We start from the raw sequence: 72,089 nt of genomic DNA, 5'->3' as shown, positions 1-72,089 counted from the left end.
CTGCATCTCACATTTGTTCTCACTTGCTGCCAAGATATCTAGCAAGTGAATTAAGGTGATGCTGTAGATTAATTGGTTGAAGAAAACATAATATTGTATTTTCAATACAACTCCCAGATTCTTTACCCTATCTGTTTCACACATACAAACCATCTGAGTAAAAAGCAGAACTGAAGCCATCTGTTTTGCTGTTTCGTAAGCAACAAGAAGTTGTGGGGTTGGGAGTGTTTTTTGTTTCTTTGCTTGCGTTCTTAAAGAGAAGTTATATAGGTCTGTATATTTGGAATCCTTCTTTGCCCTCAGAAAATGATGTTGTTTTCCCTCTCCCCACATTTGTATGTACACGTCTGTGTCTGTGATAAGTTCCTGAACATATAGTCTTGTAGCTCCAACATATTGCTGTAGTGGAAAAAAAATGAGCAAAAATACTATTATTTTAACTACCACGGGAGCATTGTTTAATTGGCAGTGTCAATTAAATTTGCCACATTAAATTTAACAAATCAGTTAAAATTTTTTCTGCTTTCTTATGTCAACCTCGAAAAGGCATCTCAAAGCATAGTTATTCTTGGATTCTTTTTGCCTTTTATATTTCCTCCTTTTAGTAACGGTGTAGTTATTTTTCATTGCTTTTTTGCATGCAGGGTAAAAATACACTAAATTTGCTTTTATCGGGTCCTTGGATTGAGTCAGTGATTTGGATTCAGGTCATATTCATTACTTCTGTCAAGTTGTATAGCAAAATTCCCAAATGATGTAAGCACACTATAAGTTGAGCTTCCAAATTCTCTGCAATATCGTATATTCACCAAGACACTGTGTTATCACTGAGAGGAATACTTTTCAATTTTTCAGCAAACTTCTCATCCAAAATTGTCCGCACCATATCCACAAATGCTGGAAGAATAACTTTTTCAGCAACTGTGTAGGCCATTTTCTCTTCTGCCACACTATATGCAACCAAATATGATGCCAGTTGTGCTTTATTGTTCAAGGTCGTTGACTAACTGAGAACCTGACCTCATAAGTTTAGTTCCCGTTGCTTCCTCATTTGAAAATAGTCCAACGGTTTATCCACGAGTTCTGTATGTTTTGTTTCTAACTGTCTCCTCAACTTTGACAGCTTTAATTTCTCATTTGCAAGCACTTCGGTGCAAATAACACATTGGGGCTTTGGTTCTTGGTTTGCTTTAGTGCAATTGATGAAGCCATATTTCAAGAAATCAACACCATACTGTCTCGGCCACGTTTTTTTATTTTTAGTTGACTGTTCAGATGAGGTAGAAGCAGCCTGTTCATTTTTACTTATATAATTTTCTAGTGTGCATGGTGTACTTACACTTTTCTGGCAGATGTTGATGGATTTGATGGTTGTGTTTCTGAACTTCTTTTTCTTATTACAAAATGATCCATATTGATCAGCTTTTTGGGGGTTATCAAAAATCTTAGTCTCCACACAGCAGTGGGTGGATCGGAAAAGCAATTTAGCTTACTTCTGGCAGCTCCTGGTTAGCAGTGCAGCATAGGTGCTAAACGTCATCATAAATCTTTTTTTTTAAATCTTCTCTACGAAAGAAGAGAAGGGTGGAAGCTATTTATCTGTATGCATGACTATTGTGGGGCAGATGCTCACCTGGTGTTATTCAAAATTGCTCCATTGAGTTAGGATAATTTATGTCAGCTGAGGGTCTTGCCCATGTATTGGGTCTACAAATAAATAAATGCCCACACAAAAAGCTAATTAAGGACACAGCTTGCATAAAAGTAGGATTTTCAAGAGTACCTAAATAACTTAGGAGCACAAGTCTCACTTATCTTCAATGGGGGCTGGGTTTCTAAGGCATTGACAATTATAAATACCCCCATTCTAAGTCACTTTGCATGTATATCTCAATAACTGAGCATTCAATCAGCAGGACACTTTTATTGCAGTATTTATTGAACGAATTTGAGCTTTAAAATTTGGCCCAGACAGTGTGGAGCGTGGACAAGTTGATTTGATTAATGCAAGAACTCTTCTGAATCTCCATGATTGGATTTCTAGTTAGCATACATGGCGTGATGTGTTTTACTGATTTCTACCATGACTTTCATATTAATAATAATACTTTGCACTTACATGACACCTCTTCATCCCAGAATTCATTGTTTTACAAACTTTAATCAGTTGAACCTCTTTCTCAGAACCCCTGGGACATTAACTAAGGGCTTGTCAGCTAAGAGTGATCATGAAAGGAGGTGTGGGAATGAGAGTTTAAGAGCGGGAGGATTCAGAGCTCTGTTTTAGCCCTTTTGAGTTTGAGCTGATGGCTATACATCCTCAAGATAAGAAGATTCTAAGGAGATTTTAATTTGGACAGAAAGGAGACAGGTCTGGAATAGTGAGGCAGATCAGAATATGAATCATGAAAACTTCATCACCTGGTTGAAATACAACATTCTGACAGGTAGTAGGTACTACACCTCTACCTCGATATAGCGCTGTCCTCGGAAGCCAAAAATTCTTACTGAATTATAGGTGAAACCGCGTTATATCAAACTTGATTTGATCCACCGGAGTGCGCAGCCCCACCCTGCCCTGCCCCTCCGGAGCGCTGCTTTACCATGTTATATCCGAATTCGTGTAATATTGGGTCATGTTATATCGGGGTAGAGGTGTAGAATGAAGCAGTGTGCATTGGAATTAGATACATAGTTTACACAACAAACATAGCTTCCCTTTCTGCCACCATTCAAGTCAAACTCAGTGGCTCAAATGCTAGCAGAAAGTGAACACACAAGAGGCAGAAGCCCTGCCGAGGATTGTTCATTGAAATATCTGAATTCATGTTGCTCTGCTTACCTAGCTGTCCATGCTGCTTCTCAGACTCAAACCAGCAGAGCCCAGATTTCCTATCCTAACTCAGAATTACCAGACTTTTGAGTCAGAGCAGAGCCACAGGGCCCAATTTCTCACTCCCTTGCAACTTGTGTATTCAGTGGAACCTGTGCAAAGTGAGAACGCAGGCTTCAGCAGCATTTTACACTCATTTTCTGCAAGTGTAGAAACTACTCAAGATGCAAATTGCAAAGTAGCAGAAAAGCATGCTTGCACTGTTACTTTGACGCCTGCAGTTAATTATTTTCACAGGCTTGCAGTTGGAAAGCATTTATGAAACAGACTGTCTCCCTTCTAATCTAGGAAGGGTATATATGCATCTGTCTTCATGGTATCTAAGCACCAAACACAGTAATTAAGAGCTGCAGAGATGTGCACAATATGTTCCTTCCAATCTACGTAGCTGCACGCAAGCAACTCAGCGCAGCTTTTGCCCGCAGGCATTCCCCCCCTAGCTCCCATTGGCCAGAAATCGGCCAATGGAAGTGCAGAGCTGGTGCTCGGGGAGGGGGCAGTGCGTAGAGTCCCGCGGCTCCCATGCCTAGAAAGAGGACCCGCTGCTGTCCCCCTCTGTGCCGCAGTGTGGTGTCGGAACAGGTAGGCACTAGCCTGCCTTAACTGGGCAGCACTGCCAACGAGACTTTTAACATCCCGGTCGGCAGTGCTGACCAGAGGCGCTAGGATCCTGGGGTGCTGAGCAAGGGGCGACCCAGTGCCTTACATGCCGCGACCCAGTACTGGGTTGCGACCTGTACTCTGAAAACCACTGGTCTAGATAATACTTAGTCTTGCCACGGGTGCAGGGGTCAGGGCTAGATGACCTCTTGAGGTCCCTTCCAGTCCTATGATATTCTATAAACTTAATTTTTATTAAACAAAACAACCTTAAATGTTTTTCATGTTTCACACTTACAGCTAAATGGTGTATTAAAGGAACAGAGGGATTAAGTCAATGAAGTAAACTGATCATTTCAGAGCAGCCTGGAAAATTTTCCAAATACGCCTAAATGAAAGTGTTTGGAGCCCAAGTTTCTATGTGAATATGAGACAACAGTCTCCTAAATTACTTAGGTGGTCCTTCAAACTTTTAAAACTAGTATATCTTATTTCCTCCCTCTTTGTTTTATTCATCAACTGGAAGAGCGAGACAATTGCCAGGTGTTGAAATCAACACTAGAGGTGAGGCTGCACTCTGAAGAATGTTGCTCCTTCTTCCCACCATGTCCTGCTTTGACAGCAATATTGCTCCTTTCTAGTTGCACACTCTACTCCTTCTCCCTTTGTACATAACTCCTCCCCTGCCCCCAACCCTCAGAAAAACAAAACTATTTCAAGATGTCTGTTCATGTAACCTACATGCCTTTTGCACTGCAGCATTTTATTTGTTTAGAGACAGAGGGACACAGATGAGAAATCAATGGATTTCTGTTTGTTTGTGTCTCATTTTGTGTACATATGCAAGGAGACAGAGGAAGGCCATTTACTTGAAGTGCCCAGAACCATCCAGAGGCACAGGCTGGTAATTACTGGTTAGAACACTGTTTTTCCATGAGCTGGAGAGTAAGTTTCCATTGTAGGTGAAATCATAAATACTCATAATTTGAGAATAGAGCCAATTAGAGTCAAATAGGAAGAAGCTATATGGCATTAAAAATACATCTGAAGGCTAACACAAGTCTCTGTTTTGTGTCTTTTACTCTTCTTTTTATCATATCAGATCCTTTAATAATTTTTCCTCTTTTGTCAGTTTAAAATTTAAAATGATTATATTTCATAAAGGTACATAGATTTGTATAAGTGTCTTTTATGACAGCACAGTCTTATTATGACTTCCATATTGGACAATAGGAAGAATGTACATACCTGTGGATTACATGTATAATATGATTTTGTAACATATGGATACCAGTGGTAAACATATGGTTACTGTAGCTCATGCAAAAGAGAGAGCTGTAATTCACGTGACATTATTCAGACAGCATAATTCAAGGATGAAACATCACATTCCACCTACAGAGCTGTCTATAAATGTTAAATGATAATATATGCATGATAAAAGACATTTAGAAACTTTGCACATAGCTTGGATTTAAGTTGCTTTGAAGGCATTTGAAATACAGTTGCTCTAGCAGCATCTTGAAGGAAGCTGCTGTAGCATTTGCATCGGGGGAGCAAGTTTCCTTTGGTGTCTGAGAAAAATGCTGCAACAGAGATATGAACAAGAAGAGTGATCCACGTATTCCTTTGACACTCTCAACATTTAAATACAAATACTATTATCCCTTGTGATATGATTTACTGTAACTTTGTAATTTTTCTGAGTTATCGTGGTGGGGGAAGAGCCACAAAAATCTTAGTTTGAGTGAGTCTCACAAAAATGCAAAGCTTCCCCCTCCTCATCTCAACCTCTCTTTGACATTGAATGTCCTCCTCAGTGAGACTCCTGACCCAACTCAACCTGGGGCTCATTCTCTCTTCCTACAGCAGTCTTTTAGATGCGTCTGTCATCCCAGGTCTTCTCCTAAACTGTGCATCCTTTGGGGAATCCATCACTTGAGCAGCAGCACACAGTTTATTAGTTTGATACTAAAACAAATAAACCTGAGTCACATAAGATTTTGGTGAGGGATCTGTTGCTCCCTCACAACATGCCGGAAAAATAAAAGGGGGGTGGGTATCTAAAAAATTCTCAACTTTTGATAAACAGAGGGTTCCTCCTGCTTGGATAACTTAAACATCCCAGTGCAATTTGATTAGATTTCTCTCTTTATTTAAAAAAAAAAAGGAAAGAAGTCGTCACATTTTGAGATAAAAACAAGCATGAGAAGGGTAGTTTTTCCAAGAAAATTATAAGTGCCTGAAACAGGAGCTTATAACAGAAATGCCTTCTTAACCATAACTACAGTGTTGCCACTGTGATGCTATCATCTACATGCACACATACCACTAGCTGGAGCAGATGAGACTGTGTTTTGTTTAGTTTGTTTAGTAATGCTTCTGTCACTGTTAGTCTTTAATGCAGTTTGCTTTATCAGCTACTCTCTTATGCAAAAGCATTAGCTTAGCTTTTAATTTAGAGTGTAGTTGTGGTTAACCTGTAATAACCTGTATTATTTTGTGCCAGTAAGCATGTGACAATTCCCACTTTAGATGAACTCTGTCATATGCTTTGACATCAGAGTTATGCCTTCATATTTTTAAGTAATTGATGAACTTTTACATCACATATGATTAGACATTGCCAAAGGGTTATGCTGATATTGAGCCAAATTGATTCAGTTTGTAACTCCTTTGACTTTAATGATATTACACCAGATATGAATTCAGACAATTTTCTTTCATTGCTTGATTTTTCCAGGCACAGATACAGGAAGGATAGGGTGGATATAGAATAGTTGATATCTTCTTTGCCTTTCCCATGATTCATTTTCCTAGTAAATGACTTTCATTGAAGGAAATGATATAATTTAGCAGCTCCCTGGCACAGTTCTTTATACAAACAAAACATATGGGGGTGGGGAAAGAGAGGTGACATAACTTTTGTCCATTATATCCCTGACAGCATTGTTTTCATTAACCATGTCTGTGATCTGAAAACATAATGGGGCCACTGTGATTGAAGCTGCAGGGGAGGGGAGGGAGTAGGGAAGCTTTTTAAAAAGGATGGCAGTGACCAAATAACATTTGGGTATTTGTTCGTATTCTGTTGAATATTTTATAAAGGTCATGATACTCTTCAAATAACTCAATCAACTCCACCCCCCTGAAACAGCAAACCATCAACCCTTCCACACAATAGTTTGTATAGTGTACTGGGGTGAATTTAGGACACTTACAATGGAGTAGGCAAGTGTTGATCTTATGGTTTTGTTTCTTTAGTTGATGCCATGGTTGACTGTAATACAGATTGGTTTAGGGCTCCTTTTATTGAGGCCTCATTAATACTAGAAAATTAAGTTAGTATATATATGTCATAACTATAAAGGAAAGGGAACAGCCCTCCTGTGTACAATACTATAAAATCCCTCATGGCCAGAGCCACCAAAATCCTTTTACTTGTAAAGGGTTAAGAAGCTCAGGAAACCTGGCAGACACCTGACCCAAAGGACCAATAAGGGGACAAGATATTTTCAAATCTTGGTGGGGGGAAGGCTTTTGTTTGTGCTCTTTGTTTTGGGGGTTGTTCGCTCTTGGGACTAAGAGGGACCAGACATCAATCAATGCTCTCCAAATCTTTATGAACCAGTCTCTCATATTTCAAACTTGTAAGTAACAGCCAGGCAAGGCATTAGTTTTATTTTTGTTTTCTCAACTCATAAATGTTCCTTTTTGATGAGAAGATTTTACCTCTGTTTGCTGTAACTTTGAACCTAAGGCTAGAGGGGTTCCTCTGGGCTCTATGAATCTGATTACTTTGTAAAGTTATTTTCCATCCTGATTTTACAGAGATGGTTATATCTTTCTTTCTTTAATTAAAGGCCTTCTTTTTAAGAACCTGATTGATTTTTCTTTGTTTTAAGATCCAAGGGGATTGGATCTGGACTCACCAGGGATTGGTGGTGGTGGGTGGAGGAGGAGTAATTCTTCCTTGTTTTTTAGATCCAAGGGAATTGGATCTGGACTCACCAGGGAATTGGTGGAGGAGTCTCTCAAGGCTACCCAGGGAGGTGAAGGTTTTTTGGGGGGAAGACCGAGTTTTCCAGATAACTCAAAAATCTGGATGGTGGCAGCGAGGCCAGATCTAAGCTGGTAGTTAAGCTTAGAGGTGTTCATGCAGGTCCCCACATCTGTATCCTAAAGTTCCAAGTGGGGAAGGAACCTTGACAATCTACATCACTCTCATGTGAAAAATCCATTGAATGGAGTAGTTAAGACAACCTAACACCCAGCATAGACAGTGCAAGGCTGATGAAGATAGGTTTCTTATGCTGATAGGAGAACCTCTTCTGTTTGTGTTGGCAGTATCTATGCTTGAAAGGCTGCAGTTGTGTTGCTGTAGCATTTCAAGAGAAGACAAGACCGTACTCGTTTCAGGGGTCAACATACTGTGCTGTACATAGCCATGAGAGAGCAGACTTGCTATTACAATGTTAACATAGGTAGTTGGGTAGCCTGTAGATAGATAAATTAGTCTACCATGCATCTTCCTTGACACTGAAGGGAGGGGAATGGAAAAAAATCTCATAGGCTCGCATTCAACCTGTAACGTGTTTGTGGCCTATAGGCACAGCTCATAGTAGGTTGTGGGTATGGAGCTGCGCTGTCTCCAAGGAAGCACTGGGAGATATTATGCATCAGGGTACAAGTGACTCCTTCCATTCCTGTTGGTCAGTATGGTGGGAAGAAAAGAACAGGTAGAGTCAAATCCCAGTCTCCTTTAGAGCTCTGTACACTGCTGGAGGATTTAGACTGGAACAGTCCTGAGCATAGGTACTGGAATTCTGCCTGGCCCCTTACTGGCTTGCACAAAGGTCTTTTGTACCCTCATTCCTCCATTGTGCAGATTCTGGCCCTATGATACCAAAGGGCTGCCAAGAATTGGTGTACTCTACTATAAATACAAGTTCATTCCTGAGGTTTTTATAGCCTTGATTTTTCACTGGTGCTATCAACACATCAACATAAATGGTTACCAAAGAAGAGTGATTCTCCCCGTACTGGGCTTCAGTACCTGCTGTATTTTAGAGGCAGTATGGAATAGAGTCCTGCGGCTGAAAAACCTTCCGTTTTCATTTTTAAACATGGCAATGAATCTTGGCAAGCCAGTCAAATAGAGCAAGTAAATTTGAATTATTTTACCAAGTAAAAATGTTGTATAAATTATTTAGTTAAGATGTGTATCATATATAAGGCAAACAGCATGCCAAATTCTGCTAGCAATTACACTGGTGTAAATTTGAAATGAAGTAATGCTGAAAGTCCAGGGAGTTGCTCTGGACTTATATCTGTATAACTGAGCAAAATTTGGCATCATCTCTTTTCAGAGTTTGCAAAACTATGCTGCTATTAAATTTAACACACTAATAACAAAATACAAAACAGGAATAAAATCCCACATATTACCTTTCACATTCTTTTCGTATAAGCATGAGTAACAGTGATAGTCCTGAAACAGCTTATTGAAAATGAGGAAAGTCACATGAAAATAGCAATTAATCCAACTTTGTGGAGGTAAATCAAAAATGTTTTCATAAGGGTCCCTCATGCTTTCAAAGCTTAAACAGACACCCCTCCTCACGTTTCAGGTTTTACACATTGAGTCCCTCTTTTAAGGCATCGCTCAAGCCCCTCCCTGATGTTTGCCAGTCAGAAAGGCTTCTCCACCCTTGGGTTGGGTTTGAGCTCTTTGTTGTAATGCTATGCCTGGTGCCTCCACCCAAGGTGACTCCTGTCTGTGCTCAGAACACAAGTGGTGCTGTTCCTCGGGAAAATAACTACTACTACTATTAAGCAGGAGGAGTATGGCCCAGTACACAAGAAACTACAGTAATACAAATCCCAACAAATTAATTGCCACACCCAAAAACAACAGTGTAACAAATGGGGACTTTATTGGAAACAGGCTCCAGAGAAGCAAAGGGTTATGGTCAATTAATAAATGCAAAACCACTAATTATCCAAATTTTGCATCTCCCCACTGTTTACAACTGTAACACAACCACCAGCTCCCTTCCTGGTATCTTTCCAGGCAGATGCAATGCATAGAATGAGTTCAGAGATGAGTGTAGCAGCTCTGCAGGCAATGGTTGGTTTAAAGGAAAAACTGTACAGTGTTTTCACTCCTGGGTAGGGTCTTCTCCTGGCTCCCTGGCCTAGAGTCCTGTGGAGGTCTTAACTAGCTCTTAGTAACCAGTGCCATATTGGATCTCTGCCTTTCTTGCCACTAGTCTCTGCAGGACTGAACCTACCTGACCTATGCAGTAGATTGCACAGTAGTTCAGACACTGCCTTGGTAAGGAGCAGGAGTTAAAGACTCCTGGACCTGTTCAGTTTCTCTCTTAGCCCCAAATTCAAACAGCCTGAAACGGAAATGAGCTCTTTTTTCTCTGGGTCAGGCTGTCCCTTCCTAATGAGGGTCTGAGCAATCCTGGATCCTCATTGGCCCAGTAAATGGCCTCAACCCATCCAAAGCCTCCCTATTGACTTATGCAGGAGTTTCCAGTCTATTTTGTCCCTTCCCAAGATTTTAAGCAGGCTGGGAAATGGTGCTTGAAGGTGCTGGAGCCACTGATGTCATCCGGAGGTTAGGTCTACTAGAGGCTTAGTGCAGTGTTCCAGGAGCTGACAAACTCCAGAGGGGCTTGCACACATTTCATATGAAATTGCACTTAATGCAATGTTGTCATAGATGGAACTAAGTGCGTACAATGCTGTGATTTATGCATGGGCTTAATTCTTACAGTGGGAAAGGTCCACAAGGCTTACTTCCTACAGTGCCTTTGTCATGCTCAGTGACAAGGCATTTGTTCCAGTAGCAGATGAGAAGCAAGTTTCATCATCAGCAGTGATTTCTCCCTAGTAGGTGTGCTGCTGAGAGAGGCACTGAGTTTGCTCTTGGATTGTCACAGGTGAAATGTGTTAGTTAATAAGTTTCTTCCAAGTCGATTAGCAGACAGAAGAATCTTTTTCCATCTGTGCCTGACTCTGCTAGGCTTTGCTATTTCTCACATTTTAATTGTGGGAGTCCTGGGTAAATCTTAAACATTGGGTTCTGGCAATTGCCTTTTTTTTAATAGTCAGTTGCATTAATTGTATGGCCTGTTTTCACTCGCCTTTTTGTTTATTTGATTATTTTATATTTATATTTCCCACTAGTGTAGAGAAAAAGGTCAGGGCAGTGGAACTCTAACAAGGAGGCAGAACTAATGGATTCAGACTACTAATGTCTTGGAGTAGATAATCAACAAACAACATTAACCTTGAATTTCTACCTACCTATTTAATCCATCAGTGATATGTATATTTGGATTGCTTGCGAGAGAAAACAGCTCCTGGCACATACTGACCTGCATGGCTGCTACAGACTTTCTCAGAAAAGTAAAATACAGTGTTATTTACCCATCAATGTGACATAAATTAATCCTTTTGAAGTCTTTTTCTTCTTGTGTTACCCTTTTCTTGGCAGTAATTGCTACAAAGGAAAGTTTTAGCCTGCTACTAGAATGCTTGATACAGACTAAGACAGCTACTACTCTGAAACCTTAGAATACTTGAAAAATTCAATCGTTCTCTAAAATATACAGACTCCATCCAAGACTTTTTTTGCTTTTTCTTCCTGCAAATTTAGCACTTTGAGTTTAAACTGATTTTGTAATTTTGTACAGCACCAGACTCTATTAATCCCTCTGATATGTGGTATTTACATATCTTTACACATCAGCTCTGCTGAAGTAGTGAAAATTAGACCTCGCTGGCATTTCATATCCTGCAGAGACCTGCTGACACACTAAATTATATTTAGTATCAGTAATATATAGCATTTTCAAAGAGGACAGGACAAGAAGAGTTGCCATTTTATGCCAGAAGATCTTTGAAAAAAGTCTATATAAAAACCACTTTACAGACTGTACTGGGAAACAAATATTCTTAGAACTAAATTGCATTCTGGTAAAAGGGAAAATATTGGATGATATAATATGACTTAAAGAGACAAGGTGGATGAGGTAATATCTCTTACTGGACCAACTTCTCTTGGTGAAACAAGTTTTTGAGCTTACACAGAGCTCTTCTTCTTATCAACCCTGCAAACAACATATTATAACTTACTCTATTTGTCTGCTAGCAACATTGTTCCAGTTACCTTCTCTATTGGAATTTTTTTCTTCTACTTATAAAAGAAAAATAAAAAAGATTTTGTAAATTAATTTTTGCCTTAAAATCCACTAAGGCAATATTATTTATTTTTGTTACTTAAAATCTTTACTCAGTGAAATATAGCCAGCTTAGGGATTCCTTTGAAAAACTTGATCATGATGTAAGATGAGAGTGACTCGTGTGATTTGAGTTCATTTTTCCCTTCTCTTGAGCTCCGTTTGAAATTCAGCTCTCCACAGCAGAGCCACATAGGACTATTTTGAGGATCATACGCTTGAGTAACTGCGTAGGCTTATGGGCAACTGGCAGCAGGTCGTCATGGCTGCCTTTAGGCTAAAAAACCTTGGGGATCTTAATCCCTCTGTCTGTCAATCACACCCCCCCCCTTCATATGTATAAAGTGGTGTTCTCTGTAGACTAGGTGCAAAACTACTGAGCAGAAAAAAACATATATGATGTAGAGTTTTTACTATTTTTGTGTGTGTGTGTGTGTGTGTGTGTGTGTTACTAAAAAGTATTTGCTCTGTGATACTTCCATTCATACTTAAATCACCAAGCCCACTTGCCTGCTTTCTTATCATTTTATTTTTGATTGGCAGCTCTGATTTACTGTGAATTCCAACTGCATTTAATTCATTATAATCATATGAAACCAAATTCTGAACAACTTCCAAATGAATATTTAGTTTGCTTCAGCATTCACACAGGCGGCTGCTTCTCCACCTGAGCAGTGTGTGTACACACATTTTTCACTCCTGTGTGCTCAATGTGAAATGGTCTCATTTTAGAGCTTTTCTCTGTTGGGGAGCTAACATGCTTAACTTGTAAAGGGCAGAGTCGGGGCAGGAAAATAATTCCATTTTGTTTAAAATTTCTAATTTTGTTTTTGTTCCTCGTTGGGATGAAAATTAAACCTTTTGAAAAATTTAAATGAAAAAACAACAGAGACTAGCCCACCCCAGAAGCTCAGTAGTTAGAGCATTTATCTGGAATGTGGGAGCCTCAGGTTAAAGTCCTTGGTCTGAACCAGGCACAGTAGGAACTTGAACTTGGACCCCCTGGGTTATTGGTTATTCTAGAATGGGCCTCTCTCTCTTTCACTTTGACCATTCTAGCCCATACTGGAGAAAGCTTCATCAAAATTGACACGTTATTGTGAAATGTTTTGAATTTGTCAAAAAATTCCCAACCAGCTCGGTTAATTTGCTATTTTATTTAATTTTTTTCATTGCAACTTCCTACTTTGTAAGCATTAAATATTCCCCTATATTCATTTATTTAACTTTTTTTATTTGTTTGGGATTGGCAGTGTTGCACAAGATACAAAGATAGACAATCCGCAAAGAGCTTACAAACAAAAAGACGGGCATAAAGAAAACCAGACACACTGCACAATCCAGAAGAATAATTTAGGGCCTAATTTAAAGTCTACTTACATTGAGGACTTTGCGCATGGTGGGCAAAAACCTCATGATATATATAGTCTTGATATCTAAATATGAAACATCACAGTAAAACAGTTACAGACGTCTAAGAATATAAAGTAATTCTGAATTAGGGCTTTCACAGCATGTTTCCCTGAGCCCCCTTTTCCCCAGCATCACAGCAACTATGGTTCACAGTCTTTACAGATCACTTGTAATAGTGTAGTGCCACCTGAGCTAAATCCCACAAGTAAATTAATACCATTTTTAGGAGAAAACTCAGCCTGAGAGAGGAATTTAATTAGGACATTTCTGTGTGGGTGGATGAATCACAGCCTCAATGGAAGGCTCAGTGTGTTTGGCTTTCAAAGGCCATTGGCCCAGATCCACAAAGGTCCTTACATGCCTATATCCCAGTTTTAGGTGTGAGTGCAATCCACAAAACTCCCACTTAGCTACTGCCTTAGCTGGCAGGTTCCTAAATTTACTTGGTGCCAGAGGTGATGCATAGCTGTTAATAGTGAGGCATGGGGACAATTTAAAGGTTCTGGAGAGGTACATGACTGCCCCACGCACTGCCTCTGGATCTAGAACAGATGTTTTCAAACTGTAGGGTGCACCCTCCTAGGGGGGCACAGAGGAACATTCGGGGTGGCGTCTGGTTGGTATGCTCAGAAGTTGTGTACCAGATTGGGTCCTATTCAAAATCTGGGTGGGGTGGTGGCCATAACTTTTAGCCCAGTGATTAGAGCACTGATCTGGGATGTAAGAGACCCAGGTTCCACTCCTTTCCGCCTGAGGGGGAGAAAGAATTTGAACAGGGGTCTGCTACTGCTCAGGTGAGTGCCTTAATCACTATGGGATATTCTGATGTAGGCTGCGTCATTCTCTCCTGTTTGAAGCTGTATCTAAATACCTAACTATTCATAGGGGCAGAGAAAGCGAATGACTCTACAGCCTGGTAGTTAAGGCACCCATCTAAAAGGTGGGAGATGCCAAATCCAGCCCTGCTGCTCCAATGACTCCTTAATTATTTATCCAAGTGGAACAGCTTCAGCAGCAGAGACTCAGGGAGCTCACATCAGAATGTCCCATAGCTCAGTGGTTAGAGCACTCTCCTGAGCAGTGTGGGAGACCCCTGTTCAAATTCATTCTTTCTCCTTTTGGCAGTGGGGAAATTGAACTTCTGTCTGCTGTATCCAAGGCAAGTGCTCGAACAATCGGGTTAAGAGAAATGGGTACCTCCTCCAGCTGTTTTGTGTGGAGTTAGGTGCTGCCACCCTCCAAATGGTTCAGGTGCCTAAGCTGTCTGACTCCAAGACGTTTCCAGCTATGGATCACTAGAAGAGACAAGTGCCTCTCGGAAGCACCTCACCCTCTCTCCTGGGTACTAAGGGAGTTAGAGACCCAACTTTACCCCTCCATGGGCTCAGGGCTAACACCCATTCCTGGTGGACTCAGGGCTCTATGGGTCTGCGGGGCCTTTTCCCGGTGAAAGAGACTCACGCAATAATCTCCTTAACCTCTATTTATTAACAGACGCCAAAACAGAGCACACAATGCTCACCACTCCTGAGTATGCAGGTGATCTACCCGTATTGGCTCGGCAAGGTTCTGGTCATTTGGAGCGCTGGTTGCCGCAGGGTCTCCTGGCAGCTTTAATCTTGAGCTGTGCCATGTCCTGGAGGTGAGTTCCAAAGAACTTCCCTTTGGGCCCCAGTCTATATAGTTAAAGCTTGGGTCCTACCTAGCTATACCTTAACCAATCATTTTAAACTAGAGTCCTACAAAACAGTGTTTTTCACCAAACCTAGCACATTACAAAACAATCCTTTAACCAATCAGACCCCACCACCTTAGTTGATTCAAACCTTGTGAAATTAGTTATGCAGCAGACAGAAACAATTGAAGAATCAGAGAGAGACCATACAAATAAACAATAGAGAAGTAGGAACCATAAAGACCAAACAATAGAGAAGTATGGATTTCATAATCAGAACTGTTGAAAAGTGGTTTCTTGCCAGACAGAATGTATCAAACAAGGTTTTCTTTAAACCTCTTAAGATCTGTTTCTTTATCTGGTGATGGAGGGTACTATTAGGACAGGAGTACCTTCTTAACAGCTCGATATTACATTGTTTTGATGCAATAGATGGAATGTAAGGATGTGACTCTCTGTACCTTAGCTCATGGCTGCCTCAGACTTTACAGATAGCTTAAGCGTTCTGGCTTTTGTGGGTCACATTCTTAGGTACCTGCCTCTCTCAATGCATTGCGTAAGCAGCCTAGGCACCTAATTAAGTGTTTGTGGCTCATATTATTGTTCCAGTGATTTTTCTAGGTGCCTACAAGTTATGCATTATTCTGAGTGTCAAAATGCCGAAGTCCCTTTGTGGATCTAGGCTATTGTGATCACAGGAGGAACAGAACAAAATCTTAGGGAACATACATATCTATGCATTTGCTGAAAACATCAGGCGGTGAAGGTTCACCTACAATGGTCTGGCAGTTGAGCTGTCCTGTGAGCCCGTCCTGTGCAAAACACTGATGTTTGAAACAATGGAAAAAGTAAAGAGCCCAGGCTGCTGGGGAACAGGGACATTTTATCCAGCTTTGGTGTAAGATGTTATGTGGAGCAACCCTTTTTCTATCTCCTTCACATTCATCTTACAACCGATGGAACTTGCTTAGAAGGACTTGCATGGATTCCATTTACAGTGCTGCTGCAGAGCTCATCTTTCCTTATAATTTTGTGCATGTGCTTAGCTCATTTGGGTGAGTTTCTTTACCTCTCCATCTGCTTTTGACTGATATGATTTGGTCCCATGGTTGGATCTGAATACAATGCAAATGAACTTTAAACCACCATGAACTTGCCTGACATGAATATCAGCTTTAATAGAAATCAAATCTGAATCCATAGCCAATTTTCAACTAACCCAAAAATTAAATGAGGGCCATTGATAGATGAACACTGAGAAAGAAAATGAACATTGTGCGAGTTGGGGCAGTGCTTGCATCATTTTTGCCCTACCTCATTAACTGAGGTAAATCTTTGTCCCAACAGTGTTGAGTTGGGCTGTATCAAACAAACTTTTGAATACAACTTCTCTCCCAACCACTTCCTCTTTGTGAGGCTAATCAAAAATTTGAGGTACAAAATCTGTGATTGCGAGTCCACATGCTCATTTTCAAAAGATACGTAGCGATGCACATCTTCATTCCCTATTACCAGAAAGAGTATCTAAATGAAACCTTTCTTCTAATTTCCTATGCTGTATTTCTCTCTGTCATCTATATGGTAACCTAAATGTCATGTACCCTGCAAAACTTTGACACAGACATTTGTCAGACTGTCAGACGCTCACAGTAAGATTACAGAATACATAAGGGATGTTTAAAAATGATTTGGTTCCTTCATTTTTAATAATTTTACATATGATTACCTACTAATTGACTCAAAATAGTGCTGCAAGCATCATCTTTATATTGCACCAGAGAGATGTGGTACATTTATGGTGTTTGGGTGGGAGGGAGGTAAGAAAAAATCTAATACATTCTTTCTCATAAACTTTCCATAAATTATTCCTACAGTTTTTATAATAAAATACCTTCTTTCAATCAAGATATGAATGAGTGAGTTGTCTGAAAATGGCACTGTATTCCTAGCCTTTACTGAAAGAAAACAAGGTGTTTGGGATAAAATCAGATTTGATGGTAATTATTTCTCACAGGCCTTTTGGAACCCTATCTGTAGGCAGCTTAGCACTAACGTGTTTCATTTATATCGTCGGTGCATTGCTCCATTCTTATCCATTCGGGTCCTAGACTTACTGACGTAAAAGATGTGTTTCTATTTAAATTGCAATTTTGTGTAGCAGAACATTAAACAGAGTAGGATGTGTTGATATGTACACTTGGCAAAGGCCTTTTGTTTTTTATTTCCTGAAAATTGAAGGGCTGCAACCCAAGGCCTAGATCAGCATTTCTCAAACTGTGGGACAGGACCCCAAAGTGGGGTCACCAGGGCAGGTGTTGGACTTGCTGAGAGCGGGGACCAAAGCATGAGCCCCACCGCCTAGGGCTGGAGCCGAAGAGCTTTAGTCCTGGATGGCAGGGCTCAATTTATAGTCCTCCTGCCTGGCCCGGGGCGGTGGGGCTTGTACTTGGGCTTTGCCCCTTGCCCAGGGTAGTGGGATCGGGCAGGCTGCGGCTTCAGTCCCCCCTCCTGGGGTCATGTAGTAATTTTTGATGTCAGAAGGGGATTGTGGTGCAATGAAGTTTAAGGACCCCTTTCATGGGGGAAAACTGGAGGTGAAAATCTCTGAGAGAAGATCCTTCTCACTTCATGGAGGTGAGATTTGTGCTTCCTCCCAACGTTTGGATGAAGTCCCAGAAACTTGTTGGATCCCATAGGGATCTGTGGAAGGTCAGGGACATCATTAACTCTGACCTATTGACCCTCTCCACCCTGAACTGTCTTTTACATGGAAATGATAATACACTGGGTGGCTGTCTTACATTGTCCCTTGATGTTCTGTGGAGCTAATATGATGACGCACCCTCCCCATGACTTGCCCATTTCTCTCAGTGACCTACCCAGTCTCTACCACCTTCACCCACAGAGACTCCAAAACAGCAAGGTGTAGCACTATGGAATGGCAGAGCCTCCTTTATCCTCCTTGAAAGGTTTCCCTCCAGGCACAGATCTGTGGGGGTGGAACCATTTGAGTCCAGGGAAGGTAGGATGGCTCAGGGATGAGCTGCACCTATGGTCTCTCCCCTAGTCCTTTTCCATGGGCACCCTTTCCAAGTGACAGGCCTCTCTGCCTGCGCTCTTTCCAGAGTGGAACTCCACACTTCACCCCACTTTAGACTGGCTCACCTGGCTACAAAACCCCTCATGCTCACCATCCTGCTGTCGCTGCCTCATACTCCCCAACAAACAGTGCCTCATACATGCAGTCCCTCACAAGTGCACCCCCGTTCCAGGAGATACATTTCTCGACCTTCACTTCTCCTGGTAAGATCCCTGTGGCTGTACCTCTCATAGACTGGACCCTGAGATGTCACCCCTGCATTTTTCCAACTGTAGTAACACGAGAGTCCCATCTGCCATTGATACATGCAATGCACTCCTCTCCAGGTGCCTGTGACCAACAGTTGATTAAAGTGACTCCAAATAGCTTCTCCCAAAGATAGAGAGCAAACAATCTTAAACCACATCAGGTTTGCAATTCATCGCCTCTCTCAAAGCTTAGGTGAGCCCTCCTGTCTCAAAGACATCCTGCAGAGCCCCTACCTTGCATCCGCAGCCCTATCAATATTGGTCCCTAAGAACTACTGCCCACTCCCCCCATCCTTTTCCTCTAGGCCAGGGATTTTAATATCTTAGTTTTCTTTGAATGTAGTCTCTGGCTTTGGAACAATAGCCCTGTCACCTCTCTGGTGAAGGGCAGGTAGGGATTTCCCAATGACTATTTCTCTAAGGGTATGTCTACACTGCAATTAGACACCTGCGCCTGGCTCATGCCAGCTGACTCAGGACTGCAGGGCTTGGGCTAAGGGGCAGTTGAATTGTGGTGTAGATATTTGGGTTCGGGCTGTAGCCTGAGCTGTGGCACCCTCCCTCCTCACAGGGTCTTCGTGCCTGGGCTCCAGCCTGAGCCTGACCAGCCCCTTAGCCTGGGCTCTGTGAGCCTGAGTCAGCTGGCATGGGCTAGCTGTGGGTTTTTAATTTCAGTGTAGATGTACCCTTAAAGGCCCCGGTATTCTCTTTGGAGATACCTTGTGTCTATCATTATTTCATTACTGGCTTGCTTCTCCTGTGGTTTAATTCCATCCAGTCAAACAGAATACTATCATGCAAGTAAACTGAGGCACAGTATGTTCATATAAAATGATGCAGATGTCCCCCTCCACCGAAGGTTTTTTAGACTGAGTGAATGGTTGGTACTCACTGACTTGATCATTATTTAATTCTCAGTTTAAAAAATGAAATTATACCTAACCTGTATGTCTTCTCATTTTAGGCTGAAACCAATATTTATTGATCTGTACCTTCCAACTTACCATTTAAACATTAGTTTAACATTAACCTTTCCTTCCTTGCCCAAACCCTTTTCCTTGTCTCTCTACCTCAAGCTGTCAGCTTTGTCTCTTATAGTCCATTTTACATTGGGGGTGGGTGGGACGTAGCATGGAGTGAAACCTGGAGATGAGAATATTGAGGGGCGGGGCGGGGGGGGAGGAGTGGTTTTCTTTAACATGGTGATGTCAACTGTGAGTACTCAGAAGTCTGTAATGATGCTGCCAGTAGCCTAAAGTTGGGGAATGGAGAGACTGTAATCAACGTTGAGAAGTATTTCTATTGCTACATACTTTTGTTGGTGTTCACAATTCCTGAAGGCTAGCCTTTGGCTTCAGACTTCCTCTTCTTCTCCAGTGGGCGCTGTGGAAATGCAAACTCCTACTATTTTCATGAATTAACAGATATTCAGCAAAATAAAACCAACTGATCTGTTGGTGTCTTTTCTGACAGCTACACATTAGGGCCTGAGCCTGTGAAGCACTGAATGTCCTCCAAGTGCACTGAATGCAGTCTCTCTCAGGGGGCACTCATTGCCTGGCAGGATTGTGCCCATAAACTGTAAATGCCATTTTAAGTTAAGATCATTTTAAAATGGGCAGAGTATAATTGACAAAATACACAATTTTCCAAGCATTGTATAAAGAAATACCCATTTTTTTCTAATACTTGTGAATTTCTAAATGTATGACTAGTTCTTCTTGTGGCTAGTAAGCCTATTTAATAGGAAGGACAAACATGTTGCTGCATTTTCTTAGTTTGGTCTTTCTTCTTTATAGGTTTTTATGCAAACAAGTTTTGCTTTTATCGTTAAAGGCAGTGGAGCAGGAATATATCATTAAACATTGAGTCTTTCGTTAGCTTATAGATTAACACTCTAAAAGTTGGGGGTGAGGGAGGGAGATGGGTGGGATTCTTCCTCAATAAGTGTGCTGTATTTATGTCCTTAACTTAAACAACTCATTCCATAAAGCAAAATCAAATATCGAAATTCAGTATGCACAAATGAAGGTCCTGATCTTTCAGAGCACAAAATTCTTATGAAAGTTGATAGCAGTTTTAGGTACACAAAGATAGCAGGTCTGGACAGACTTCTGAAGGTTCTTCCTAATGTTACTTAATCATAAAATCATAGAACTGTAGGGTTAAAAGGAACTCAAGGTTCATGTAGTCTAACCACCAATAATATTTGTATTGCCTATAGCCAAAGTCCCATTGTCCTAGCCACTGTACTAAAATTTCACCAAAGTTTCATTTAAGAGTTTCACCAAAGTTTCACTTAAGAGTTTGCAGGCTAAGCATAAGACAAGAGACTACTGCAACAGATAGAGAAGGGAGACAAGGAAACTTAACAAATATTTCATGTGCTGTGTGTGAGACTAAAATGTTTTGCAATTATTTTCCCATATTACATTTTGTTTTAAAATTACTTTAAAATAATTTGATAACCATAGAAAACCACCTTGGAATTATATAATTAATGCTTTTCATTTTTAAATAAAGGGTCCCACCAATTATAAAACATAAGGATTTCTATTCAACTTTTTTTAGTTTATAATACAATACATATTTATAAACTCATAATGCATATTTATGGATTGCCTTCCAAGACAGCAAGCTTACCCAGATTCTGTGCAGGGCTCAGTTATACCACTTGCAATGCTTAGGGAAGATGAACAATATCTGTACCCTGCATTAAAAGGGATGCGGTCAAATCTGGTAGGCCTGTAATTTGGGCTACTCTTTCCTTTTTAAAGTAACATTTTGAGTGCAGATTCTGTACCCTCTGAGCCCTTGCTTTTGAGACATAAAAGGGCATTAAACTGGTCAGAAACAGACCCTCACTCCCAGAGAAAACCCCCAAAACAGGGCCAATGAGGAAGCGGAGTATGTGGCCCTATTGTGTCCTCCCACTTGTAACATGCGGTGTAGGGGTCATGCTGAAGGAATGTCAAGGCTAGTGGCAGGAGTGCTCTGACTATTCTGGGCTGCAGAGCAGCCTATTGACAGCTGTGGGAAAGATGAAGTAAATTAGAGAAGACCGCACAGATGCTGTGTACTGGCCCCCAAAGCAGCCTAGAACATCTAGATCAGTGGTTTTCAACCTTTTTTCATTTGAATGGTGGTACAGACCCCTTTGGAAATCTTAGATGTAGTTTGCAGACCCTCAAGAGTCTGCTGACCACAGATTTAAAACCCTTGTTTTGTGGTAATGATAACCTTTCATGGACCCCAACGACAGAGTCTGCAGACCGTCAGGGGTCCATGGACCTCAGGTTGAAAACCACTGGCATAGAGATTCAAAAATGGCTTTGTTCCCCGTTTCTCCTGTACTGTGGCTTTTGAGCTGAGGTTCCTGAGAGACCCAGCTCAGAATCTCTTCCACCTTTTTTGTTGTCCTCTTGGTACAATGTGGCAGGCCAATCAGACTCACTGATTTTTCACGTTTTTCCCCCACCTACCCCAACCTTCCTGTGTCTCGAAGGTGTGACAATTTAGAAATTAAGCTGGTGACAAGATCTGGACAGGGGATGGTTGAAGAAGAACGTGAAGTATTCCCTTGGAGTCTGATACAGGAGCAACAGAGTTCACAGTTGTGCCTTTTTTTTCTTTTTAGGGAGGAGTGGTTAGAAATTGGCTTTATCTAAAATTAAAATGATCCTGCATACCCACTGATTAGCGTGTGGGTTATGTGTTCCCAATCCACAGCGGAGTCTGGTGCAGCCCTAGCTATGAATCCTGACTTTTTAGTTCAAGCTGTAAAGATTCATGCTTTTACTGTTATGGTCCTTGGTTCAGTCTTCAGCGTGTTGGCCACAATGGCAGCCCTTAAAGATATGGGGGTTCATCCAGCACTTGAGCAGCTATGGGCTGCAGGGGCTCGGGATAGGCTGTGCCTGTCCAGGTGGAATGTGTAACCCACTGTTCAGTATACGTTTATGCATTCACCTCAAAGGGTTTTCTTAAGATGGTCGAAAAATGCCTTGATTTAAAATGAAAAAGGAATACAATGCCTCAGGCTGGATCTGTGTATTTGTGTTTTAATGATATGTCCCTGTTAATCATGTTGTTTTTGTGAATATTAGACAGGTGACTTGCGGGAAAGTGCAAGTCTCTGCAACACTTTGTAAATGTAAAGGGTGGTAAATACGCTGCTATTGTCACCTGAAAAGGAATTTTATTGATGCTTATGCATTTAAAATTATCTCAAAGTGAGTAATTTCAGAGGGGGAGAGGATGGAATGAGACTATTTTTTCCATCTTTGTGCCTAATTCTTGTTTACTGTAATAGCAATTTGTGTTACAAAGCTGAGAGAAGACCATCTCAACAGTGTACAGTATGTACCCTTACATGCATGGATTTTCCTTTTAAAGAAATATAAAAATAGATCATGGGGAGTCCAGCAGTTGTAGGATGAGTCAAATACATATTGAATTTTAGATACGTTAGGGCTTGAGTAAGCTTAATGTGACCTTCATAAAATTAGTTTAAAAATTTGAATTTTTGTTATAAGGCAAGTTAATTCTTGATGGATACATATGATTGTGATGCCCAGCTAGTACTTGTATCTGCTTGCATGAGGGGCTGGAGAGGGAAAGGATAAATTGCAGCAAAATTGCTCTGAAAATAGTAAATTAAAAGACTTTGTATAGTGGTCAGTGGTAAATTCCACAGAATCAGCCACTTTTCCACTATCCAGGATCCCAGCATAATTTAGAGCAGCCTAAAGCCTGCTGTAAATTACAGCAGCTAGAGCACTCCCCTAGGGGACTGCTTCTCTGGCTGACAATCACTGGAGCATAGTGTGTTCTGGCTCTGTCATCATTTCTCCTCTTTCTAACTCTGACAGATGCCTTGAAAAGGCTGATAGGAGTCCCCATCTGCCTTCTCACTGCAGTTCCAGTGGCACAAAGGGAATGTAATAGGGTCCAGGATGGGTTATATTGGTTCATTTCATTACATATATTTTTGTATGATAGGATCTATTAAATATGTCACAGCTTTAAAATGTAGCCTTTTTATAGCTGTTTTTACAGGGTTTATTGTATTCTCTGTACACTTGATTTGGAAAACAGCTTTTAGCAATTTTTTTTTGAAAGCACAGGCATTTCAACAATAAATGTTTTTATTAGTTGTAAGGGGACTTTATTATACTATTGTAAAAGACAAATGGGTGTGTATAAAAATAATGTTAAAGGAAATGTTGGATAGCTTCGAGCAGCGGTTCTCAGACTATGGATCGGGTCCCCAAAGTGGGTCGCAACCCCTTTTCAATGGGGTCACCAGTGCTGGCATTAGACTTGCTGGAGCCCGGGGCCAAAGCCTGAGCCCTGCTGCCCAGGGCGAAAGCTGAAGCCTGAGGCCCATTAGGGCAGCTGGGCTCAGGCTTCGGTCCCCCCTCCTGGGGTCATGTAGTAATTTTTGTGGTCAGAAGGGGGTCATGGTGCAATGAAGTTTGAGAACCCCTGACTTAGAGGTCTTCAGAATCCGTTCGTGATGATAATTTCTATTTAACTGAGTCCAGAGTACAGGGCTTCAGGGGTCCAAGGCCCTGTAAGATCTTCCAACTTTACAGATTTTTAGAGGCATTACAATTATAGTAGTCTTATCATGCAATGAAAATAACATACTGAGATCATTCTGCTTTGCTAATACACTTTGACAAATTGAGGAGATGAGTGCTAATCAAAAGAGTACTTGCTTTTGTATCAGGCAAAGTGATGAGTACTCCTATAATCAGCACTCCACTCCTTTGCTCTGCCCATATGCTTCAGACTGAGCAGAGGAGAGCAGCACAGGTCAGATTAGAGGTGCTATCAGAGCTGTCATGCACATGCCCATGCTACAGTAAAACCAGCTCATTTTAATGTTTGTCCCATACAACACCTGTAAGAGAACGTTCATTTGGGAGGGTGAATGAGGTCATCCATATTTCTTCACACAACGCACAGTCAACCTGTGGAACATTTTGTGAGAGGATGTTGTGAAGGCCAGGACTGTAACAGCGTTAAAAAAAGAACTAGATAAGTTCATGGAGGATAGGTCCATCAAGGGCTATTAGCCAGGATGGGCAGGGATGGTGTCCCTAGCCTCTGTTTGCCAGAAGCTGGGAACGGGCTACAGGAGATGGACCACTTGATTATTCCCTGTTCTGTTCATTCCCTCTGGGGCACCTGGCATTGGCCACTGTCGGAAGACAGGATTCTGTGCTAGATGTATACTGCATACTGACCAGGATACTGGGCTAGTCTGGCCCGGTATGGCCATTCTTATGTTCGTCCTTGCTGCACATTGTAGCCAATACTCAGACAACCACAGTTGCTGTCTTGTGATGGCAAACACCTTCGAATGCTAAAATGCTACATTGCATGCAAATAAAAATTCCAGTGTAACTTGGGCACTATCCTTTGTTTTAGAAAACATCACTGCAGGTAACACATCTTCCTGAAACTTATAGTGTTTTTAGACTGGTGGATGATGCTTATGGAGAAAAAGCAATTTAACCTGATTGCTCTGACTACAGCAGCATCAATTTGATAAGCTTGTAAATAGAATCTCCTATTTCGGGGCCTGGCACACCATTGTACCTGATACTGACACCATGGCTGCTAAAAGATTAGAGGAAACTAAGATGAGATTCTGACAAAATGTTTCAGGTGTCATCGATGAAATCTTGCAAGGCATCCTTCCCCAGCTATCTGAGGGCTGGGTTCTGCCCTCAAGTAAGCATGTACAGCTGCCATTGAAATCAACAGGAGGCTCATTGTATGGCAAAAGGATTGGTCTGGGGCAATAAGAAGACATAGGAGCCAATTATTTTTTTTAATTCATGGCCCATATTATAGATTTTGATTTTAGAAAGGTTTTATATTCTTCTAAATGGGTCTCCACAAAAGTTTAAGCATTCAAGTTTTGCCATTCCTTGTAATCAATGGTAACCAGGATTTTCAGCTCACTCTCTGTCTTTCACTCTCTGTAATGTTTGGCGGAAGGGAGAACCAATATGTATTGATATAATCCAGTATGGAAAATATTTTGCAGGTGTCACAATGGCTTGGTGATAGCAGTATGACACAGGAGACTGAAATCTCTGTTTTAAATAATTGGTCTTTGCATGGCTAATGCAGCAAGGCAAGTTCATTTAAACTGCTTTTGTAATAGATACCATTACATGCAAAAACAGGGTTTGCATTCACAAATGCGGATCTATGCACACTTTTATACTGGGAGCTGTATTCCTACCCTTGTGCCCTTAATATACTAATTATTATTGGGTTTGTTCCCAGAAGGCATATTATTGAATTGCATCTTTGGATATTTCTATAACTGATGAACAAATCCAAATGGAGTGATGTATTAATTTGATGGGATAAATGGGCACAGAGTCAAAGGTGATAACCTGACGCTATCACTGTAGAACACTAAAGAGTTAAACATGGCGGAGGGTTTTGAATATAGAAACCTTGGGCTGATTAGTCCCATGACAACAACCACCATTAAAAATATTTATAACCTTTTATTAAAGAAAAAGAAGAGAATAACAATTAAGGGATTTCACATGTAAATGATTAAGACAGACTTTTATCAATATTCCTTATTCCTTTTTCCTTTAGTTGCAAACACTAGGAAAACCTCTTTCTGACAACATTTGTAGATGGAAAAAGAGAAAAACTCAGCACCTCCGTGTCGTCCTTCAGGGCACAGTTCACCCCGCTGTGTATCAACATTGGTCTTTTTTGTCTTTCAGAGAATAGGGTAGTGGTGGTTTGTTCTTCTGGCAAAAGTGCCCTTCAGTCCTACCCTTTTCAGGATGTTGAAGTTCAAAGGTAATCAGGAACAAGAACAAACACAACTCTAAGCCAGTTTCATCTCACAAACATTTATTTGGGCCCAGCCTTCTAATCAGAACTTGTTTCCAAAACTGTCTATGCTTCTGCTGATTTCCCTTCCCTGGTATCAGAGAAATGTAGGACTGGAGGGGACCTTGAGAAATCAAGTCCAGTCCCCTGTGCTTAGGCAGGACCAAATAAACCTAGATCATCCCTGTGAGGTATTTGCCCAACCTGTATTTAAAACCTCCAGTGACGGAGATTCCACAACCTCTCTTGGAAGCCTATTCCAGAGCTTAGCTAATGTTATAGTTAGGAAGTTTTTTCTAATATCTAACCTAAATCTCCCATGCTGCATACAGCCTTTCACATATTTGAAATCAGTCTTCATTTTTCAAGACTAAACATAGCCGTTTTTAAACCTTTCCTCATAGGTCAGGTTTTCTAAACCTTTTATCGCTTTTGTTGTTCTCGTCTGGACTCTCTGCAATTAGTCTATATGTTTCTTAAACTGAACATAGTACTCCAGCTGAGGCCTCACCAGTGCCAAGTAGAGCCGAACAGTTACTTCCCATGTCTTACATACAGCATTCCTGATCATCTACCCGGAGAATTATATTAATCTTTTTTGCAACTGCACCTTGTTAACTCATATTCAATTTGTGATCCACTAAAACCCACAGATGCTTATCAGCAATAGTACCACCTAGCCAGTTATTCTCTATTTTGTAGTTATTCATTTGATTATTCCTTCCTAAATGAAGTACTTTGCCCTTGTCTTTACTGAATTTCATCTTGTTGATTTCACACCAGTTCTCTAATTTGTCAAGATTATTTTGAATTCTAATGCTGTTCTCCAAAGTGCTTGCAACCCCCCTCCCTGCTTCATGTCATCCACAGATTTAATAAGCACACTGTCCAATGCATTCTCCAAATTATATATACTCGTTCATTAGCCCGTTCATTTATAAGCCGACCCCCCAAAATGGATAGGTAAAAATGGCAAAAACTGTATGACCCTTTCATAAACTGACCCTATATTTCAGGGGTTAGGAAACTTTGGCTCCTTGCCTGTCAGAGTAAGCCGCTGGCGGGTCAAGACATTTTGTTTACTTGGAGCATCTGCAGGCATGGAGCCCCTCAGTTCCCTGTGGCTGCAGTTCGCTGTTCCCAGCCAATGGGAGCTGCGGGAAGTGGTACCACAAGAGGGAGCCTGCAGATGCTTCAGGTAGACAAAATGACAATGTACTAGATATTCAATTCGATGATTCCATAGAGTATAAAATCATCAAATTTTGGTGTAGACCCGTTTTTAAGCCAACCCCCGCTCTTTGATGCGTCACTTTTTTACCAAAAGTATTCAGCTTATTGAACGAGTATATACAGCAGGGGTAGACAACCTATGGCACGAGTGCTGAAGGCGGCACGCAAGCTGATTTTCAGTGGCACTCACACTGCCTGGGTCATGGCCACCAGTCCGGGGGGCTCTGCATTTTAATTTAATTTTAAATGAAGCTTCTTAAACATTTTAAAAACCTTATTTACTTTGCATACAACAATAGATTAGTTATATATTATAGACATAGAAAGAGACCTTCTAAAAATGTTAAAATGTATTACTGGCACGTGAAACCTTAAATTAGAGTGAATAAATGAAGACTCAGCACACCACTTCTGAAAGGTTGCCGACCCCTGATATACAGTGTTCAATAATATAGGATTCCTTTTTGATTTTCTCATCACTGAAGACAGTGTTTCTAAACCTGGACCTGCCGTTCGTGCGGGAAAATCCCCTGGCAGGCTGGGCTGGTTTGTTTTCCTGCCCCGTCCGCAGGTCCGGCCCCAGTTTGAGAAACACTGATTAAAGACCTCCTGATGGAGCCATATTGGCTTTTTCTTATCTTTCCTTTGCACTGGAAAAGTTTGCAGTTGTGTCTTTAATATTGTCTCCTTGAGAAACTGACAGCTATCCTGAACTCATATTTCCTTTAGATTTTTCCCCCAGGCTTCTCTCCCATGAAGAGAAACAGAGCTCTGTCCTCTTTCCTAGTCAGCCCTGAACTGAGCCCAGGCCCTCTCCTTTTACTTCCCCTCTCCACACCTGACATTGTCTGCAGGTGTAGCAGGGTGGGGCCAGTTGGGTCCACAGGCTTTCCGTAACTGTTTCATTATTACCAGGGAGCCTACCTGTCAGCCTCCTTAATCCTCTCCCCACACCTTAATGGTGTGGGCCTCTCTGCCCCATCACAGACAGTCTGGAACTCTTCTTTTTGCTGCTGCTGTTCAAGTCCAGTCCTTTTTTCTTGAGGATAAAACAAGACAAACTCACACAAAAAGAGAGATGAAAGAACAGCAGAGATGGAAAATGCAGATTCTGTCTTTGGTGCTGACTTTGACTTGCAGCCTCACTGTCGGAGATACACAAGCCCAGCACAGAGTCTGATCAGCCACTCTGAGACCTGGTAAACTTGTGCCAGGATCAGGCTGTTTAGGGCTTTACTTTAAAGTGTCTCTCTAGCCATGGGCTCATCGCAGTATTGAAAAAGAGAGTCCTGGCTTGCTAAGCCAGACTCTTATTAAATAGAAGAAAAAGAGAGAGAGAGAGAAGAGAGAAGAAATAAGATTGGGGAAGGAAAACAACACATGGTGGGATGGTGAATGAAAGCAGGAACATTCCAGGTGTTGCTTAGGACTTACCTGGTAAAAGTAATGTTGTCATTGTTCTTTCTCTTGCTCAAGAACATCTCTCAGGATCAGGACAGTGGAAGGCCCCAAAGTTTCACCCAGGATCCTAGCATATGATAGCGGAGCTCAACTCCTTTCATAGAATATCAGGGTTGGAAGGGACCTCAGGAGGTCATCTAGTCAAACCCCCTGTTCAAAGCAGGATCCAATCCCCTGGCAGATGTTTCCCCCAGATCCCTAAATGGCTCCCTCAAGGATTGAACTCACAACCCTGGATTTAGCAGGCCAATGCTCAAACCACTGAGCAATGCCTCCTCCCCCCCATTTGTCTAACCTGCTCTTAAACATTTCCAATGATGGAGATTCCACAACCTCTCTCCACCTGTCCTCCAGCCACTTTATGACTTTTTAGCACTTTTCAGCATTTAAACTTACAATTGAGGTAGAACTAGTAGGCCCCAGTTATTACAACAGTGATAACAGGAAGAAGTCAACACCTTGTGTTTGTTGTTAAAAAGTATTTGGTACAGAGTTATGGAAAGTATGACTACAGAGAATTTTTTAAATGATTTAGGTATGTAATATCTGTGTACTGTGCATCCAGTATGTTTGTGAATCTTATATCTGTGTATATGTATGTATGACATATATTACATGGAGTATATTTCTGTCACTGTCTGTAAAGGTATGAGCTCCCTCTAGTGGCCATGCCTTTTCTTGTGTTGTGATAGAAACTTGTATAGCTTCTGCCATTCTTTACTGTCCAGTCTTTTGGATCTCCAGATCACCATCTTAAAAGGGGCAGTATGAGGTTAAGATAAGACCTTTAGTATTACACACCTCCCACATCCTCCCCTCTACTCCCATTTTCCCCATAGATACATCTTAAGGGACATGATTGCCAAGGAGTGTACTAGGATACAAGATAGAACCGCAAGAAAATTAACCCAAATACAAGTTCTAAATTGAGTGTAATAGATAATATATATATGTATGATCAGATTAGTAAATTACTCCTTCAGAATAATCTTTACTTGCAAACATCTTTGGTCTTGTATATGTGGTAATGCATGTGGAAGCAATGATATACCTGGGACAAAAATTAGGTTCTTTGTCATCCAGAAATTAGGTTTTTTAGAGCATTTCTGGGTCACCATTCCTTTTAAAAAACTTTTTGTTTGCTTGATTTTTTTAATAGGGGTGCTGAAGGTAAAAAACTTCAATTACATGAAGTGCTCTAAAAATAGAAACATGACCATATAAAATTAAGAAATCAGTTGTCATGTTTCTTATAAAAAACCTGACTCCCTCTTGATGGATAGCATATAAGCAAGCTTGCAAAATTAGAATTGTTGTTGTTTAATTTTCTATGCAGCATTATAACCGCAAACAAATAATGTTGCTACAGATTAGGGAACCACATTACAATTTGGTGTAAATGCAAAAGAATTTTAGAGGGTGTTTATATAGAAGGAATGGGAAAGATGTGGGAATGAACATGCATTAGTTGCAGCTAAATTGAGAATAAAAAAGAAAAAAAAGAAAACCAAAAACCAGAGATGCCCACATTGTGTAGCATTATGATGCAAAAATAAATGATAACATAACAAGATACCAGGCACTTTAAAAAGAAGATGATGGAACAGTAGAAGGCAAATGGAAACATGTAAAGGAAACTTTCACCAAAACCTCTGAAGAAGTGCTGGGATTGATAAAGAAACACAACAATGAATGGTTGTCTGAGGACACATGGCAGAAAATCGAAGTAAGATGTAAAATTAAAAATTAAATCGGGGCCTTTGTTACTTTTGAAAATTTTAACCCATAAACTGGACTTGTGCTCAGATGGGCAGAGCATAATCTGCTATTACTACACAACCTTGTTGTGATGGGTTCAGTCATAGAGACCCTCTTGGGACTGTCACCTGAAGTGCTGGAATTACCTCTGAGCCCGTTTTCCCTCCCAGCTTGGGACTCCATAACCCTGCCTTGTTCAGCCAGACATGCTAGCCTGTTGCAACACAGACCCAGGTCTGGTCCACTCCTCCAAAGCTGCACACTTTAACCAAAGACTGCTCAGCAGGTTTCCTGTCTCCAGCACCCAGATCCCAGTTCCCAATGGGATCCAAACCCCAAATAAATCTGTTTTACTCTGTATAAAGCTTATACAGAGTATACTTATAAATTGTCCACCCTCTTTAACACTGATAGAGATGCACAGCTGTTTGTTCCTCCAGGTATTAATCACTTACTCTGGCTTAATTAATAAACAAAAGTGATTTTTATTAAGTATAAAAAGTAGGATTTAAGTGGTTCTAAGTAATAACAGAACAAAGTAAGTCACCAAGCAAAATAAAGCAAAAACATGCAAGTCTAAGCCTAATACATTAAGAAACTGATACAGCTAATATCTCACCCTCAGACATGTTCCAGTAAGCTTCTTTCACAGACTAGACTCCTTCCTAGTCTGAGTCCAATCCTTTCCCCTGGTACAGGCCTTGTTAGTTCCAGCAGGCATCTTGAGTGAAAAGCAGGAGCCTTCTCATGACTGGGACCCCCAACCCCTTATTCTGCTCTGCCCCCTTTTATAGTTTTGGCCCAAGGCGGGAACCCTTTGTCTCTCTGGATCCTTCCCCTCTAAATGGAAAAGCACCGGGTTTAAGATGGATCCCAGTATCCTGTGACATGGTCACATATCCTGTGAGACTTCATTCTTCCAGGGCTGGCCCACATGTACCCACAGAGGTTTGCAGGTAAACAAACCCATTCACAGTTCGTTGATTCTGAAGCACCCTTAATGACTTACACTTAATGTGTGTACATCAGTAATACAAGCTTATATCTTATTCTCGTAACTCCAAACATAGAAATAATACATGCAAACAAATAGGATAAAACATATGGAGTGCAATGTCACACTTTTATCTGAAGAGTAGTTGAAAGCCAACATAGATTGATTTAACAAAGAAAATTTGCAACAGATGAATTGGAGTCTGCATGCGGAAGTATTTTACTTTTACCTGAAGAGTAGTTGAAAACCAATATAGATTGATTTAACAAGGAAAGTTTGCAACAGGTGAAATGGAGTCTACATGCAGAAGTATTTCCATCTCCAGTCAGTCCATGTGGTAGACTGATGATGTGGACCCATTTGCTTCAGGACTAGTGGTGAGACACCTCCCCATCCCCTCAGCCCATTGTTGCTTCTCTACATAATGGGATCCAGGGGCCAACATCTCTTTTGTGTGCCTTTTCTCTTTTCCTGGGGTCCAGATGACATGACAGAAAATAAAGGACAATGCACCTGTTATACTGAGAGTCCTATATTGACTAAGGACCAGGGTTCTGTGACCTAGTAAATTAGCAACAAAATCACTATGATATGTTATTTTATTTTTTATATTTGCATTATGGTGGCTCCTAGTGGCCCCAAACAAGGACTTGAGCTCCATCAGGCTAGTCATTGTATACAAACATCAAACAAACAAACATCCTGCATCCAGACACTGACAGCTTGAGCTTTGCTGCTTTGCTTTTGAAAGTCAATATCTGAAGAAAAAAATTTATGTGATGTAGGTTGGCATATTTCTGGGTCTAAGCATAGGTCTGTAAATAGGCCTTACTCCAGTAGTTGGTTGAAATACAGCTATTGGTGCAAGGATTATAGGGCACCACTCTTATCCGTGCAGGCAAAACATGTCTTAGAATTTCTTCTGGAAACTAAAATCACTATACTGAAAGGCTGAGTATCTTGGGTACATCAGAAGGAAAAGATTTCTGTCCAAACAGCAAATGTTCCTTAAGAGTGCATCTGTGAAGCTTCTGTCTGCTCATACATATGGCACAGCTTTGAGATCTCACTTATAACATGCCCTTTAGAGCAGGGGTGGGCAAACTGCAGCCCGTGAGCCAGATCCGGCCCATTGGGGCTTTGGATCCAGCCCGCGGGATTGCCATCCCCATGGTGCTGCAGGGCTAAGGCAGGTTCCCTGCCTGCCATGGCCCCACGCCACTCCAGGAAGTGGCCAGTACCACGTCCCTGCCCAAAATATTTTAAAGAGATTTACAAAATATAGAGTGCAATGCAACAGTAATTGCTATAAATCATTTGAAATCGCTGCCAGTAATATCTTGAATCCTTACTGTGTTTCTGTATTTTCTTGGTTTCCTACGGGGAGAGAACTCGTGTTTTTTCAGGCTTATTCTTTTCAAGGTGTCACCACAATATGCAACGTAAGAAAAAGTAACTAGAAGTAAATGACTGCTGGTTGATTACATTTTAAAGTAATTTAGAACTGGAACTGTATACAAAAAATTGCCAGTAACTTGTTACAGTGTTAACTGATTGCCCATTAAAAGTTACTTTCCCAGCATTGCCACTGGCAAAACTAGTTGCCGACTACAAAGTGTCTGTGCAGTAAACAGGACATTTTCCCCCCTTTCTGTAGAAGCTTTAGTTGATAGCAGACAGCACAGGCAGGTACTTTGAGAGAGAATCCACTATGGATAGCCCCTGCACAAAAAGGATGCTTTTTGTAGCTTATCTCTGGATTCCAAAAAGATATGTTTATATCCTGTTTAATATCTTCATATGCCTTTAACCATTTGGAAGTTACATGCTGTTCACTCTTTTGTTTCCAGCTGTGTACTCTAGATTTTGTGCAATAAAATGTTCCACTCATTCAGTGCAAAATTACTAGGTATGCGAGAATCTTTGCAGCTGGGTTTTCTCTGGGCAGCATCTTTTCTAGCAAGGGAACTTGGTGGCTTATTTTCTCTTGTGTGGGATCTCGTTCAAAAGTCTGATGGTCAAATGAAACCAGGCCACATGCTGCCCTTTGCTTAGCTTCTCTGCAAAGAAAACTGATTTCCTGCTGTTGTTTCTGGGATTACTGGAGTATAGGGTCAATAAAGACAAACATGGTTACAAACCTCTGGATGTCACATGGTTGAATCTTGGAGAGCATGTTATCAAACATGGTATGGAAGTGAACTTTTACATGTCATTATGCAGTTTTGTAATATAACTTTTTTTTGAGAGAGAGAACAGGAAGGAATTTGCTTGTCATTCGCTCTCAAAATTCCACTGCAAAACAAAAATTGAGAGATTTTTCTTCGGACTACACACTTTATAGCCACAGTTCCCTCCTTGCTTCCCTCTTGCTCCAGGGGGTTAGTAATTGGCTGATGACCTATACCAGCAGCAGATTATCATCTCCTCTCATGCTGGCTCTTCACAATAGGGGAGGAATAGGATGTGAAGTGCCAAATTGTCTTTTATAGGCACAGACCCAAGCTCCAGATCCTCTGCTCAGCAGCACAAGGTGAAGGGAGGTTCTCACTACTTTTCTGTCTCCCACTATGGGATCATAACCTGAAACAACATCTAGCCTTATGATTTGAGGCAAGCCTTTGCTGAATTAGATCTGAGGAACTTTTGAGTCTATACAATAAATATGCAATGGTTATTTTGGAATGACTAGGAATTGAGGTACGCACCATGATACAGCTGTTATAATAATTTCCATAATAAGCCTCAGAGTTTGAAGGTGAGATTTCACGGGGTTTCAGAGGCATACAATTTTTGCTTTGAATGTTAACAAAGGTCTTTTAGCAAGGGGGTAAATCTGTACAGTAACTTTGAAAAAAAAATCTTCCTTTTGTTTTTATTTTAGCCTGAAGAAAGAACTGGTTTACCAGTGAAAGATGGCTAGGAGAAGATGTTACATGTATCTGTGCACATATTTAAAAAGACCGTACTGATAACTGTTGTTTACACCAGAGTTTAGATTTTATGCTCCTCTATTCCTGGGGTTGTCTGGCCTCTGGCATAGTCTCTGGAATAAATCAGAGCACCTTCAGGGTTGTTCTGACTTGTAAAGGAGCTGGAGTTGGACCAGGGATTTGGCCCACTGTATACAGTGTGTGATTGTGGCAATAACAACTCATTCTTGCTATCTGATTTGTTAAGAAAAATCACCTATAGTCCTATGCTCTGTGCAAACATATTGGCTTCTAAGGAGTTCCATGTGGTACAAAGTCAGGACAGAATTTGACTCAACTTTAGATGTTTTTATTTTCATTCAAAGGGTGGCCTATTTGAAATGACTTTATGCTCTGTGCTATTCATCTGTTTTACAGAGAGATGAAGCTAATGTCACACTTCACTGTGATATCATGGTACTTCATCTAGATTTTCTTAGAAGCAGATAGGCAAAGGAAAAATTGGTATTTCCTTTGTAGAACAAATTTAAGGTGCTAAAACCAATGCTTATGTCAAACTAATTTTTACTGTTATCTTAGTAGGGCAGCTGTAATAATGAAATAAAAAAGGCTTCAGAGCTAATGGTTTCATCTTTAACTTTTTATTCCCAGGTCCATTCTTTATTCCTGTAAAATAAAACAGTCTCCACTTTATTCTTTTTTTGTGGAGGTTGAGATGTTGTAGCAGCTCACCTTCTCATTAATCTCCTTGACTCTTTTAATCTGTCATGTACTTACAGTGGTTAATCTTTTAAAGTGTAGTTCACTTGATAGAAAAGCTTGGAAAAATTACAGCATACATCAAACTATTGTGTGTGTTATTTAAAAAAAAACAACATTATGCCAAATTCATCCCTTGTGTAACTGCAGTGAATCAATGGATGAATGAGAGCTGTATTGTTCCTGGACCTGTTTGTCTAGTTGAATGTACTTTCAGATATTTCCAGTGGCTATTTTTGCACTTTTTTTCATAGTTGTTCCCATTATCCTGTGTTCATTTCTCAGATCTCTGTGCAGTGCTCATTTTCTGTCTTCATGTTACAGTTCTGTGTGCCTTTCCTGACAACCAGTTAATTAGTTAGGTCTTCATTCATGCCACCAAGAATAGAGGTAACAATTCTGCATTAACCCCTCATGTCTGTTGAGATATAGCATACATCCTAAGAATGGCGACACATTTTCCTTGTCTGGTGGCTGCATGCTGTTCACATCAATTTCCCATTAAAAGGTAATTTAAAGGTATGGCCCCAGGCAGATACAGGAGAGGGTTATAAAAAGAGTTTAATTAATAGTTCAGAGTAATATAACGTAAGGTTGACTAGTTTGTAACCAGCTCATTTTTTGTTAACGTTTGCCGTTTCCTTTTACTTGCAGATCAGACCAGGTTTTCTTGTTTAGTAAGAAATATGGTAAATCAGGGCTTCTAAGAGGCTTTATTTTAAGTGGCTTGAGGCTAGATCAAAGTGTTACCAAGAACCCTGAGTAAGGGGCAACATGTAGCTATGCTGCCCCACATCAGACTGGGGGTGGAAGAAAATAATCTGTGCCATCCCTATATCTGGCACCATTTACCTCACCCAGATGCTAGCTCAGCTGTGCTCGCTAGCTAGCATGTCTGGAGAGATTAGAGACAGGGTTCTGCTCACTCCATGCCCATCTGGTGGGGAAAGCGTATAGTGTCCCTGAAGTGACTGCTCATCTCCTAATATACAGTCCAGCAAAGCAAGCAAGTAGCCAGTGCAGGAGAGAAGCAAGGCAATTCATGATTGGGCCCTTGATATTTTGGGTGGGTGTTACTACTGTTCTAAAATATAGTTATGTAATCTGTGCCAATGTCCTGCAAAGAAATAACAATTTCCTGTTGCTCTTGTCAGTATATTTTCCCTCTTCTCCTCCATTATATTGTAGATGTGACTGTCTTTGCAAAGATTTTGCTTTTGTTTTTTTTCTCTTGTTTGTTTTTAAGTGTGGGGTTTTGCACACAGGCAGCCAAGTCAAGCATTCTAGGATGTGACTTCTAACAGCCTTCAAAGCAGAATGATTTTCTGTCACACTGGCCTGACCTTCTCCTGGAAAAATGTATTACCTAAAGGGAAAAAAAAGATGTGGGGGGATCTGAAGTGCTCTCTTCCTTCAAGCTTTAAGAATACACAGTACTTGTTGTCATTTAGCCGTCCACCCACCTATTTCATTCTAAAATGCCAGCTACAAGTGCAGCGATTTGGGAACATGACACATCTTGCATGCTTGGTGCATTAGGTCTACAAGCCTGACAACTGTGTTTTTCAACAGAAATCTATCTATTGTTACCTAGCTCTAATGCCTGCTCTCCTTCAGTGACAGCCATATTGACTTTTTCTTAAGTTTCATTTCTTACATAAATCACCTTCGAGAAATACTGTGGAAGCAATGACTGAACTCTAGGCTGCTTTGCTTTGTAGTCAAATATATTGGATTGCTCACAATTAACAATGTTGTGCTGAGATACATTGCACATAAGTAAAACAAACAAATGAAAAGCAGGTTGACTGTTAGGCTTGGCACCTGTGCAATTTGTTTCTACTTCAGAGAAAATAGGGTGTAACTCTAGCCTGTAATTCCATTTGGACCTGCCTCTTAGGCATATTATAATACTGCAAAAAGAAAGCAAAACATTTAGTCAGCCCTTTACAGGTTCTTGCAATGATTACATCCTGTGGAAATTGCTGTGGAACTAAATCAACTTTTGCAGTACCTAATTATCACCATTGCAACATTTCTATAATTTGTTAATTGCAGTTGTGCTTCTCCTATTCCCTCCAGTTGTCTTGTCAGGTAAACAGAAAGGTTTACAAAACACCTCCCCCGTTTACATTTAATTAATTAGTTGCATTCTGCACCAGTGATGGGAAGCTGCAAAGGTGATCAAAATAAATGGTAACAATAGCTTTCTAAAGAGCTGTATAGGCTTGTGAGGCAAATGGTATTTTATGTAACTCTGGTTTAAATATATAAATACAACATACTTAAAACAATTGAACTCTGTTTTATTGAATCATCATCTTCATATTTTTTTGTTGTTTTTGAGAGCTCAGATTAAAATGCTTAAATTATATTTTCCCCAGATAAGAATCAGAAATAACCCCTGTGGTTCTGACAGTTGGGATTTTCCACAGTGAAGTGTTTTTTTGTCACCACACTCTGACTTGAAGGCTCTATGGGGTTCATGAGCTCTAGAGAGAGGGTGAAGGAAACTTAAAAGCTTTATTTTTGAGCTGTATTATAGATCAACTTGTCTTTCAATGGAGGAATATTTTATAGTTCTTCCCCCATAAGTAAGGAAAGCCTTATAATATTTAATTTGGTCCATAGCAGGTCTGTTCACACCCTTGTTAGAGGGTATGCACCCACATTCATTACTCCCAGGGAGTAGGAGATAAATGTTGCTGTAAAAGTGGAGTTTACTGTTACTTGTTTCCTCTATTTCATTGTCAAATTGAGGGTTATATGGTGCCTTTAGGTGCAACTCTAAGCAAAGATTAGTGCAAAAGATGTGCCACCGCAGAAATAGCCCTATGAGTTATTGTGAGTCAGGATATACCTCTGAGCCACAAGTCATACTCTGTTTTCTGTCTTCTCCCAGGCAGTAGTAACTTACATCTAGCCTAAATTATGTTGTTCTTCCGTCAGAACTGGCTCAGCCATTCTGGCTAATGAATAGAGAGAGTCAGGGCTGGTCTACACTAGAGGGGGAAATCGATCTAAGATGCGCAACTTCAGCTACGTGACTAGCATAGCTGAAGTCGAAGTATCTTAGATGGAGTTACCTACCGTCCTCACGGCGCGGGATCAACATCCATGGCTCCCCCTGTCGACTCCGCTACCACCGTTCGCATTGGTGGAGTTCCGGAGTCGACAGGAGCTTGTTCGGGGATCGATATATCGCTTCTAGATGAGATGCGATATATCGATCCCTGAGAAATTGATTGCTACCTGCCGATACGGCAAGTAGTGAAGACGTACCCTTAGAGTCAACTCTTTGTCTATCTTCCTTTTATACCTGCTCTGGGAAGTAGTGGGTAAGTAGTCCAGGTTACTGCTTATGCACCCAGATCCAAAGTGTAGGTAGCCCATATAGTGACATAACGGGAAGGAGGGAAGATTTCTTAGTTGCTCAGTCACAGTCTAGTCCTTCATTCAAGTCACAGTCTAGTCCTTAATTATTTTGGGACCAAACCTGCCAAGTTCTGAATGCAGGATAGCTCTGTGTCAGATTGTCACCTCCATTTTGTAATAGAGTCTTCATTTTGTTTTATATGTTGAACTCATGTCTGACCTTTCCTAAAACAAGATTATGGCAATATTTTCTAGACAGCTACCCTGCCCAGGAAAGATGCTTGACACTTCACTGAAACAGTATAACTGAGGATATGTCTATTCTGCAATGTAAGTGTTTGGTTAGTGGGACCTGGGTCAGCAGACCCTGAGTTTGAGCATTTACACTGATTGCCAACCTTAAGTTACGAGTTTTTTAACCTGGGCCTGAACCCAGGGTTCCAGAGTCCACACTGCAGTACACAGATCTGAGTCCAACCAAGTCTATCCCATGCTTCCTGGTACTCTCCCAAAATGTGGATTCTCTAGCCCTTTGTTCATGATGCAGTGTGGGAAAATTTGGCTGTCACATTGCATGTTACAGGAAGCTTTAACGGGTCACGAACACATTCTGCCAAGCTGTCATTTTGGTCTGTGCCTCCCAGCAACCAGAGCCAGCAACATGGAGGAATCACCATTTGAAGAACTTTTCTTGCTTACGCTTTCACTCTTGTATTTGGAAATGGGCAGAGCTTCCATGAGGCACCGGTGGACATTTTGTGTTGTTTTCCGACCTGCTGAAGGCAGCTGACGGAGCTAATGATGTAGCAGGAGGAGGAGAACAGATGTGGCAGACTCAAACTGGCAGCTGCTCCTTATGACACTTGGTATTGCCACTGATGCCCCCTATGTGAACAGGCACTTCTGGAGCAGTGCCACAAGCACAGACTTGTGGGACCACATCATCATACACACTTGGGATGACCAGCATTGGATCCTGAACTTTTGCATGAAAAAGGCAATATTTCTGGAGTTTTGTGAGCAGCTCACCCTGACACTCCACAGTAAAGACACACATATGAGAGTGGCCATGCTTGTCCAGAAGTGGGTTGCAATAACTGTCTGGAAGCTGGCTACCCTAGACTCATACAGGTCTGTTCCCAACCAGTTTGGTGCTGGAAAGTCAGCTGTGGATAAAGTGGTGGCAAAAGTTTCTGAGGCAACCAGGCATGTAGTTTATCCCAAGGTGGCAGGCATTAAACATGTTCCTGAAATAGTTGCTGGCTTTGAGAGAATGGAGTTTCCGAACTGTGCCAGGGCCATTGATGGGACTCATGTGTCCATAGTTCGCCCTCCTCAAGGAGCACATGGCTACATAAATTGTGAGGGGTAATGTTCCATAGTTCTGCAGGACCTTGTGGTCCACTGAAACCGATTTATGAACATCAACGTTAGCTGTATTAGAAAAGTTCATGATGCCAGGGTTTTCCGAAAATCGGGAGTCTTCATTCATGGACAGGTTGGGACACTATTCCCACCACATGACATTGTCATAAACAGAGTTACTGTCACCACTGTAATTTTGGGGGACCCAAAGAACTCCTTTTTGCCTTGGCTTATGAAACCATACCCTGATCTCAGAGGCCTTGGCAAAGCAGGTTTAATTACATTCTAAGCAGGTGTAGAATGGTTGTGGAATGTGTGATAGCAGATTGAAATCTCATTAGAGATGTCTTCAGACCCATATGGATTCCAGTGTCATCAATGTTGTCCACATTACTGTGGCTTGCTGTGCTCCTCACAATCTTTGTGAATCTAAAGGTGAGACATTTCCCCCTAAATGGACCTATCACAGAGCGGGGCTGCTGAACCAGTACACTCAACCAGAAAGTGCAGTTACCCTAGCTGGAGCTGGATGCATTGGGGAAACAGAAATCAGGGATGGTTTGTGCTCCCACGTTATGGACTTGGATGGGCCAGTGGAAGAGTGAGAATAGTACCTTTATGGATGCATTTGGGGAGGTGTTAATTGCTTGTAGGGGAGGGCTTGTATGCCATGTATTGTCCTTTTGAAAAACTTGACCACTTATGAAATGGGGCGTGGGGGGAACAGTATGGATTAATGTAAATAACTGTTGTGTGTCCCACCTCCTGTTTTCCTTTCCCTTCCTTCCACAATTGCTACACATTTGGCACCAGGGCAGGGGGTGGAGGCATCCATGGGGGAAAGGTTCGGTATTGAGGACTGTAGGGGGCACATTTGCCCTGTCCAGTCACTCATAGAGCCTTATTGCGTGGGCCACCCAGGCACAGAGTTTTCCAAGCTAGTCCTGGAATGCAGGCCCAGGTACAACAGAGGGGATGCGTTATTGTGGCCATTAGAGACAGCAGCCACTCAAACAGTTCTCTCTGTTGTGCTCTATCTTTCTTCACTTGACCCCCACTCCTGTTCCAAGATCTGCAAAGTAATTGCCTGCTCCTGCACCGCTACCCCATCCTCAAGCTGTGAAGCAAGCTTAAGTGTCTCCACTTGCCTCTCGGCATGTCTTTCCTCTTGTTGAAAGTGCCTTTGCCTTTGGTCCTCGATCTGCTTGTTGGTCCTGTCCAGAACTTCAATCATAAATCCATCATGGAAATGCTTCTTCCTGGAATGGTCTGTGAGGGTATGATGAGCCAGGCTTCTGCAATATGGGTGACCTGTAGAGGTACATCAACCTGTAGAGGTTGAGGGGCTTGTAATAAGACAAGACACAGAGAGTTATTGTCTCAAATAGCTCAGTGCAGGAGTACAGAAAAATCATTTTGGAATTTCAAGGACAGAAAATACCTGGAGGAAGAAGGGGTAATCACTAGCAGCCAGCATGGATTTACTAAGAACAAATCATGCCAATCCAGCTTAATTTCCTTCTTTGACAGGGAAACTGGTTTGGTGTATGGGGGAATGCGGTGTACATAATATATTTGGACTTCAGCAAGGCTTTTGATACAGTCTCACATGACATTCTAATAGGTAAGATGGAGAAATATGGGCTTGGGAGAACTACCATTAAGTGGATTCATAATTGGTTAAACAGCCACAAACAAAAAGTACTATTAATGGAATGATGTTAGACTGGAGGGAGATCTCAAGCAGGGTCTCACAGGAATCTGTTCTGGGTTTGGTGTTGTTTAACATCTTTATTAATGATCTGGATGTAAGAATAGAGAGCATACGGATCAAATTTGTAGATGAGACAGAGCTGGGCGGGAGTGTGTTGCCAACACTTAGGAGGACAGAGCTGAAATTCAGAGGAATCTTGATAAATTGGAGAACTGGGTTATAAAAGTCAACAAAGACAAATGTACGGTGCTACACTCAGGGAAGAAAAAACAAATGCACAAAATACAAAATGGAGGATAATTGGCTTGGTAGCAGCACTGCTGAGAAGGATCTGGGAGTTCTGGGAGTTGTAGGGGATCACAACCTCAACATGAGTCAACAAAGTGATGCTGTTGCAAAAAAAAAAAAAAAAAAAAAAAAAAAAGCAAATGCAATTTTAGGTTTCATTACATAACATGCAAGTCATGTGAGGTGATAGTACCATTCTTCTTGGCACTAGTTAGGCCTCAGCTGGAGCACTATGTCCAGTTTTGGTCACCAATATTTAGAAAGGATGTAGAGAAACTGGAAAGGATCCAGAGGCAAACAACGGAGATGATCAAAGGGATGGAATGCAAGCCATATGAGCAAAGGCTGAAGGATGTATGTTTAGTCTGGAAAAGAGGAGAATAAGGGCAGACATGATAAGTCTCAAATACTTGAAAGGCTGCCATAAAATAGATGGGGAAAAGTTGTTCTTTCTTGCCACAAATGGCAGCACGAGAGGTAACGGATTCAAATTACAGCATAGCAGATTTCGATTAAATCTCAGGAAAGACTTCCTAACTGTAAGAACAAGAAGGCAATGAAACAGACTGTCTAGGGAGGGTATGGAAGCTCCTTCACTGGAGGTTTTCAAAAGGAGGCTGCATAGCCATCTGTCTTGGATGATTTAGACACAACAAATCCTGCATCTTGGCCGGGGGTTAGATTAGATGACGTTATGGTCCCTTCTGTAATTTTAAAACTGATTCTATGATTTTTTTAAACTGAACGTCAGTGTATTGGCATAGGGCTGCTTCATATCACAGAAGCTTTCTGGGCACGTTCAACTTAATCACAGTGAAAGAAGTGCTGAAAGAATGGTAAGCTAATCACAACTTGGTTTTTCTCCCCAGTAAAATGGAGTTTGTGGGGAGGTCTGGTGCCGCGCTGTGCTACATGAGCCTTCTCTATCATTTCAGGCATTGCACATTTTGGAGGACGTAACAGTTTTTGTGTTGCCCGACTGACCAAGAGAGGTTTTGTTCCAAGCTGCTGGTGGGAACCCAGCTGCCTATGCAGCCGAAGCATTCAAAGTTTTGGTGGCTGAACAGCACATCTACAAGTGGAATATGCTGGTGAGCTATTGAGGTGGCCCTGAAAAATATACCCTTCCCCGAAATGTGACTACATATCAGGAGTTCCTGCTGCTGGAAAAGTTTGCAACTAGGGCTATGTCTACACTACGGGATAATTTCGAATTAACATAAACCAGTTTTATAAAGCAGATATAAAGTCGATTGCACATGGCCACATGAGGCACATTAATTCGGCGGTGTGCATCCATGGTCCAAGGCTAGCATCGATTTCCGGAGCGTTGCACTGTGGGTAGCTATTCCATAGCTATCCCATAGTTCCCGCAGTCTCCCCTGCCCCTTGGAATTCTGGGTTGAGATCCCAGTTCCTGATGGGGCAAAAATCATTGTCGCGGGTGGTTCTGGGTACAGCCTCACCCCTCCCTTCATGAAAGCAACAGACAACCATTTTGCGCCTTTTTTCCTGGGTGAACTGAGCAAACGCCATAGCACAGCAAGCATGGACCCTGCTCAGATCAGTAGTGCAATCGTGGACATTGTAAACACCTCACGCATTCTCGTGCTGTCTATGGTGAACCATGAACTGCAGAGGCAGGCGAGGAGGAGGCAGCTATGGCAGCGCGGCGACGAGAGTGATGAGGACATGGACACTGAATTCTCCCTAACCGCGGGCCCCTGCGCTTTGGAGCTCCTGGTGGTAATGGGGGAGGTTCTACCCATTGAACGCCAATTTTGGGCCTGGGAAACAAGCACAGACTGGTGGGACCGCATAGTTTTGATGTTGTGGGACGATTCACAGTGGCTGCAAAACTTTCGCATGCGTAAGAGCACTTGCTTTGAACTTTGTGACTTGCTTTCCCCTGCCCTGAAAAGCCAGAATACCAAGATGAGAGCAGCCATCACAGTGGAGAAGTGAGTGGCAATAGCCCTTTGGAAGCTTGCAATGCCAGACAGCGACCGGTCAGTCGGGAATCAGTTTGGAGTGGGCAAATCTACTGTGGGGGCTGCTGTGTTGCAAGTAGCCAAAGCAATCATTAAGCTGCTGCTACGAAAGGTTGTGACTCTGGGAAACATGCAGGTCATAGTGGATGGCTTTGCTGCAGTGGGATTCCCTAACTGTGGGGGGGCGATAGATGGAACCCATATCCCTATCTTGGCACCGGAGCACCAGGGCACCCAGTACATAAACCGCAAGGAGTACTTTTCAGTGGTGCTGCAAGCACTGGTGGATCACAAGGGACGTTTCACCAACATCCACGTGGGATGGCCAGGAAGGGTTCATGACGCTCGCGTCTTCAGAAGCACTACTCTGTTTAAATGGCTACAGCAAGGGACTTACTTCCCAGACCAGAAAATAACAGTTGGGGATGTTGAAATGCCTGTCGTTATCCTGGGTGACCCAGCCTACCCCTTGATGCCATGGCTCATCAAGCCATACACAGGCAGCCTGGACAGGAGCTGTTCAACTACAGGCTGAGCAAGTGCAGGATGGTGGTAGAATGTGCATTTGGCCGTTTAAAGGCGCACTGGCGCACATTACTGACTCGCTCAGACCTCAGCCAAACCAATGTCCCCTTTGTTATTGCTGCTAAATGTGTGCTCCACAATCTCTGTGAGAGTAAGGGGAAGACCTTTATGGTAGGGTGGGAGGCTGAGGCAAATCATCTGGCCGCTGATTACGCACAGCCAGACACCAGGGCGATTAGAAGAGCTCACCAGGAAGCGGTGCGCATCAGAGAAGCCTTGAAAACGAGTTTCATCACGGGCCAGGGTACAGTGTGACTGCTGTGTTTGTTTCCCCTTCATGAACCCCCCCTTTATTGACTCCTTCCCTGTAAACAACCCACCCTCCCCCTTCAATTATAGCTTGCTTAAGGAAATAAAGTCACTATCGTTTAAAAAGCATGTATTCTTTATTAAAAGTCATTTCCTGTAAGCAATCCACCCTCCCCCTTCGATTACAGCTTGCTTAAGGAAATAAAGTCACTATTGTTTAAAAAGCATGTATTCTTTATTAAAAAGTAATTATAAAAAGAGACAGAGAATTAACAAGGTATCCCGGGTGTGGTTTGGGAGGAGGATAGGAGGGAAGGAAAAGGCCATTAAGCACATTTCAATGTAATGACAGCCTTTTGGTTGGACTGTCCACGGGGGTGGAGTGGGCGGGTGCACAAAGCCTTCCCCCACGCGTTCTTACACGTTTGGGTGAGGAAGATATGGAACATGGTGAGTACTGAGAGTGGTTAAACATGGGCTGCAGCGGCACTCTGTGACCCCACTGCTTTTCCTGAAGATCCACCAGATGTCGGAGGATATCAGTTTGATCACGCAGCAGCTCCAGCGTTGCATCCCGCCACCACTGATCTTCCTGCCTACACCTCTGATCTTCCTGCCGCCACCTCTCATCTCGAGCGTCTCTCCTATCCTCACGTTCACTGGCATCTTTCCTGTACTTTGCTACCACGTCCTTCCACTCCTTCAGATGAGCTCTTTCATTGCGAGTTACTTCCGTGATTTCAGAGAACATTTCATCTCGCATCCTCTTCTTCCTCCGCCTTATCTGAGCTAGCCTTCGGGATGGAGTAGGGAGGCTTGAAAAATGTGCAGCTGCATGAGGGAGGGAAAAAAGGGAGAGAAGTATTTAAAAAGATACATTTTACAGAACAATGGTTATACTCTTTCACAGTGAACGACACTATTCACCTTACATAGCACATGTGATTTCACTACAAGGTCGTATTTTACGTCTTTTAATATTGAGTGCTTGGGCTTTGGTGTTACAGATCTCACAGATGCAGGTCTGGGCATCACAATTCAGCTTGCATGCGGCCATGGTAAGCCACTGTCTTTCAGCTTCTCCAGCCTTCATATACACCGTGCCCTCTGATGCTTCTTTCCTGTTAACAAGCAGCAGCAGACGCCAACCTCTCCCCTCCCCAATCCAATTCTTTAGGATTGCTTTACCCCTCCCCCCACCGCATGGCTGGTATCATGGAAGATCACTGCTAATCACCCCTCTTTCCCCCCTCCCCCACTGCGTGGCTGCTAGCTGGGAAGATTCCTTCTGGCCAAACGCTAAAAAGCTCAGCGCTATCCTGCCTCCCCTCCCTCCGCTTTGCTACGTGCAAGGAAGGATTTCTTTTAAGCAACAGCCCAGTAGGAAAATGTCCATCTCTGTCCCCTTAATTAAATTCCTTAATTTCAACCAGGTTACCATGAACAATATCACTCTGCTGAGGATAACAGAGCGAGATAAAGAACGGATGTTTCTTGAATGCCAGCAATCACCGGGACCATATGCAGCTATGCTTTGTCATGCAATGATACCTGATTACTTGCTACATTCATGGCATGGTAAAGTGTCCTACCATGGTTGATGGAACAAGGCTGCCTTGCCCAGAAACCTTCTGCAAAGGCTTTTGGAGTACCTCCAGGAGCGCTTCATGGAGATGTCCCTGGAGGATTTCCGCTCCATCCCCAGACATGTTAACAAACCTTTCCAGTAACTTTACTGGCTGCGAATGCATCCCAAGCCTTCATGGCAAATCAATCATTAAAAAACGCTTGCTTCTAAACCATGTGTTATATTTACAAAGGTACACTCACCAGAGGTTGCTTCCATGGCATCACTGTCTGGGCTAGTGGCTTGGGAGGGCTGGGAGGGTAATTCCGTCTGGGTCACAAAAAGCTCCTGGCTGTTGGAGCTAACGGAGTGCTGTGTGCTCGCTGCAAGGTCATCCTCCTCTTCCTCATCCTCCTCCTCATCTTCCCCCTCCGCTGAATCCTCAACCATGGTTGAGATTATAACCCCCACCTCGGAATCCACGGACAAGGGAGGAGTAGTGGTGGCGCAGCCCCCTAAAATTGCATGCAGCTCAGCGTAGAAGAGGCATGTTTTTGGCCCTGACCCGGATCTTCCATTTGCTGCTTTGGTTTTCTAGTAGGCTTGTCTGAGCTCCTTAACTTTCACTCTGCACTGCACTGAGTCCCTGGTGTTGCCTTTTCCCATCATAGCCTTGGAAATTTTTTTCAAATATTTTTTCATTTCGTCTTTTGGAACGGAGTTCTGTTAGCACTGAATCCTCTCCCCATATAGCGATAAGATCCAGTACCTCTCGTGCAGTCCATGCTGGTGCTCTTTTTCTATTCTCAGGAGACTGCATTGTTACCTGTGCTGATGAGCTCTGCGTGGTCACCTGTGCTGATGAGAGCTCCACGCTGGCCAAACAGGAAATGCAATTCAAAAGTTTGCGGGGCTTTTCCTGTGTACCTGGCCAGTGCCTCTGAGTTCTGATTGCTGTCCAGAGCGGTCACTGTGGTGCACTGTGGGATACCGCCCGGAGGCCAATAACGTCGATTTGCGGCCACACTAACCCTAAACCGATATGTTAATATCGATTTTAGCATTACTCCTCTCATTGGGGAGGAGTACAGAAATCGATTTAAAGAGCCCTTTAAATCGATATAAAGTGCATTGTAGTGTGGACGGGTACAGCTTTAAATCGATTTAACGCTGTTAAAATCGGTTTAACTGTGTAGTGTAGACCAGGCCTAGGATTGGGTCAGAATTCCGGAGGAAATCAACAGGATGCAACATTAGCATTTACACAGCTTAGTGCCTTCCCATGGCTTGCGAGACAGCATATTAGGACTGCATGCAAACAAACACACACAACTCCAGGGCTACCCTTCTTCTCCTCCAGGCAGATTTCTGGATTGAGTTCAACCCCCCCGTTATATTTGGGACTAATAATTTTGTCACCCACAATATGCATGGACTATATGTAAGAGAGATCGACTACATTTGAAAATGGAGTACAATTAAACCTCTTTCCCTCTTCTCACCCCCCACCCCCAGTTCAGTCTTTTCAAGTGACTTGTGACACAGTTGGGTTGTTGCCTGTACCTGAAAGGTAATAGAAGGTTCTCATTTTAACAAACTGGAATAAAATAGCAAACATTTACGCCTACCCAGTAAAAATTCTGTTTTCTGTGTTTGTTTTACTGTTTGCATTTCTTGGTCTCCATTTGGAATTCCATGTGGCGGAGAAAGGGGTGGGGACATACCAAGATGCTGGTACTAGCAGCTACATATTGCTACCTGAGGCTTATAATATTTTTTGCATTGGTTCAGAGAGTGGAAATCCTTCCTGTTACTGTATTAATAAACTCAGAAATGGAAACTTTACCAGCCTCTTCATTTTTTGCTCCCGGCAGATTGTTCCTCCGGGGTGAGAGGGGGCATTAAAAAGCTCTTCCAAGTATGGCCCCTAGGATATACCACAGCTGCTCTTGTGACAAAGATTCCTCTAGGACCAGGTTTATCAGTAGTTGCTTCATTTGGTGCTTGCTGCAGGCTCCCATCAATTCCCATGCTGGCTTCTGGGACCAGCAGGCACCATACTGGCTGACAGGTCATCATGTACCACTCAGTGTGAGGCACAGTCCCAGCACCCAGTCAAACTCATCATAAAATTACACAATGTTGGCAAGTTGCCAGAGATGTAGTTGTGGTCCCTGTTTTTTGTTACTTGATGTAGAGCTGTTAAATGCATTCTCTGCACTGGTCATCAGTCCAGTAAAATTTCAACATGACCAGCTTCTTCACTATTTGCTGGTATGCATGGTCAAATCTAGTACTCTTACTAAAATCAGTTGTTTTGCTGGCCTTGCTTCAGAGATTCATGAAAATCTGGCTATGCTCTTGCAACCATGATGAAGCGTGCTTTTAAAGGACTTCTGGTCAATATCCATTGCAAACGCCAAAGGTTCTTCTGAGGTGTGTTTGCAGCTCAGCAGTCAGAATAAAATGGAAGGGGTAAACGCCAAGCTGCTGTACTAGAACAAGGCAAGGGGCTACCATTTCCCTGGAGTCGACAGCAATTCTTGGGAGAGAGAGAGGACAAAGGATGTTGGCCCACAGCACTGTGGAATGCTATAGGGGGTTTCCAAGAACCTCAATCTGGGATGGGGGACTGCATTTACACTGCAAAATAATAGGGCTCAGACTCTGTGGCCTGCCTTGGCATGGGCTCACACCCTTCTCCTTCACAGGGACCTATGCATCTGAGCCAGAATCTGAGAGATTTGTGTGTAGATGGAAATGGGGGTTAGGGCTTGAGCATGAGTCTGAGCTTACATTACAGTATAGACATACCCTGACAAGCTATCACAGAGCAATCTGGAGCTATTAGCCTTGATTGTGTCTCAACTGCTAGCCCAACCCCAGGGTCACCCACATGGCCAGTGGATATGCAGCTTCTCAGCCTAGGCATGTGGCAACGGGAGACAGAGCATGTATTTACGTCCCTGTGAATGGGATGTGGGAGGGTCAACCATTGCCACATTGAAGAAGACTGGAGAGAGAGAGAGAGGGTAGGAGGGACTGTGCCTAGCCTGAAATGTTGACAAAACCTAGGACTCGCAGAAGGGATGGGATTAGACTAGGGGAGGAAATATTTTAGGATATGTGTTATTTTGCAAAGATGTGTAACTCTGTCACCCCTGTCCTGCAACATTGGGTGCCTTACAATGCCTTGCTGAAGTAGCTCCCACCTGCTCACAAACAGCCTTCCATCATGCAAGCCATACCCTGAGTGTCTCTATGTAACTGTAGCTTGACAGCTACATTCTGGCTCCTACCAGCTGTGGATATGCTGCAAGGTGACCTCAACACCCCTCCATTCTGGATTCCCTGCCCCCCAGAAATGTATGTCCTGTACTGCCCAGCACAAATATATTAAGTCTATTATTCCTTTAAGGGAATAATGTACCAGCTTATTATCTTAAATAGAGTTACCCAGACACATCAACTTAAATACAATGGATTGGAAAAAACAATAAAACAAGTTTATTAAGTATAAAGAGAGAGATTTTAAGTGAGTATAAGTAATAAGGCATAAAAGTCAGAAATAGTTACAAGAAAAATAAAGATAAAATGCTTACTAGTCTATAAATTAACAAACTATATTAGATTCAAGCAAAATTTCTCACCACGTGCTTCCAGCAAGATGACTGACCAAACTCTTCAAGTCAGGACCCCTCCCCCAGAGTCCAATGGCTGTTTCCTTTTGTCCTCTCAGGTGCAGAGAATGTAATGGAGAGAGAGAATGGTGCCTTCGGGTGTTTGCCCCTACTTTTTATAGTATCAAGACTCCTCTTGAAAATATTTCCAGCTGGGAACCAGGAGACAAAGAGTGTGTGAGGAAGGATGGTCCCTGCTGATTTTTTTCACCTGTTTGAGCTTTCTTTCTTTGTTCTCCCTTGCTTGATGACTCTATTTACTGCTTAAATGCAAATTAAGGCCTGTTTGACTAGTTTGGTGATATGTGAGTTTTGAATATGCAGTCTTAACATCATACGGGAAAAGCTTAGAACATCACATATGATGTCGCCACACATATTTTATCAGAATAGTAATGACCAGCAAATTTTGAGTTTTCAAATGGTACCTTGTACAGAGATTATTACAGTAGTGTGTAGGATGTGAACACGGGTGTATTTTGTCACACTTTTCTGCCACGCTGTTCCTAAATGTGTCAAACTAGTAGCTACAGTGCCCACATCTAGATGGAGCCCTGGGAGAGTGTGTGTAAGCAGTTGGAGTGGGGACAGGATGGGAGATCTGAGGCACTGATTTGAGGGGCTAGCGTGTCTGAATTGTAGAGTCCCACTACTCAAGGAAGGACTTAGACAAGAGGTCTGAGCTGGGGAGCATGCCCTGGAGACTCAAGAGTTAGAAACAGTGACTATGCTCGGCCCAGACCGGTATGCTGGGAAGTACATTGGACCCAGCAGCAGGGTCCACTTACAGCAGGCTGATTACTATCCATGGGGAGACTGGGCCAGGTTGTAACACTGAGCAGTGAATGCCCTCAAACAGACACTGATCTTCACAGCAGACATTCAGTGCCTCATAGGTTTAGGCCCTGTGTGGAGTTCTTACATTTTGCCAGATGTACTGCCCTTAGTTTTTTAGCAGTTTCCAAAGTTTTAATTGTTCTTGTCCACAGTTAAAATTGTTCTAATTTAGCTGAGTAAGTCCAAGTGTATTGTTTCTGTTGTCAGAGATAATTGCTAGTTGGTAAAAGAAACTTGACAGGTTCATTGCCTTTACATATTGCATGAAGAAGACTGCTGGGCTTTTTCAAGTTGCTAAGAGCACACAAAAGGGGTCAGACATGGTCACAGAAGCAGCAGCAGTTTGATAGACAAGGGCTTCAACACTGTTCCATGAGAATGGTTTCTCTAACTTAGATTTATCTATCTGATCTGTCATATCTTTCAAAAATGCTAGAAATATAAAAAGATAAAGGTTTTATGACTTTTGCGTTCATTTTGGAAAACCAGTGGGTATCTGAGCACTGTGTGCTGTCAGATATACTAGGATATCATATGTTCAGAAGCCTTACTGTTATAACTTGCTGAGTTTCATACTGTTAGGTACAGATCCCAGCATATGGCAAATATAGGCATCAGGAAGACCATACTGCTCAGTTAATATCATAAGCAGCACTGCCACTTTAAACATATCTTCCGTTCAAGTAGTCATATTGGTGATTTTGAACAGTGACTTAGATAAGGATAGTGTGTTCTTACATAAAGCACGCAGCTCTTTTAAAAATGAACTGAAAGAATGAGGAGGCTCATCCGTGGAGACATTTAAATTAGATTAGAAAAAGCACTGGAAAGTGAGTGAGGGGAAGAAGTCTACACTGAGGAAGGGATGGAAAAGATGATTCAGTGGGGCTTTTTCTTCCTCTCTTTTATTATTATTTATTTAATTAATTTGTATTGTGGTAGCACTTGGAGGCCCCAACTTTTGCATTTTTGATATTTTGTCCTTCTTCAGGGCAAAACTTTTTTTCGAGGACACGTGTTCCTGGAAAGGGATTTCCCTTTTTCAACTAGCTCTAGTTGAAACAGAGGAGGCAGAAATGTAGCTGATGGCACATAATCCTCTTTCTAGTGTTTAAAATGGAAAATACATATTTCTAACCTAAATGTATGTTTGTGAAGATTTTGTCCCAGTTCATTGCAGCAATATTGTAAGAATTTGTAGTGAGTAAAATCACTGAAGAAACTATAATGGGATTCAAAACTGTACATTTTTAATAACCTTCCCTCGTCCAGCCAGCTCAGCATCAACTGAGCATGTTTTTAGTACATTTGGATAGATATGATTGGCACTTCATAACAGGGTGTGATGAAAATGCAAATAAGTTAGATTTATAATATAAAGCAGCAATTATGTGGAAAAAGAGAATAATACACATATATTTAATTTTTTCCCTTGGCCGACCTAAGTAATTTAGTTGTTTCTTCCCCTCCTCTTTATTTCCCTCTCCTTTTCCTCTCCACCCTGAGAAGTGTGGCTTTCCTTTATCTGTCTCAAGATACACAGTCAGCAGTATGATCATGTCTGTGTTGGGAAAATCCATCATATTTGAAAACATGTCAGATAACACATTTCAAGTAACATGATGTTAAACGTGCCTTAGCACTAAGGATTTGTCTACATGAGGAGTTATTGTAGAATAAGTATTGCTGATTAACTCTCTCAACTAATTCAGAACAAGAATAAGAGCATCCACACAAGCTGATAATCAGGAATAGCTATTCTGCTTTAAATTCACACCCTTTCTTATCCAAATTAATTTTCCTGTGTAGACAGACCCTTAAAGATAACCCACAAGGTTAACTACAAACAATTAACATATTTCTAAACATGATGTATCCTTGCCTATACTTAGGCTTTGCAGAAGTCAGTTTATTTTTTATGATGACAGATAATATTGATATTTATCTTTAAGCATTTTTTAAAATTTGTATCTATTTAAATTTCCACAGTTGTGGGAAATTATGGGAGCATCAGACATCAAGGAGTCAGTCAATTATTATTTGATGACAGTAGCGGTTGAGATTCAAAAGGTTAAAGCTTTATGACAGTTAAAACACAAATTGTCAACATTGCATGTCGAAATATGCAAAGTAAATATTATTAAATCAAATGCTAATAAGTTCTCAAACAGATTTTTTTCTTACTTTGCCTGTCTGTAAATTTTGATTATTATGATGGAAATACGTTTTCATTGTTTTCTGTGTGTATGATGAAATTGACATTTACCAATCAAACTCTAGTCCTTCTAAACCTACCTAGACTAGATACATATGTTAATTAAAATGTGGTAACACATTTCTAACATTCCTCATTTTCCCAGTGTTGATGAGGCCTCTATGAGTCAGAGAGCAGTGGCCTCCCTTAGATACATGGGAAAGTGGATGCAGAAAACAAAGGACTTTATCTGGGATTTTTTCCCCTTTGATCTGCCAACATGACTTTTACAAGTGAAATATTTTATTTCATTCTTTCCTTTGTTAATGTATGTAAGAGTTATGCTGTTTCCTGTATCTGTTTTACATTTATATTTTCTTTGTTGGGATCTATACACTGGAATTCTTTCTCTGACTGAGAGATTGTTCATGTTTAAGGCATTTTTGTATACTCGGAGGACAAGAATTTGGTAAGAGACTCTTGTTGTCATGATCTGTGAGGCAGAATTTACCTTGCCATTGTCTGGGCTGTAGAAGTTAGTTTGTGGGATTTAGAATGTGATTGTGTATGGAGTTTGCAGTGATTTTTATTATTGTTTATGATTTATTTATGGTAGTAGCCACTGTCACAAAGCTAAGCACTTTTCAACATTCAAGGGGGTATATTCCCTGCTCTGCTGACCTCATAATCTAAAGAGAAAGAGAAAAGGAACAGAGGTCAAGGGAAAGGGGAAAAACAGTAAGGAATTTAGAGCTTTCAAGTTGATAAGTAACTGAAGTTTGATGCAATGGAGGATGAGGAACCTGCGGAAGGCTTCAAAGTGGGGAGTGACACGATCAAATTGACAGGTGAGGAAGGTGACTGTATCAGCTGCATTTTCTTCAGAGAGCAGGATGTTACTGAAATCAAGGTGGGACGTAATGAAGGCCTGAACAAAAGATTTATCTGTAGGAAAGAAAACGGTAAATCTTGGAGTTGTTAAGACAGAAGAAGCAGTAGAATTTGAGTATATCTCTGGTGTGTGGGGAAAGATGGAGAAAGAAGTCAAAATTAACCCTGGGATTTCAAACCTAAATGATGGCAAGGATGATTGCTATTATCATCACTGATAGAGAAGTGGAGAAGGTTTGTGAGGGCTGATAAGGAGTTCTGCTATGGCCATATTAAATCATAATCAAGTACTTTAATAGTTAAATTAAATTATTTAATGTAATGTTTTTCATCATCCTGATTTATCGGATTTGCAACCTACACTGCATATACAAGATCATATCCCCAGTTCTTCAAAAGAGTGGATCAACACTACACAGGAGTTTGGGGAAAGCAGTAAAGAATACTCTATCTAGTTGAAACTACAGGATGAGTTTAGGTAGGTGAACTGTAGTTACGCAAACTGAGTTAACAACCTAACTCTTGAGACCAAAGCCATATGAACTTTAATGACCACAAATAGTCAATGCCTTGGCTTTAAACTTCAGTCAAACAAACAAACAAAGGCACTTACTGGAACACAGTTTCTCCAAATACTGCTGGAACATTACTTCCATATTGATCGCAAAGGAATGAGTGAAACCTCACATTGTTTCCTGGGTTTTACTAGAATGTGGTACCCTAGTAGTTATCAAGTCTGCTTAGCTTATGAGATACAAGATCTCAGGCCAAAACGCTTTGGGTAATAAATGTTCACCCCAGAAAAAAATGCTCTGTAGCACATGCACATTGCGTAAAAATTTGTTGCTAATATGTGGATAAACCATATACAGAGCAGATTAACCAGGTCTCACTGTGTTTATAAAAATGGAGGTTGGCAACCTATCCCTTTCATTTGTATATCACAGGTACTCTGAATGCTAATAATTAACTTCTTCCTGGCATAAGATTATCTTCTAAGCCTTAGTCTTCCTAGAATGCACTTATTTTTGTGGTGTTATTATTTCCCAATGTCTGAAGTGAGTGTGGCTGAATGTTACAGCAAAGTGAAATGTGCTCTACTGCAGGAGTTCCCAGACTCTTTTCCTGGAGGCCCATCTATGCAGCTGCAACAGGCATTATAGCCCGGTATTACCACTTCTTGAGGGAAATTATTTATTGTCACTGTGACATATATATAAACTATAACACTGTAAATAAACAATACACAAGGTTCCTTTTCATTTTAATGTAAACAATTGTAATGATAGAAATCCCTAGTAATATGCATTTAAAGAAATGCTTCAAAATATTTGAAACCAAACAGTTTTAGTAAAACTACACTTTAAAAATATTTTGAGATAAAAAAGTAGTGTTCAAACAGGGAAAACACAAGGTATAAATTTACAATGTATAAAACTGAACAGTGAGCAATACAACGTTAACAAAACTGTAAGAACACATTGTGTTGTTATTGATTTAAAACAAATTAGTTGTCCAACATTAAGCATTATATTGCTTTTTCATTTTTTTAAGATCTGAATTTCTGTCTGTGTAAGTAAAGACCCAGTCTTACTCTCTACTAATTAGAAAAGACTCAAATATTGTAAATAAACATATAAAATAACAGCTGTATTATAACACACCGAGGCAACAGGTACTCATCTGATTCCAGTAAATGAGAATCCAAACTTCAAGAATGAGCCCTCATATTTTCTTACCACTTTCTTTATTTTTTTGGCTGGCTCATTTTGTGTAGCTGTAGATGCTCCGGAACTTTCATTATTTTCTTTACTAGTGTACCCTTCTCATTTTCGAAAAATAAATCGATCCATGCCAGATTGAAATACTGCTTGCTGTTTTTTGCAGTTGTAAATGGCAGACTGTGTGTATGTCGCTAAGTTACCTTGCAATGAAATGCACCGTTGTACTCCCTAGAATTAAACGACATATTGCATCTAGGGTTTTTTTAATAAATAAAGTTTTTTCTATGCTGTGTGCAAAATATACATCTCAAAACATTACATGTATATAGCTTTTACTTAGATTACATGAGTCACGTGGAGTTAAAGATTTTCTAAGAGCTTGACTGAAGAATGCAGTTGCGCCAGCAGAACACCCAGGACTGTGTTGCAGCCCACAGTTTGAGAACCCCTGATCTACTGTACTATGTGCTTTTAGACTGACTTTTTTCATTCCTTCTGTTATCATAGAGTATCTCTTGTCTTGGCTCACATCTCAATGTGCTGTAATTTTTTTCAGCGGTCTAGGGTGTCCTTGCGTGGTGACCTTTTCTAATTCTTAAAACAACATTACGCAGAGAAATAATCTTTAAGCTTGTGTAATGGAAAAGATAGGGTAGACCCTTCTTTACAATAGTGGTGCTTGCTTTCAGAGATGTCATGAAATGACAGGCAGCTTTGCATTTAATGCTGCACCTGCTTGTGCTGACTAGAAGTGATGGTTTGATAGGAAATAGTGACCACTGAGGGAGCACTATCATAATGCTCTGAGAACTTGCCTGTTATCTTGTGACAGTTATAGAATCTAACATATAAGTAACCAGAGAGAGAGAGAGAGAGAGAGAGAGGTACACCATCACCACTTTTCTGGTAGCAACCCCAGTTCTTATAGTCACATGGCAGTTACCACAAATAAAATAAAATTATTGAGCATGGAATTGTGCTGACTTACATCTGGTCTGAATTTGGTTCATTATCTTTTTACTTTAAGGTTGTAGAGAATTCACAGAGCTGTCACCAACTGCAACTAAAGAAACAATAGAACTCAAAACATTTAAACAGATAGTTCCCCCATGACGGAATTTTGGCTGCAGAAAAATTCACCTCTCCAGATTCTGGCCCATACTGGTGATTTCTTTGCTGTGAAGCTTTCTCAGTGGTAGATTTTAAAGTGTTAATAACTCACCTGTTTTTGTTTTTTTTTTCTTTTTTAAATTCTTCTTTCAGGGTATCCACCGCAGAAGTTTTGGATCCTTTATTTTATCTGCTTTGCCCATTCCTCTCAACATATGGCCCCAATTCTCAGTCTGTTCAACCCTGCACTGGTCCCAGGAATGGAGGGGTCAGGTAGCAAATGTGGCTTTCTGGGGACAATCTGGCATCAGTTAGTGCAGCCTCAGGGTTGCTGTAAGTACACTCCAATGAGCCATGAGAAGTGGAAAATGGCTGGCGCTCCAGCTGAATCCCTTCCTTGTCCTTTTTTGTCCCTGACACATCTGTACACGGTAGGGTCCTCCTGCTCTATGCCAGCCCAGGAGCTCTTCACGGTATTTCCTCAGGGCCCACTTCCACTCTCTTGAAGTTTCTTCTGTGCTGCTGGAGCAACGTAATGAGTCTTCAGCAGAATGGAGGATCTGTCTCCTTCTTACTGGGAACCTCTTTAAGTCTGTGAATGGCAGTTGGAGCCTTTCCTGAAAATTACCAGCAGAGAGGGGAACTCTGCACTGACTTACTCCATCCTGACTAGGGTGTCACTCTCCAAGCTCTGAAGGGAATCCAGCCCAATGCAGCATATTATCCTCCCCCCTCCATTTTATATACCATGCAAAAACTGTCCAACAATAAAATCTCTCTTTGGGGTTTCAAAAAGTGCAACCTCTGACATTTTAATGGTGTCTAATTCTGCAGTATGTTTTCATTTTAAAAAAAAGTTTGTAAACACATATTCTTCTGCCATTAGTTCTCAGTGTCAGCTAGTGTCTCCACCCGCCATCTCTCTCTCATTCTCTCTCTCTGTGGCTTGATCGCCTTTTCTTATGGAAATACCTCTAGGACAGAGTATTTGAATATCAAGATTTATGTGGAAGTGAATTTTTACATATAAGTTGTTATCCTCTGTACAAAGGGCTTCAAAGTGGAATGGCAATGTTGACCGACTAGAACAACAGAAGTACATGTTTCCACAGTAACGAAAATCAAATTTTATTACACTTCAATAGAAAAGCTCTTGGCAATTAAAATTAGAGTATCTGTTCTTCTTTTCTGTTTTGCATGAGTTAGTGTTACCAATGATTTAGGTGAGACTTTGTATATGTTGGTTAGGTATGAGTTTGGAAGCCTGTTTTTTTCTTTCATATCTGGGACTTCAAGAGGTTGCATAATGGATCTGGGCTGCTATGATCCGTAAGTAGTGTATTTGTAGGAATCAGAAATGTGAAGCAAAAGCAGAGAGCAGGATGCATAACTGGAGGTGATATACTGGGGAAGGTTCTTGAGACAGGAGAGTGGAAACAGCAAATTACACAGTGAAAAATTGGTTCTTGCAACAGAATAATGGCAATTATTCCCCAAAGCGAATTCTGAAAGCCCAGTTATTTGTGAGATCTGGTAAAATACATATAAACTTTTAAGTGGCATTCAAACTAAAATATACTATTTGTGCAGGCATATTACAGAGATAAGTTGGGATCTTTAGAAGGCTTAGAAGAGAATGGACCCATTTGTTAAATATTTTATTCTGTTTTCATGCTTATTTGCATTGTGCAAAGGCCTCTGACAAGAGAGTGTGCACATACAATGATAGGCAATGCTTCCTGACCTGTAGTTCCTGCCCCCAAATGCATGTATGTTCTTGGAACAGCTTCTCCATGGGATTTTAAAAGATGGTTAGGATTAGAAGAGAAAATTTCTACCCCAAACTCTTCCGGGTGGATGTTCATATGCTGTTCCCAAAGTGTTAGAATTTGCCCCTAAATATTGAGGAGAACAACAAAAAATAATCCACCCAAAGGTTTTTGAAAAGCACATAAGGATTGTTCTGAATTTTTATCATAATCTTTCATGACATGGGATAAATGGTAATAAAACACCACTGTCATTTTAAAAGTAACAAAACCCAATTTTTTTTTTATACAGAGGCACAAAGGAAAAGCATATGGGTATGTTTATAAAACATATGGATACCCAGGTGTAAAGAAAACCCAAACAAAGTAGTTGGCTAGAACCCCGAGGTGCCTCACATAAAAGAGTTCAGTGGAATGTTGCCAGTTTTCTTTTCTCTCCAAGAACAAATGCTCCTTTGTATCACAAACAAGTAAAAACAAATAAGTCAGACAGTATACATCTGGTGGTAGGGCAGAAATAGTCACTGCTTGATTCTCTCTCTTCATACTGGTGATTTTTGATCAGCTCTTGGAATACAATAGCCTTTTAAAAAATAATTACATTTAACCTCACTGGTAGTTGCCTTATGGCACACTGTTAATAGAGTTGGGTTCACTCAGTCTTGGTCGTGGTTAGCCAGCTGATGATTCTGCAATGCACTGAGGACACTGCCATAGTAACCCACCTTCTTATAATGAAGATCTTATCCTGAAAGAATGTTTTTGCCATACTTTCCACTGTAGTGACTTTATTGCATTTGCAAATAAAATTTAAATGGCTGAATTTAGAAACATAATTCACATATTGGTTCCCTACACTCTATGCAAATTTTTGTTAGTTTTGTGCTTCTGTAGTAATGTGTTGTGTCTCTACGCTTCTGTTTTATGGTGGTCATTTAGACACATAAACGGTATAAAGGTAAACACATACTTATAATAATTAGAATAGATGAACAATTGTCTTTAGGTGAACATAGCATCAGCCAAGTAGATTACTTTAAATCCACATGAATCAAGTCCTGCAGTATCTGCAATATACATGATGTATCACGTACTTCTACTGAGTCTTCTTCAGAGCTAAACAGGTCTCTTCAGTGGTTACAAATTAGATATAAACGTTGGTATAGTGCATTATGTAAGAGCTGCTGCTTCTTCACTGAATATTCAAATTTTTCAGAACACACACCACAAAATAGTTTTATGTTCTGGCACAGACATGCATCACAATCTGCTTAATTGTGATCAGATCAGGCAAAGGGAAGGACATGGCTTTTTATATTTTTTGTAGATTGTGTTGCAAGAACAACTATTGGAGTTTTCCATCAACACCACCTGTTCAGTGGTGCTGGAACAGTTTTTATAGTGGAGGTGCTGAGAGCCATTGAACCAAACTGTAAACTCTCTATATAATGGAAACCACTTCAAGCCACGGGGTGTGACAGCACCCCCAGCATCCCTAGTTCCAGCACTTATGCACCTATTCTGTGACTAGGGGACAGAGTTGGGATTTTCAAAGGCAATTAAAGGAGTTTGCACAATAATTGAAAAATTTAAGTCCAGTTTCCTTTATGTTCCTTTGAAAATCCTGGCACCAGTCTTTAGTTATACTGGCTTTATGCAGCCCTTTAAAATCCGAAGTGACCATTTTTTTTAATTGGATCAATTGGACAAAGAAATAAAGCTTGCTTCTTGTCAATAAATGGTGGTTATTTCCCACCCCCATGAATAAGATCCATATTTTAAAGGTTGGTCCTGAAGTAATAGGGTGGGATAGCAGTGGGAGGACTGAAAAATTAATCCAAAATACAGATGTGTCCACACAAACATATTTCCACGCTAACTGATTTGAAATTAACTTAGTCCACTTTTAAAGTTGATTATCCAGTTTTCACTTACTGGCCAGTTAAATTGAAAGAAGAATTGCATTAAAATAACACCTCATCCCTACCCTTTGTGTAGACAAGAATTTACATGGGAAGGAAAACCTTTGATGTTTACATTTAAAATGTTCATACCTCTCTGCAGTCAAATAGTATGGTTTATAGTGTGCCTCTACAGACAGCATTGAAGTGTGTGTGTGCATGTGCGCATACACAGGAGGGGCCACATACCTACTGCAACTCCAAGTGGAAATGTGACTAAGGCAGATGCAATTCCTCTGGGTGAGCATGCACACAGCGGCAGAATCTGCTACTACTCTGTACAGTATTATATGATGGGATTGTCTGCCAGAGCAGGTGACTGGAATCAGTGACCCAAGAGGTCCCTTCCTTATATAGGTGTTTTTATACAAGTTGGAGATGGAGGCAGAGAAATAGCCCTCATCTCACTCTTGCCCAACCCCTTAAGGTATTTCAGATACATTTTCAGATTTCTGTTGTGGCTCAGTTTTGATAGATTTATAAATGATGCTGTCAAACATCATTTATTAGGGAGGCAGCTTACCATGGAAAAGTGTGTCCAACTGTTAGTGTGAAACAAATAGCCAAATGACACTCGGCCCCAACCCGTGACTGAAAAGCAATTGGGCACTGTAGGCTTCATGTCACAATTTGTTTTGCCATTTGTTGGATGTAATTCATCTAATAAAGAGAAACTGCCCCCTCCCCCCACCTTTCTTCTTTTGAAATGGAAATAAAAATGAAGTCCAAGCCCAGTTCCCCAGACAGCCCTGGCACTCTTTGAACACTACAGGCATTTCTAGTGTTTGTTGTAAACGAGGTAGAAATAATCTTCTTAAAGGCAAGTCCTGCCTTGTCCTTGTTTGTGTCACTCATCTTAACACGTTTGGTGTAATTTGTTCTGAATGTCACAACTGATCTTCGCCTTTATTGCATATTAGTTGGCACTGGATTTGGTTGATATTTTTCTCTCTAGATTTCCACTTGAAGGTCAGACTAAGTTTTGAATTTTACAGGACAAATGGAAGGCCTTTCTTTGTTATGGTAAAGTCTTTTACAGTATTGGATTTGGGGACACACAAACAAGATTGGAGAGAGAAATGCAGTGAAACCAACTTCAGGATTTCTGTAGATTCAATGCATTTCACTCTACAAACTAGGTTTGCTGCACTTGGAAGGGAATCCTTCCCCTTCTTCCATAGCCCCAGACAATGCCAGACACAATGAAATCAATGTGATTCTGCTACTCTTTTTTTTGAGGTTTTGAGGAGCTCATGCAAGCTATCCATACTATTTCCTATGAATTAGGTTTGAAAGGTAGGGTAGGTGATGAAGAGAGCCTGGCTGAGGCGGTGGATCTGTTGTAAAGTGGATTCACCAGATATTACATATCCATCCCAGAACCCCACAGAGTGAGGGCATCAGGGGTTGGGGGCTACTGTTGCATCAAGGGAGGATGTCTTTTCTCTTAACCCCCCTAGAACATTAGGCTATTTTGGATCTGTGTGGGAGACTGGATTTTAAGCCCTTCTTACTGTGAAGTATTCCAGACACTAAAAGAATTTGTCTTGTGACCATTTAAATATAAATTAAAGTATTAAAACAATCAGGAAAGAATGGAGAAGCTGGATAGGACAATGATTTTATATAGGGCTATGAATGATGGCAAATTTTAAGATGACTTGCTTAGCCAATTCTTACTAATGTATTTAAATCTTTCTAGCATGTTGCTGCATTTACTCTGAATTTTTAGGATAAGAAATTCTAAGTAATTTAAACTATTAGAATATTGTCATGCAAAAATAAGGATTATTACAGCACCTAGTATTGTAACAGGCAGTAGCATCAATGTTTTCTGTGACTGTACCCTTACAAATATATCATTGATTTTACTTAAGGATTTGATCCTTTGTGTGTGTCTCTTTATAGTTGCCATTGTTGGTTTCTCAATGGATGAAAGAGCTCTCATTTATGTGATATTAGATGGCTAATTCAAGCCAGGAGATTAAGGATGTGTGTGTTCACAAACGTACCCACAAACACTCACTCAAAACACCTTTCTTCATCCTCTTTTCCCTCCCTCTAAATGTGGACTTCCTTATATTAACTGGGTGGATGGGGGGTAGGAATTGAGAATTGAATTAAGGCAGAACATCGTGCAAAGGAAAGGAGATGAAAGCCAGAAAAAGATAGGCACTTGTATTGTTAAACTACCTTCCCTTTGAATCGAAGCATAGTTCAAGATCTAGGCAAATACAATTTAGATGAGGCTACTATAAGGTGGGTGCGTAACGGGCTGGATAACCGTACTCAGAGAGTAGTTACTAATGGTTCTCAATCCTGCTGGAAAGGTATAACAAGTGGGGTTCCGCAGGGGTCTGTTTTGGGACCGGCTCTGTTCAATATCTTCATCAACGACTTAGATGTTGGCATAGAAAGTACGCTTTTTAAGTTTGCAGATGATACCAAACTGGGAGGGATTGCAACTGCTTTGAAGGACAGGGTCATAATTCAAAATGATCTGGACAAATTGGAGAAATGGTCTGAGGTAAACCGGATGAAGTTTAATAAAGACAAATGCAAAGTGCTCCACTTAGGAAGGAACAATCAATTTCACACACAGAATGGGAAGAGACTGTCTAGGAAGGAGTATGGCAGAAAGGGATCTAGGGGTTATAGTGGGCCACAAGCTAAATATGAGTCAACAGTGTGATGCTGTTGCAAAAAAAAGAAAATGTGATTCTGGGATGCATTAACAGGTGTGTTGTGAGGAAGACAGGAGAAGTCATTCTTCTGCTCTGCTCTGCGCTGGTTAGGCCTCAGCTGGAGCATTGTGTCCAGTTCTGGGCACCGCATTTCAAGAAAGATGTGGAGAAATTGGAGAGGGTCCAGAGAAGAGCAACAGGAATGATTAAAGGTCTTGAGAACATGACCTACGAAGGAAGGCTGAAAGAATTGGGTTTGTTTAGTTTGGAAAAGAGAAGACTGAGAGGGGACATGATAGCAGTTTTCAAGTGTCTAAATGGGTGTCATCAGGAGGAGGGAGAAAATTTATTCACCTTAGCCTCTAAGGATAGAACAAGAAGCAATGGGCTTAAACTGCAGCAAGGGAGGTTTTAGGTTGGACGTTAGGAAAAAGTTCCTAACTGTCAGGGTGGTTAAACACTGGAATAAATTGCCTACGGAGGTTGTGGAATCTCCATCTCTGGAGATATTTAAGAGTAGGTTAGATAAATGTCTATCAGGGATGGTCCAGACAGTATTTGGTCCTGCCATGAGGGCAGGGGACTAGACTCGATGACCTCTCGAGGTCCCTTCCAGTCCTAGAGTCTATGAATCTATGAATCTGCTGATATTACTTGTTCTACTAAAGGATTTTGAAAATCTCTGATTCTTCACACCAGCATTGTATTTGCAGTCATTTGAGCTGAAGTGGAACACAGTGGCTGTCAATTTTTGTCATCTTTGTTCAACCTGTAAATGGATTTGTTTTATTATTATTATTATTATTATTATTACTATTATTATTATTATTAATAATAATAATTATTAAAACACTATGATATGAATACTGCCGATAAATTCAATTTTTTATATGCATGTGAGATGGTCGGGAAATATATTTTGAAATACCTTAGAGTTAATCACACATACTCCCTCCCCATCCTTTTTTTTCTCATCAATAAAGTTATCCTTCCTATTGTTGTTGAATTTCTTTTGGCATTTTAAACTAGTTTTCAAGTATACTTAAAGGATAACTTTAGATCTTGAAAATCTCATCAGTAATTTGAAAGATGGTGAAAGTAGCAGAAATGCTGTATGGGGATAATAGGCCTGACTTAAAAACAGAGGCTCGGTTCTAATCAGAATTACAATCAAATTATGTTTAGCCTGAAGCATTCCTGAAGCAGAGCTCAAAGGCATGTACTCTCTTCTCAGTCTATGAGCACAGATCCGATTGACATCAGTGATTTGTGGATAGCGTATGGCTCTGAAGTTGCACTTACACATTCTTCTCCCAGTGCTGGAAGCTTCCATTTGCTTCAGTGCTAATACTGTGTGTAGAGGGTTTGTAGGACTGGAGATTTAATAAAGAAATGTCCCCTTCTAGTTTAAATATTCTTCAGATCACCAAGTACTTTGAGTCCCCCCCATTTCTTTAATCAAGGTCTTAAATCATTTTTCCACCAAAAAAGACTTGATAACTATTTTCATGTTAAGCATATGTATGTAAATATAGGAGCATTACCTTTCAGTACTAAAAGTTGTATATAGTATCACTGGTTTCCTACACAGGTTACATTAATCCTGGTTGTTCGATCCAGCCAAATAGTGATTGATGCTGACCCCAGGGGCTGACAGGGGCCTCAGGATCACTCTAATTTATGGCATTCTGCAAGGATTCTCAAGGGGCCACTGTAGCCATGGATTACAAGTAGGGTTGCCACCTTTTTAATTGTTGGAAACTTGACCCTCTAGGCCCCACCCTGCTCTGCCTCTCCCCAAGGCCCCGCCCCTTTCCTACTTCTTCCCCCAAGGCCCCACCCCCATCGCTCACGCCTCTCCTCCCCTCCCCATATTGCTCACTGAATCATCTCAAGGAGCCTGCCTTGGGTGACCAGATGTCCCAATTTTATAGGGATAGTTCTGATATTTGGGGCTTTTTCTTACATAGAGGCCTATTATCCCCCACTCCCATCCCTATTTTTCACACTTGCTGTCTGGTCACCCTAATGCCTGCCTGCCAGTAGGAGATGGCTCAAACTGAGCAGGGGCTGGTGCGGGTTAATGACACGGTGCCTCCTCCTGCCCCATGGTAACCGGGCTTCTGGTTCAGGTGCCATTTAGGGTTGCCAGGTCCCCTTTTCAACTGGACTTTCTGGTCAAAAAATGGACACCCGGACACAGAAGCCAAAAAACGGACTGTCCGGGTAAAACCTATAGAGGTGGCATCCCTAATTGTGAGAGTGCAGTATGTGCCAACCATGCTCCCTCCTGCCCCAAGACACGTCCTCAACCTGGGAGGGCCAGCAGGAATACCTAACATCAGCTCTGTGCCACCTGAGGTTCTCCAAATAAGGGAATCCCCAGGAGGCCACAGCTCTAAGGTGCTTTGAGCTGTCAGAGTGGTGAAAAGGGGCTGAAGATCTGGCCCATTGATTCTAACATTTTTTGTTTTTCACTGCAGGGATAGATATTGGAGATTTGCATCTGTTAAGCAAATTATGGAATGTGGTTTGAGTCTATTAAATCTAGGGCATCAAAATTATTTATGATTACACGGAGTTAAGACTTGGAAGTAAAACAATACCAAGGAAGAAACAGAACAGATGCAAACAAATGTTTAAACATGAGAGCCACTTCACAGAGTTAAACTAAACTAAAACCTGGGCACACTTTAAATTGCTTTTGAATTTGGAGATTAGAAAACTCGACCTCAACGCAGTCCTTGAACTTCACATCAGCTCTTTTTCAGGTATTTGGTAGAATACTCGCCATGTCAGAAAAACTGTCATGTCCTCCAGTCAGCTAGCACTCTGTTTACAAAGCAAGAGCGAGACTGAAAAAGAATGGAAGGAATTCACTGACTGAAGTAAAAAATTATTTAAAAGATCGTATTAATCAAGACATTTATGAGTGCATCTTACTATGTAAGATTGTCTCATTTGCATTTTGTTTCTGAATCCTAGCTCCAAAATAATGTGACTTTATTTGACTTTTAAGATGTGTCTTAAACTATTTAATTAAAACCACTATTGTCATATGCCTGTCAGGTATTTTTTAAAGGAAAATCAGTAGATCTACAAAGAAATAATCCATTTTTATCACTGAAAAGAGTAAAATAATCCTTCAATATTAATTGTATATATATTTAAAGAACTTCCTATAGACAACCTTCTACTATAAAACAGCTGAACATTTCATAACAACTGGTATAAAGGATACATCTTTATGGTTGGCTGATTAACTGCTGGTTTTGTTTCCTGCCAGACCTCTTGCTACAAGTCATAAATCTTAATGTTATGCTCTTCCTTTTTAGGGTTCTCTTTTCATTCTTCTTTTCCTTGTCCCTTCCTGATAACCTTTGCACTACTGTGATTTTTTTCTCACATTTGATAAGAGCTATTTCAAACAGAAGGTTGAAGCTTGGCTCTCTGTAGAAAATGGTGCGAGTGCACCATTAAAAGGTGACAGAAAGATGCCTCTGGATCTGGTTGCTAAGTGAGGCACAGGTACTGAAGAGTAATAGAATGAAATGTTCAATTTCCTTTTTTCCCCTTCAGAGTCTGTCTGATATTCCTCCCTTTTAGATTTCTACCCTCCTTTTATACTTCTTCTGTGTCTTGTATGTGACTAGTTGTGAAGTAGAGTTATATGTAGTTTACTTTCCTATAAATGATGTATTGTTGGTTTAGGAACAAACCAAATGTGAAAAAACAATAAAGGAAAATGGTAGCCATTGGATGTTTTTCATCCTAGATGTTATCTATAAAAGGTTTTAATTTGAAGTTGAGGATTGCTACAGAATTTATCCAGATTATGAATTTTTCCAGTGGGATCTGAAAGAGCGTATAGATTAGAGGCAAATCTTGCTCTGGCTGCATTGATGCATGAATAAGGGAAGAGGGGATAGAGAGATTCTTTCTTTAGCTCCACTCAGAAGAAAGACAAGTCCCAAAACTATTGCTGGTGCAATCGCTAGGAAAGGATTGAACTAGCCAGCTCAACACAGCCCGGAACGGGTGTTTGAAGTCTGTAACATACTCTGGCTGGGAAGCACATAGAGTTTTTTGTCAAATGAGTGACAGCATGTACCCCCTACCAGGTCTTGTGTTATCTGAGCCATCCTGCCCTGTGTCAACAGGATTGCTCTTGTAATTAATGTGCAGCTGGTTTTGCTCAGCTACTCCACTGATCCAAGAGCAGCTTGTATCAGTCAGGGCAGTATTTCATCAGGTGCGTATATATAAAAGATCTGTTCATCCAACACGAAATGCATTAACTTCTTACACAGATCATGTCACATCCCCAGATAAATACCTGCAAAATTACATCCAGAATTAAGACTTTCTTTAAAAGTACAGCTTTGTGTTGAAACACAGATTAGAAAAAAAGCATTATCGTGACTAAGATAGAACAAAGAGTTCTGTGGCACCTTATAGACTGACAAATGTATTGGAGCATGAGCTTTCGTGGGTGAATACCCACTTCATCGAATACATCTTTGAACTCTTTGAAGCTTTTACAGATCCAGACTAACACGGCTACCCCTCTGAAGACAGAACAGTAATCTTGATGGGACGTTCAGAGTATTACTCTGAAAAGACAAAACTTTTTAAAAGGAAAAATGTGACCTTAGTTTAGGCCCAAAATGAGGGACTTTGTCTTTTGTATCACCCTTCAGCTAGTAAGTATCTACTTTTGAGGCCTCTACTTCACAAAAGAGAAAAACGAACTTTTTAGTTCCTTCCTCCCTTTTCTCCTTGCAGATTTCTTGTTTTTTTTTGTCTTCATGTCTCAGAAAAGAGAGACATATTTAGAATCCAATATGTTAGAATACTGTACTAGACTTCTCAGGTTGCATTCATTTGTCTCTGGTGATGCTGTCCCCATGTGTATGGAGCTAATAATTTTGAATTATGAGTGATTTCAATGACAAATATCCATTTCCAAGCAGTTATCTCTCAAAAGAATCATTGCATTTCTTACCTATTAAATATTGTACTTGTTTTTTTCATAAGTTTATTATTCATTGGTTAAAATGTAAAATTCATGTGCTTTAAGGGAAAGAGTTCATTTCAGCGTGTTTTCTGTAAAGCCAGACATTTCCCCCTATCTGTTTCATAAGTAATGAGAGGGTGCAAAAAGAGATTTTTTAATTTTTACAGCTATAATGAGTTGCCTGGTCAAATAAGGCACATAGAGGTTTACCAGGGATAATTCAACACTGAGGCAGTCACACCCCTTAAGAAACATAGAACACACAGTATAATTACAATATCTGTAAGGAACTTTATACAAACGGTGACAACTCATCTGCACTGGATGTTTACCTATGGGGTCCTGATCCTGTGAGATGCTGAATATTTCTTACATGGTGCTAGGTGCCATTAGCCATAGGTAAGCCTACGATTTAGTCGAGGGTATTTTTAATAAAAGTCATGGACTGCTCACGGGCAGTAAAAAAAAATGTACAGCCTGTGACCCCTCCATGACTTGTACTTTATACCCCTGACTAAATCTTAGCTGGGGGGCCACTGCCGGGAGGGCCAGGGGGAGCCGCTGCTCAGGGGGGTGGGGCCAGCGGCACCAGCTACTGGAGGACTGCTGCCAGGGGTCACCGAGCTGCAGCTGCTCCTCCCACCCCCAGAACTGCTAGTCGGGCAGTCTCTGGGGCCAGCCGCACCAGCCACTGCTGGGGTGGTCCCTGGGGCCAGCTGCATCGTCTGCTGCTCGGGTGGTCCTGGGGCCCGCTGCCCAAGGCAGCAGTCCCCAAGGCCGTCTGAGCAGATGGCCCCAGGGCCAGCTCCTTGGGCGGCCCGAGGTTAGCCACACTGGCTGCTGTAGAAGCCCTAGTCATAGGCACTGGAACAATTTTTGTAGGGGGGTGCTGAAAACCACTGAGAAAAACAGTAAACCCTGTATATGATGAAAACAACTTCAAACCAAGTGGTGCTCCCCACCTTCAGCAACCCTAGTTCCAGCACCTGTGCCCTTAGCTTGCACTGATGGCAATGAGAATTGATGGCATTTGGAACCTTGCAGGATACTGTCCTCAGGGACAAGAACAGAACCAATTGTTTCCTCCAAAGCAGATGCCAAATTTCATTCATTGTAATGCAGATATCAGGATATTTTCTGGGTCAGATCACTGTGTTCAGCCTCCAGCATTTGCCTAGAGTGCAGGAATCCTTGAACAGTTCTTCACCTCATCCTCTCACCTGCTGGCACATTGAACTGCCACAGCACAATAATATCAGCTAGACCGTTAAATTTAGTATCTCCAAAAAAAGAAAAGAGTTTATTATTAAAAAAAAAGCAAAAGCAAAAGTAACAAACAAAAAAAGAAAACATACGAACACTTCATTTTATTCTTGAAGGAATTTGAGGCAGATATACTTCTAGAATTAATTTCTGTTAAAATTGCCTGCCCCATCCCCTTGTTTATAGTTACAAAAATTACACAGGAAAAATCCTGTTACAGTCTGTGACAGCACCAGAACCACTGTCACTTAAAACAAATAACCTCAGCCTCTTCTTTTAAATAGATTTTGACCTAACTGGCATCTCTAATGAAGTGGGGTGGGTGGGGTTGGGAGGCGCGCGCGCACACCTTTTACTCTCCACATTGTAATGGAAATGCAGTATGGGATAGGAGAGTGCCCATGTACAATCTTTCACCTCTGACAACATGTACTGCATATTGCACACAGCTGTCATGGTAATGACAAGTCTGGTGCACCAGGATAATTGGGTACTTGAAGAAGATTCATAAGGCAATATGCTGCACAGCACTATGTTATGCCCTGGGGCAAGGAGAAGAAGAGAGAGAGGGTACCAGAGAGGGTTGGAAATGTGTTCTTGATAAATAATAATCTAGTTATGACAAAGCAGTGTTGTCTACAAAGTAGCTTCCTACACACCCTTCTTTCCCACAGAATTATTTTGAAGAGTTTCAAAGTTGTCTTGTACTACATATAAAATTGGTTTCCATTTTATAAGCATTGGAATCAAAATATCTCAGTGGAAGCCAAGGGAATAAATTTCATGTCTATTACAAGCCTTTCAATATGAGGAACTTTGATGTCAAAGCAAACTCTATAATCCTGCCATCTGACAGCTCATTATTAAGAAGCAACAAGAACTGACTTTATTACTGTCGTATATTGTTGGCTCATCTGCAAATTAGAGTTTTTTGTTTACTTGTGACAGTTTTTGTTTGCTTTTGTGGCATGTGTCGTGGAGCGTTAAATGGAATTGCATTTTAAGAATTTAATGTGATAACAATTAACCTCTGATCCCTTTTTCTAAAAAGTCCCCTTTTCAGTTTTATTAAAGATATTTATCATAAAAGGGTGATAGGGATTAAATGCTCAGAAGCATCTTATTAGTTTTGTTTACTGTTCGGTAGGTAGGTAGGCTATCACTACCACATATTTAATAGAATACACTCATTCAAATTTTTATCATGTTTTCTTTTTTTTAAAAGAAAGGAAATGTGGTCTACTAATTAGAACATGGAATTAGGAGTTAGGACATCTGTCTGTGTCATTGACTTCCCTCTGTGACCTTTGGTAAGTCATTTAACCTTTCAGTAGAATGGGCAGTATAACACCTGCTGTACTTCACTGGGTATTAAGAGGCTTAATTAACATTTGTAAAGTGTTTTGAAACCTTTAGATGAAACATGCTATAGAAATTAAAAGTATTAATAATAATAATATTAAATACTGCATTTTGTCTGAAGACTTTTTGTGACATCCTATAACAGATGTTTCACAAAAAAATCTAAAGTTCCAAGATGACAGCTTTATCACAGTTTATTATATGGATAACACAAATAACATTAAGAGCCTAACACAGTAGCAGCACTTTTAAACAAGAATCTATTTGCAGTTATCTAGGAAAAGATGATATGCATGATGAAAAGCTTTTCCAGCATCACCCGTTTATATAGAAAATGAAACTTGTATCAAGGGATCCTTATCCTCTGGAAAATAATGAGGCTGACATGGGCTATAAAGAGTGGTCCCTAACCATCTAACAGGTGAAGTGGACTATGCTTCCTTTCATTCCTTATATGAAGAATAAAAACTTATGCAGCTTATTTTGCAAAACGCAGCCTTCAGGAGGCCACTCAATGGTAACAAGACTGCCCCTCATAGCAATCCCTTGCTTAGGATGCTGAACTCTTCCCCTCCAAAATAAAATAACATAACAGAAATAATATTTGAGTAGTTATCTTATAGCCTTGCAGCTGAAACAGCTGGTGAGGAATATGTGCTCTGCTGATTCTGTTTGCTGTTTGTACATGAGAAGTGTTCGTTTGTTTATTTTTTTTCCCAGTGTGTCCTGTTATCCTCACGTGATCCTATATGTGGCTCATGGCTCTTTGAAAGACATACTCAAATATTAATTGCCTTACAAGAGCTGCCATACAATCTGATTGAGCTCCCACTGCAGTCAATGGGAGTGTTTTCAGTGACACAGGTAGGAGCTGGATCAGGCTCTATAGGTTTGATGTTGCAAGATACTTAGCATCTCAGTTCCCACTGCCTTCAAGGGGAGTTGGGGGAGCTTGAGACCTTTCAGGAGGTTTCGCCACCTTGCAAGACTGAGCCATGTAAGTGCATCAAGCAGAGACTTTTAACTCAATCAAAGCCATTATAGAAATGAATGTCTTGATCCCTTTGACTGCTGAGCGGCTCTATTATCACTGAAATTTGATGGCTTTTGATTAAGCCTGTTTTCATTTGTTAGTTATCCAACTAGATAATCTTGCTTTAATCCATGCCAAATTGTCTTCATTAACATATTAGACAGTCCCATCAATGCCTAGCACTGAGCATGCAGACCTTGTATGTGAGGGTAGGTGGCTTTTTGGGT

The 72,089-nt window shown here is 41.1% G+C and overlaps 1 protein-coding gene across 1 annotated transcript; it reads right to left on the bottom strand.

Moving 5' to 3' along the window:
• Positions 1 to 45,038: 45,038 nt before the first annotated feature.
• On the bottom strand, positions 45,039 to 47,532 carry LOC127049283 (uncharacterized). The gene is made up of 2 exons (XM_050949909.1): positions 46,601 to 47,532; positions 45,039 to 45,601 (listed from the first exon to the last, which is right to left on the bottom strand). Exons 1-2 carry the CDS (start codon positions 46,785 to 46,787, stop codon positions 45,108 to 45,110), a joined length of 681 nt encoding a protein of 226 aa, XP_050805866.1. The 5' UTR covers positions 46,788 to 47,532; the 3' UTR covers positions 45,039 to 45,107.
• Between the last annotated feature and the right edge of the window lie 24,557 nt (positions 47,533 to 72,089).

The sequence above is a fragment of the Gopherus flavomarginatus genome, chromosome 4 (genome assembly GCF_025201925.1).
Source record: "Gopherus flavomarginatus isolate rGopFla2 chromosome 4, rGopFla2.mat.asm, whole genome shotgun sequence".
Taxonomy (NCBI): domain Eukaryota; kingdom Metazoa; phylum Chordata; order Testudines; family Testudinidae; genus Gopherus; species Gopherus flavomarginatus.
This window is presented reverse-complemented; position numbering and strand designations above follow the sequence as displayed.

Coding starts and splice junctions, on each gene's coding strand:
- LOC127049283 (XM_050949909.1), bottom strand. CDS start 46,787: ATGGTTGAGGATTCAGCGGAGGGGGAAGATGAGGAGGAGGATGAGGAA. Junction 45,602..46,600: donor TGCCATGGAAGCAACCTCTG/GTGAGTGTACCT, acceptor TCCCTCATGCAG/CTGCACATTTTTCAAGCCTC.